The following is a 57273-nucleotide window of genomic DNA, read 5'->3' on the forward strand; positions in this document are numbered from 1 at the left end:
CTCGCCCCTCTGGACGCGTGGCAGTCCCACAATTGATGTCCAGAGTCCCACATCGAAATTCTAAACAAGTCGCACGCCTCCCAAGGCCTATAAAGGAGGACAATCATCCCAGCTTGGAGGTAATAAATCGGAACTTACGGCATCGCCTATTGATCTGTAGTTCAAACTTACTAAATCCGTACTTACTAAAGCATCGGAGAGCCTTCGGCCGGTATCACACCGGTGCCCTAGGATTTACCGTGTGTTTGCTATCTTACAGATCGCACACCCTACCGAGGACATCGATACCGAAGGGACTAAATCACGAAGTTACGCGGGAAAGTACCAAACCATTTTTCTGCGTCAAGACATGTATTGATTGCATTGTTTTCTAATTCTGGGAAATGAATTGGTACATTTCATCTACTAAATCTTCAGCTTTTTGTTATTGAAATAGTTAGCAAGTTGAGTAGAAATGTTTAGAAGAAGAACTATGTGCATGCCTGTGTGCGTGGATTTAAGTCATGTTGGAATGAGGGATTGTGTGCTGTTTTGTGGATTCTTCTTTGAGGGTCTCTTGCTTGGTGAGAATTGTAGAGACACAGAAAGGGGAAGTGAGTGGACAGAGCCAAACTCTCACCCAGAAGCAGCTCCTCATCACTTTCATGTGGTACAACAAAATTTCAGGCCAAAGCTTCACGGTCAACATTGGGGACAAAGACAATACCTCTTCACCATTCAAATTCAACTTCAATTCACATGCATATGGTAGGGAGATTTTAGTTCCCACGTATCTGGCTTCTCTTGGTTGTTGTTTCTTTATTTTTTCTCTCTTATTTTTTAATTTATTTAGAGCAACAAGTTTGGGTTTTGTGAATTTTTCTTCCTTCAATTTTTCCCTTGTCCTTTTTTTAAAATAAAAATTAATATAAGGTTCTCTGATCTATTAAATTAGATTTTTTTAATCGTAGCATAAGATTTCATTTTATTGTAAAAAAAATTCATTCATCTTAGTCATCAAAGAATATAGAGCATTGGTTATGTTGGTTGTTGATTGATTGCAAATAAAACAGATGGAGGAAAGGGTAATTGTACACCGTGGTCTAGTTTTTGTATCATGGGACGTGCAATTGCGTAGTCTCTTTAAAGCCTAAACTAGAATAAAATTCATTTTTAATGACTTTTGTAAACCAAGATATGCAATTGCATACCATTTATGCAATAGTTGACCATATATATGCAATTATTACCATTTGTACAAACAAATTTCACTCTCTTGCTTACTTGAAGTACACAAACTAGTGTAGATTTAATAAGCAAGTGAAACTTTTTCAGGTTTTTGGAACTCAAATGGTTTTTCAGGTTCTTATACTCGAGATCGATATTTTAATCATTACCCTTAACATGGATAGTGATGAATCCAAATTCTGCCCTTCACAAAGGTAAAGCCAAGTATTAAAATATCGGGCGTGCAGATAATATCGGGCCTCCAGTTTACAGATATTTCGAGGAATATATCGTTATCGTTTTAAGTATCGGAAAAAAAAATCAACAAAAATGACAAATATAGGCATTGAAATACGTAATTTTGGTGTAAAATTTTCATACCCATACGCTTTTTCCTTAAAAAATAATAATAATAATTTCTTCAACTCAAAACAAAACACCCATTCATGTATTCTTCTTTCTCGTGAACTCTTATTTTTTCTTACCGAACATACCAACATTTAAATTTATCAAATGAACGCAACGTCCTCAACGAACGCAACCCCTGCGTCCGAGTGAAAAAATAATGCGTTTGTTTGATAAAGTATTTTACTTGGTCCAATTTATCGGGAAACGGGTAACTTTACTCAATGAACGTAACCCTTGCGTTCGCGTGAACAAATAGCTTGTTTGTTTGAAAAAGTTAGTTAGTTGGGCCCATTTTTCCGGGGAACGGACAACTTTACTCAACGAACGGGAACCATTGCATTCGCATGAATAAAAAGCCCGTTTGTTTGAAAAAGTAAGTTAGTTGAGCCCATTTTTCCGAGGAGCGAGCAACTTTACTCAATGTAACCTCTGCTTTCGCGTGAACAAATGGCCTATTTGTTTGAAAAAGTAAATTAGTTGGGCCTATTTTTTTAGGGAACGAGAAACTTTACTCAACGAATGCAACCCATTGCGTTTGCGTGAACAAATAGCCTGTTTGTTTGAAAAAGTAAGCTAGTTAGGACTATTTTTCTGGGGAACATGCAACTTTACTCAACGAACATAACCCCTGCATTCGCGTGAACAAATAGCCTGTTTGTTTGAAAAAGTAAATTAGTCGGGCCCATTTTTTAGGGAACGGGCAACTTTACTCAATGAATGCAACCCATTGCGTTTGCGTGAACAAATAGCCCATTTGTTTGAAAAAGTAAGTTAGTTTAGACTATTTTTCCGGGGAACGTGCAACTTTACTCAACAAACGTAATCTCTGCGTTCGCGTGAACAAATAAGCTGTTTGTTTGAAAAAGTAAATTAGTTATGCCCATTTTTTAGGGAACGGGCAAATTTACTCAACGAATGCAACCCATTGCGTTTGCATGAATACATAGCCCGTTTGTTTGAAAAAGTAAGTTAGTTAAGACTATTTTTCCGGGGAACGTGCAACTTTACTCAACGAATGCAACCCCTGCGTTTGCGTGAACAAATAACCCATTTGTTAGAAAAAGTAAGATAGTGAGGTATCTTTTTTCAGGAAATAGGGGACTTTACTCAACGAACATAACCCATACGTTTGCGTGAACAAATAGCTCGTTTGTTTGGAAAATAAGTTAATTGAATCATTTTTCAGGGGAACGGGCAACTTTACTCAACGAACGCAATTTCTGCGTTTGCGTGAAACAATAGTTCGTTTGTTTAAAAAAGTATGCTAGCTAAGCAAATTTTTCTCGAGAATGGGAAACTTTACTCAACAAATGCAACCCATGCGTTTGTGTGAACAAATAGCTCGTTTGTTTGAAAAGTAAGTTAGTTTGGCCCATTTTCCTGAGAACGGGCAACTTTACTCAACGAACACAACCTCTGCGTTTGCGTGAACAAATAGTTCGTTTGTTTGAAAATGTAAGTTAGTTGGGCCCATTTTTTGGGAAAACGGGCAACTTTACTCAATGAACGCAACCTGTACATTTGCGTGAACAAATAGCCCGTTTGTTTGAAAAAGTAAGTCAGTTTGGTCTATTTTTCCAAGGAACAGGTAACTTTACTCAACGAACACAGCCTCTACATTTGCGTGAACAAATAGCCCGTTTGTTTGAAAAAGTAAGTTAGTTGGACCCATTTTTTTTTGAAAGAATAGGCAACTTTTCTAAATGAATGCAACCCCTGATGTTTGCGTGAACAAATAGCCCGTTTGTTTGAAAAAGTAAGTTAATTGGGCCCATTTTTCCGAAGAACGGGCAACTTTACTCAACCAACCTAGCTTTGTCATTTTTACTAGAAGGCTCATCGGCTCACTCTTATAATGTATGCAAAGATCGCCAAATTTCCTCTTTTTGGCTAGAGATTTTCCTTTGGTTTCTCAAAGAGATTTTCCTTTCACAGAGAATAACGCAAAACTTGGCACCACCCCTCAGAAGACACAATCAAATAATAAAACATATTTGTATTTCACCTAAGCAACTCATGATTTTGGCAAAAAGACAAATTATCCAGTACAAATTTCCTTTATTTGTTTTTTCAGATGTATCCATACTCCTTTTCCGTAACCAATGCAGTGATGTGAACCTTCCTTGCAATTTGTGCATCTACAATAGGAAAAATGGAAAAAACTCATTCAAAACTTATTTATCTCAACATTTGAAAATTACAACAAATCCTTCCCTCAAATAACCCTTCTTTTTTGTTGCAAAAAACACTTCCTTGAGTGTTTTTCTTAATCAAAAACATATTTTTCTTAATTAATGGACATTTGAAATTGTAACTATTTGTAAAAGTATCGCTACTTTTAAAAATTATATATAACAATTACATACTACTTGAAACAGTTAAAAATGTTAAAACCCAAGCTTGGGGACATTGTATAACCTGAATCCAATACAATTTTAAACATAAACCATACTTTGAACCCTAAAGCCCAAACCCAATTTAATGTTAACCATAAAGCCCAAGCCTAAATTAAAGCCTTAACCCTTTAATTTTAACCCTACAGCCTAACCCCAATTCATACGATCCGTAAAGCCCAACCCATTTCAATTTTAACTTTTAACCATAAACCACAAACCCTAAACCCTAAACAATTGAATTTGAATCATATAGGCCAAAACCAATTCATACAATTTGTAAAGCCCAAACCCTTCAATTTTAACCGTAAATCGTAAACCATAAACCCTAAACCCTTGAATTTCAACCACAAAGCCCAAACCCAATATCATTTTAACCCTAAAGCCCAACCCAATTCAATTTTAACCATAAAGCCGAACCCAATATGATATTAACCCAAAAGCCCAAACCCAATTGAATTTTAACCCTAAAGCCCAAACCCAATACAATTTTAACAATAAAGCCTAACCCAATATCATTTTAACCTAAAGCCCAAACCCAATTCAATTTTAACCATAAAGCCCAAACCCAATTCCATTTAAACATGACATAGGTAGAAAAGGAAAGACCAAAATTGTGATACCAGAAGAGCATGAAGAAGATGAGGAAGAGGAAGAAGAACAGGAAGAAGAACAGGAAGTGGAATATGAAGAAGAACAGGAAGTGGAATATGAAGAAGAACAGGAAGAGGAATATGAAAAAGAATAGGAAGATGAAGAGGAGAATGAAGACGAAGCTTGGATCGAACACGGGGATGAGGATGAGGATGAGGATGCCGATGAGGACGGGGCTACAGCTAAGGGTAATTCGGATGCTGAACAACACTCCAAAGACAAAAAAGGCAAAGGTGAGAAAAGTCTTCGTTCACGTACCCCAAAGAGAAAGAAAACCAAGTAAATTATGGATACGATTACATTTTTTTGGATCATTGATCCGTTTTGTAATATAATATGTTCAGTTTATTGCCTCTTACCATTTCTCATGCTCTATATTTCAGTTCATTTTGCGGCCTTCAATTGATAGTACACAAAAATAGGTCTAATTATGCCAGTAAAAAAAATTTTTGATCAAGTTTTCCTTTTTAGGGGTTTGCGCACATTCACTCTCACATTGCATCAACGTCGTGCAATTGCATGTTTACAATGCAAACGCCGACTGGCTGTGTGCAAACTAAAGCAAGCTTAAAAACGTGAACCTAATTAATGTATAGCGCAAAGACAAAGAAAAGCAAGTTCCAAATTTTATTAGGACCATATGTGTATTATTCAATATTATGGTTAATCACATTTTGGTTTACGAAATTGGGGATATTTTGGAATGTGATTCACACTACATGATACGAAATCAAATTTAGTAATCCTAATAATTTGTTAAATATGTTATTAACCAGCTAACATGTTTAAAAACCTATTTAACATGACTCAAAATAGACACGACACGTTTATTAAATAGGTCGGGTTTGAGTTGAGCATTTTATCCACGACACGATCCATTGCCAGCCCTAACTCAAAGCGTTTCTGATGCTCTATATTTCGGTTAATTTTACCCTTCGATTTATAGAAAAAAATAGGTCTAATTATGCATGTACAATAAAATATGATCCAATTTTCATTATTATAGGTTTGCGCACAGTCACTCTTGGTTTGCATCACCGTCATACAATTGCATGTGTGCAATGCAAATGCCGACCGGCTGTGGGCAAACTAAACATAGCTTAAAAACGCAAACCTAATTAATGTATAGTGCAAAGACAAAAAAAGGCTAAATCGGAATTTCGAATGACACGGTTACATCGGAGATAGGGCGATTCAAGTGGAGTAACTAGTTGATGATTGTGATCTGGTTCAAAATTCGTAACGACGTAAACATCATGTTTCTTCTCATAACCCACCCAAAAATGGCCAAAACAATTCTTTCTTGTAATTGGCTTCGGTGGTCGAATTTTATCTAATCGATCATTAAACTTCTCATTTCTCAAACCTTCTTTAGAACAACAACACCGTCTCCTACATACTTTCCCTTCCGAATTTCGAACCAATTTGTTTTTTCTCATGCTAAATCCAATGCCCTTTGCATAACTCATATAATATTCTTCCGCTATTTCTATCATTTTAAACTCTTTCCCCATAACATCTTCTTTCCTCGGTGCAATCATGTCAACACCATTATCATCACTACTTTGACTAACCATATGTTCGACCGACATATGCCCACTTTCTGTTGCCGGTGCCCTGTGACTTGACCTTTCACAACCACCCAGATACCCCTGAATCAATACAACCACCATTTGATGTCTCTACACCTCTGTCCATCTTACCAGACCCCTCCATGCCTGAGAAACATAATTTCAAACTGAAATTACATTATACTCTATGTGCTAACATACTTTCTCTTAAAAAAACACAAATGAATAATATCATGCAATTGCACATACTCAGGTCAATAATTGCACCACGTATAACTGTTTTGCAACAAAAAAACATGCAATTGCATTAACTCATTACCCAAAATACATTCAAGTCTTGAACCAGAAAAAAGGGTTCTTTGAAATCTTACTTGATGTTTCCATACTTTCAAAGCCTCATTCTTACACTTTCTTTTGCCACCAACTCAAATGTCGTCGTTAACAGCCAAGGATCTTCAAAATCTTTACAACCACTTGTTATTACAAATCCATTCCCCTGCGAAATTGAAATTCTATAGCAGACAATGCATATGAGTTTTGGGCAAGCAGAGAGAAGAGTTGAGAACCTCAATTCAGTGAGCATTACCTTTTTGCAGATGCGTTTTGCCCAAGCATAGACAACAGTTGGACGTGCTTAGGGTGGATTTGGCAAAGTGAGAGAGAAGAGTTCCTAGCGAAGTAGAGCCAAGAGTTCGTCGGCAAGCAGAGAGAAGAGTTCCTGGAAGTGCTAAGGATTGGATTTGGGCAATCAAAGAGAAGAGTTGCTGTAGGCGCTAAGGATTGGATGGGCTCTCACAATTTTTGATTTGGGCAACAACAGAGGAGAGCGCACGTCTTCTTCATCCTCCAAACCTGCCTTTCTCTTTCCTCACATGCCACTCACGTGTTGAATAAAAATGGCTTAACAGGTTACTAAGTCATTGAATCTCAGCCATCTTTTTTAACATGGAAACTCAACCATTGCATAGCCGGCTGTACTGTACAAATTGAGGCATCGCAGAATTTTCCCTACTTTCAAACATGGTGCCACTGACTCTGAGACCTTGGAATTATCAGAAGGAGGTGAAATAGATTTTGTTGGTGTTCCATTGACTCCAGGGCTATTAGAGCTTTGCTTTTGGCTTGACTTAGATGTCCATTCCTTATTAGGCAAGAAAGCTTTCTGATGGCCCATGGGTTGTTGATGCCTTCCATTTTAGATGCATCCACGACAATTAAACTTTTCTTCAATTAATATTCCACTAGAACTCCTTTCCATGTGCATTCATCATTTGCCTCTTTGGGTTCGTCATCTACAAATGCCGCACCCTTTTATTGGAATTATCTTTCATAAAGAAGGTCTCACTTGCGAGTGGAGAAGCACAAACAACAGATTCCTATTCTTCAATATTTGCTGGTGACGACAAGCATCCCACACCATTTTGACACGACGTCAACTACACTGTGATGGTAATTAACTCAAACTCTCTCTTTCTGGAGCTGGTCACTGAGGTCAGTCGTGGATATAAATTGACACTTGCACAGATGCATTCCAGGTGTTTGATAAAATGACAGAGTGAATTCTTGAGATTTCGTTGAGTTGCTAATTCCACCCATTTTGATCCTTTAAGCTTCCAAAGTTATCGTTTTAGCTCCAAACCCTTGCTAGGAATGGTTGCCTACAAAATCTTCACTAAACACATTAAACTAACCAATTTCACAAGAAAACAATGCAAATAGAGATAGATTATATATGCAAAATATGAATCTATCATCAAGCAAAGGAAACAAATGCATGAGCATGAAAACTATTTCCCATCGCTCCTTTGACCAAAATTTCCATGGCTCCCAATATAATCTTCTTTCTCTCTAACTTCACTATTGATTATCTTCAGTACAAGCAACCCATTAGAATTAGGATTCTCAGTGTAACGACCCGGTCCTAAATAAATTGGTAAATATTAATTTATTCAGATAAAAGACCATTTTGCCCCCATAATATTTTATTAGTTTTAAAGTTGACTTTTTTATCAGTAAGGAATTTGGGAATTAAGACAATACTGTTGCGTAGATCACGGCGAGATGAGTCCATAGACATGTCGTGGGCTCGAATCGGAGTTGTAACGAGAGAGATACGATCAAAATACCCTCAGTGGCATAATCGTAATTTTGGCAAAAAGAGTTTGATAAAAATCTGATTTCTCTCTCTCTCTCTCTCTCTCTCTCTCTCTCTCTCGCTCCTCTGCGCAGTCCCCATCTCTCTCCTCTCTCGCAACGGCAGAATAAATGCCACGCTTTGGCTGGCCGTGCTCTCGTCGGACCACCAAAGCCGACGAGGCCGGTACCAAAATGATCGGACCGCCATCCTCTTCCAACCTCAGCCAAGCCCCGTCGTCAGCCGCCATGATTTCACCGAAAAATTGAAGAGAAACGGCTGGTTTTCACTCGAATTTCTCCGACTTCGTTCTCCGTCATCCGGCCACCAACCCGGCAAATAAGGTATGGTTTCTCACCTATTTTCCGAGCTCTAGCTGATGGTTGGGTATGATTTCATTAATTTTGAGTGTTGATGGTTTGATTTTCAAATTGAAAATCGGCTAGCTTTTGGATCGCTATTCCAGCCACTTCCGGCTATTTTTCGGGTATGTCCAAGAATAAAAGTGACTCCAAATGGGGTTTTACACCTAGGATAGGAAGCTTAGCTGGCGGTTTAGAGTTTTTTGGGCCACCGTAAATTTCTCAAGGCACCCTAAAATGGTCTGTCTTTAGGTCCTAAAGTGATCTCCTGGTCCTCACGAGCACGTAGGTGTGCTCGGATTTCAATTTGGATACCGTTTGAGTATCAAACGGATTTCTCCTATTGTGCGTTATCCGGGTTTGACATGTTTAGACCGTTAGAACGACTCCATTTCTATATATGTTGATCTAGGCATTTCTAGGATCGTATAGAATAGTAAAATGGAGTCCTGGATACTCTGAAAATGCCAACCCTAGGGCTAGGTTTACAATAACCGTTCGATCGTGAGATCGTGAGTGATCCGACCGTTCGATCTGGACCAAACTTGCAGGATGTGTGTCATAAACCTTGTAGGACCCATGGGAACTTTCGGATTGGAATTTGGAGGTCGTGGGCCGTTTGACCAAGTTTGGGTAGCTTGACCCTTGGTTGACCGTGGGTCTTTCGGGGTAGTCTTACCTTCATAGGAGGATTAAAATGACCATAGGGACAGGTGCTGAGTGTTAGTTGAGTTATGTTGATATGGTGGGATTATGGTATTAGTTATTGTCTTAAACTAGGGGAAAATGGAAATGAATATTATTATTATTTATTGGGGGAAAGCTATATATATATATATATATATACATTAAAGATATAAAGATGTTTAATTACACTGTGTGAGTACCATGCTATGAGATGAGAGGTCGCACGCGGCATAGGATTTTTCGGCTTGTTGACAAACCCTATACGTGGCGTTGGATGTTCCAGCGTATTGGGAGATTATGTGATATGAGATGAGAGGTCGCCGCGGCATAGGATTTTCCGGCGTGTTGACAGACCCCATACGTGGCATTGGATGTTCCGGAGTATGGGGAGATTATGTGATATGAGATGAGAGGTCACACGTGGCGCTGGATTTCTCGGCTTGTTGACAGACCCCATACGTGGCGCTGGATGTTCGGGCGTATAGGGAGATTATGTGATGTGAGATGAGAGGTCACACATGGCATTGGATTTTCCGGCATGTTGACAGACCCCATACGTGGCGTTGGATGTTTCGGCATATGGGGAGATTATGTGATATGAGATGAGAGGTCGCATGCGCCGTAGGATTTTCAGGCGTGTTGACAGACCTCATACGTGGCGCTGGATGTTCCGGCGTATGGGGAGATTATGTGATATGAGATGAGAGGTCACACGTAGCGCTGGATTTTCCGGCGTGTTGACAGACCCCATATGTGGCGTTGGATGTTTCGACGTATATGAAGATTATATGATATGAGATGAGAGGTCACACGTGGCGCTGGATTTTCCGGCGTGTTGACAGACCTCATAGGTGGCGTTGGATGTTCCGGCGTATGGGGAGATTATGTGATATGAGATGAGAGGTCACATGTGGCGTTGGATTTTCCGGCGTGTTGACAGCCTCATACGTGGCGTTGGATGTTCTAGCGTATGGGGAGACTATGTGATATGAGATGAGAGATCACACGTGGCGTTCGATTTTCTGACGTGTTGATGCACCCTACATACGTGGCGCTGGATGTTCGGGCATATGAGGATATTATGTGATTATTAGGGAGATAAATTAAAGATTATGTTCAGTGAGTTGTGACTTAAAGTAAAGGGTTTTAGGGAAATAATTACGTGTGGCTTGATCCCTTAGTAAGGGTACGTAGACAGCTTAGGGTAGTGCCTAGGTGCAGCCGCAGCTAAACTTTACTTATATTGTTTTATTGAGGGTGGTGCTGACCTATTGTTGATCCCTGAAACTCGGACGAAAATGAGGCTTGTCTGTTGGACTAAGTGAATCTGGTTATTGTGTGATTGTGGTTCAGTTAGGTTTGAAATCCGTTTTGGATTGTTATATGATTTGGGCTGAGGCCTTAAACTACTCGTGATTGTATTAGGAGGTTAAAACCTCATATGTTGGATATTTGGGGAGTTAGATGATGGGAAGTGCATTCGGCATTCATAAGTGTGTTTGAATTTATATTTGCCCTGTTTAAGGTATTTTTGGCTTAAGAACCTTGTTGGTAGTTTGGTTACGAATTGTTTGAAGGCCGGAGGCTGATTAGGTCAATTGCATGAGACTATTTTGTGCATGCTGCCTGTTGGGATATTAAATTGTGTTTTTGTGCAGGTTGAAATTTTGGGCAAAGTTCAATTCATAGGGGAGACTCTGCCGAAGTGGGCCCGACATCGGGGTGATGTCGGAATTTCCACAGATTCATCTCGGGTTCCGAGGAATTCAAGCGGGTCCTATCACTCAATCAGAAGCAAGTATATTCTTTTTAGGTTTCCTTGTTTTTTTCCAGATTCCCTTATCAAATAGGAGTTAGAAAGGAAAAGAACTAGTTGAGGCGCCTATAAATACACAATGTAAGACAAGAAGGAAAAACAGAGACACAAGCGCACACACATTCAAGTTTCCTAAGGAATTGTTGTGGCTTTGGAGTCTTTGTTGTTGAACTAGGCTGGCAATGTAAAATAGGGAAGAAAGAGATTTGCCTGAATGATTTTCATTGAATCAAAGAATGTAACTTTATACAAGAGATTTCCTATAATTATGCTAAGCTATTCTAGGAATCTAAATTACAATAGAAAAAGAAATATTTTACAACACATAATACATATTTGTTTCCTAATCCATTCTGTGAACATTAGAATATCATTGACCTTCTTAACACTCCCTTTCAAGTTGAAGAGTGAATGTTGAGAACTCCCAACTTGCGAATCATGGTAAAGAAAGCTTCATTTCCCAATGATTTAGTGAACAAATCCGCAAGCTGATTTGCCGAAGTAACAAACTTGGTTACAACCGAATCATCCTGTATTTTGTCCTGAATAAAGTGGCAACCCATTTCTATATGCATGGTTCTCTCATGGAAAACATGATTGTCTGCTATATGTAAGGCTGCTTTGTTATCACAATGTAGCAACGCCCATTTCAAATGCAATGTTCGTAAATCCTTCAACAATGAATGTAACCAGGATAACTCACAACATGTACCTATCATGGCTCTATATTCGGTTTCTCTTGAAGAAAGTGACTGTTTTTTGCCTCTTTGTTCGCCAAGAAATAAGTGAAGATCCTAAAAAACACAATAACCCATAGTGGATCTACAAGTCATTGGACAGCCAGCCTAATCCGAATCACAAAATGCTCGCAAAGACAAATCATTTTGAGAAGAGAAAAACAAACCCAATCCTAAAGCACCTTTCAAATAAAGCAGCATACGTAAGGCAGCTTCCATATGTGGTTTGCGTGGTGCATGCATGAATCGGCTTAATACATGTACTAAATACATGATATCCGGCTGAGTAATAGTTAAATGAATTAGGTGTCCCACAAGTCGCCTATATTGAGATGGATCTCTAAGCAATTCGTCTACATCTGATAGCTTTATGTTTTGCTCTATGGGAAAGTTCACAAGTTTAGCACCCAAAATTCCAACATCCTTTTGAATTTCCAAAGTGTATTTCCGCTATGAGATAAAAATTCCTCTCTTTGAAGAGAGACTTCAATGCACAGAAAATATTTCAAATCACCCAAATCTTTAATTCGGAAACGACTACACAGATATTGCTTAAGAGTAGATATAGCCTTGAGATCATTACCCGTAATAAGAATATTGTCAACATATATCAACATGGCGGTAAAGGACTTTCCATTCTAACATGTGAACAACAAGTAGTTTGCTTTGGACTGAACATATCCGGTAGCTTGAATAGCTGTAGAGAACTTGGCAAACCATTGATGAGAAGCTTGATTTAAACCATACAATGACTTGTAGGCGACAAACCAAGTTCTCCCTCTGTGGTTGAAGACCAGGAGGTAGAGACATATAAATTTCTTCATGGATATCACCATGAAGGAAAGCGTTGTTTACATCTAGCTGGTGAAGGGACCAATCTTGAGCAGCTGCCAGAGCCAATAATCCAGCGAAGTGATTTCTGATTTGTCTAATTTTTTGTAAGGATGACCTATGAATGTAGACTTTAAAAATAGATGGTTTGGATCATTGAAAAAAAAATTCGCATGGGACCCTAAAAGGTGTCCTTTTATTTGAGGGATCTTTCAATAAAAGAGGATTGTATATTATATTATATAGTTATTGATTATATTACATTATAATCATACATAGCTACATTATATTAGGTATTAACTAAAAATTAACTATACCATTCTAGGCCAGTCCTCGATCAGAAATTTTTAAAGTTCAAGGATCATGTACTTGCCCTTGACTTTTCCTAGAAATCTCCCCCACCCGGCTTGATTTTTAAAACACTATGAACTAGGGTTGGGAACGGTTTGGTTGGGTACGAGACAGTAGGTGGTGGGGTTATGATTTTGGGATATCGGATCATATTGGTATGAAACGATACCATTTTTGGTTCCAAACAGAGAGAACAATCGGGATGAGCAAGCTTCGTCGATTTGGGGAGAGAGAGAGAGAGAGAGAGAGAGAGAGGGAGAGAGAGAGAAGAGAGGTAAAGTCGAAAGTTTAAGGCTTCAACATTGATTGAATCGAGAGTGAGACAGAGATCGAAGGATTGAGTGAGATAGAGATCGAGAGAGTGAGACAGAGATAAAGATCCAGATGAGAAGAAGGGTTTGGTTTGGCCGGTTCGATCAATCGAAGGCAACTGAGAGAGAGAGAGAGAGAGAGAGAGAGAGAGAGAGAGAGAGAGAGAGAGTCTGTCTGGGTGTGAGAGATCGAGTCGAGCATGCGAGAGTGAAAATTTTGCGTAATGTTTGTGTTTTTGTTATTATTCGGTACGATACAATGGCATACGGTGTGCAATATACGGTACCGCTCGTGTGTCATAAATGAGTGATATGGTACGGTATTGATACCGTATTAAGCCCAATGGCCAAATAAAACAGTATGAAACAGTACAGTTTGACACGAAAATTGGTACGGTTTCAGTATATACGTACAGATTCCCAGCCCTATGAACTGAACTGGGCTGACTGGTCTAATTTATTTATTTATTTTGTTTTGCAGATGGCAGCATTTTATTGGTACCTTCCACGGGTCCTATACTAGAACCGTGAGCACCAAATTTCTCCCGAGTAATAAGTAATTTCGAGTTCGACCTAAACCCTCTTCTTCCTGGACCAAAGGAGAAACCCTCTTCTTCTTCTGCTCCGCCACCGACGTCTTCATCTGCTTCGCTCGGCTACTGTGGAGGTAATCTCATGGATCCGCAGCCAGAGCCAGTCTACTACATCTGTGGAGGTACTGATTTTGCGTTTGTTGTTGGAGAAAGTTGGCGGGCTAGGAAATAGAGAAGGATTTCTGATACTAAATCAGTGTTTGTGTTTACTGTAGATTGTGGGATGGAGATTCCCTTGAAGCCAAACGATGTGATTCAGTGCCGCGAATGCGGTTACCGGATCTTATACAAGAAGCGCACTCGTCGCAGTAAGTCGCTTATCCTCATTCTAAAGATGTTATATTACCTTACCACCATGTATCCTTTATTGGGATTCTTAAATCAACTTTTTATTTTCTTTTTTTTCCTCAATTTTTCTTTTTCACTTTTTTTTTTTTTTTGTTTTTGAAAAGGTGCATATTCAATTCATCACTTGCTTGCTATTGAAAAGTACATAAATTTGGTGATTGGAATGGTATTGTGAGTTGAATTTTTAAAAGCCCGCTTAAAAACACTGTGTGTTCGTCTGGTTGCCACCCTTTTAGTTTAAGATGTGGATATGCTTTACATTTCGTGCGTTCATGTTTGGTAATTAGCAGCTGTTATCTGTGCAGCACTAAGAAAAAGTTATTACTTTCAACAGAGCCTATCACTTGTAAGTAAAGTTATAGGCTCTGTGGAAAGTAGTTATGTTGATGCCAAATGGTGATACTGGTGAGAGTAAAATGAACTTTTAGTTAGTTTTTGGGGTTCTGGCTTTGACGATATTGTTTTTTAGTGCACATAACAGATTGTGATTAGTCTACACCACGATGCACAATGTTGGTAGTGAACTTAATTAGTGGCATTACTAGAGCAAAGTCAATTAAAGCGTTGCACCCAATTATGCACTTTTAATTGAGTTTGGTCTTGAATTGCTACTAATTAAGGTCAGTGATTAGTTTAGCAGTATTGGTGCATCTTGGTGTAGGCTAATCACAATCTGTTGTGCAAATAAAACAATAGGCGCATATGTCTTTGGTTCCCTGCTCATTGTTCTTCTTCCTAGAGGGTTAAACTGATTGATTAAAGGCAATTGTTTGGTGTGCCATTTTGTTCATGTAAAGCATTAAATTATGCTAGCCGTATAGTATGGCATCACCGTGTTATACTACGGAAGTTATATTAATATGGTCATCTTTGGAAATACACAAAAAGGACATACACACACGAACACACAAGTTGTATTGCTATCATATTTTTTTCTTTCTATTGCATTGTACTGTCCTTCATGTAGCACTGTGGAATCCCTTTTGGCTAGCATTTTGATGGTGCTGTGAGTCCAATTTCCAGTACAAGTGTTGGTCTTGTGTTTCTTTGCTGATTATGTCAATCACTCTATCATATTCTATATAACATTATTCAATGCTTGTTTTTGCAGTTGTTCAGTATGAGGCACGCTGAAGAAGGACAGAGGAGAAGCAAGCTTCTTAGAGAGTTTCAAGGGGATTGTGTAATTTTATGTACTTGCAGTTTTCTGAAAGATACTTGGATTCCAAATGAACTGAAAATTTCCAAATGAACTGAAATTGCTTATTTTGGTTGATGGCCAATATGTTGTAATATTTTGTGAACAGAAGTTGGCCTTCACTTTCTATTGCGGTTTCTAGTTTCTGGTTGTTGGCCAATATATTGTGAACTGAATTTGCATTTTGTGTTATAACTGTTACATGCCTTGATTTGTTATGCAACCTGTTGTTATGAGTTCGTTGTAGTACACATGCTTATTAAGATGCAAGTGTAACAGGCCCTGAAATTGCTTATCATGTTATGAAATGACACCAATGTAGTACACGTGTTTATTATTGATTGGTTTTAGGCTTTTGTACTTCTTCAAAGCAGCCACCTACCTCCTTCAATTTCTTTCACTCTGCCAGATCGACTTCCTCTATCCGGTTTGTCCATCATCAAGTTATGAGTGTCAATTTCATCATCCCTTATAAATCCAGCACAATGTAGTGTTCCCTAGGCAAAATCTAAACTCAATAGCCCACTTGTACATTCCAAAACAACATAATTAAATTGATACAATACAATCACAAGATCCGTCTTACTTGCATGTATTCCAAAAACGTATACCACATTTTCCAAAAACGTCTACCACGAATCCTATGTGTTCATTTGGTGGACGCCTAAAATGTTCATTGGTAATAAAAATTTAGGGACATTTTGAAAAAGGTCAAAAGCAAGAGAAGTATTTTAAAAGAAGCCAAAATTTGTATTTGGACACTAATGCTCTTATTTATTTTTGGATTTTCTAAGGAATTCCTTTTTTGCTTTTCCTATAGTGCCAAGACAATCTTTGCTTTAGGCTCGCCGTATGGAGCCAAAAAGTTGGATTTTCTTGCTTTGATGGTCTTCGGATTAATGTTGCATCTTTTTGCTAAGATGATCTATTCACGTGAGATGATGATGCTTTTGGCTTCACATGGAGTTTATGCTTCCAACATGTTATCTATATTGTGTAGCTCTTCTTCTCATAAGCTATTCCAGTATGAGTTGTCATTGTCTTCTACTTCAATTTGTTCTGCTATCTGGTTATAGATTTCATAAAAAAAAACTTTTGCTCATGTCGTGCTTATCTTGATTTCAAATGTGTCATCTGCTCTCTTGGATGTAGTTTCTGAATAAATTTTGACAAAGTTGGATTGGTTAAGGAGGTTCAAACGATCATCATTGAACAATTGTTGCTCAGCTATTATTGCTCCTCTGTATTTTTGAATGTCCTACTTGGTAGAGATCTCTGTTTTTATTGTTTCTGCTGGACTAAGCAGTATGAGAAATAATAATACTATGTTGTGCTCTATCTGGATAAATACTATCCTTAAACCATTCTGGGGTATGCTAGTAAAATCTAATTTTACGCTCTTTCATAAAGGAATATAAAAACTTATAACTTCTTTTAATTTTGAGGAAAATGAATCTAAATATTCCTCTTATATGATCAATTACAAAATCATTTGGACTGGACGACGAGACTCTTGGAGGTCTGGCTTATCTTCATGAACATGCAAACCCTTCCATTGTACACTGAACATTCAAGTTAAAGGGTCAGTATAGAAAACTTCCTACCATCGTAAAGAAAAATTAATTCAATTTTTTTTTTTTAATAATTAAGGGTAATAATAGTGTTAAATGATTCAACCTCAATATATATATATATATATATATATATATATATATACAATCCCCTTCTATTGAGGGATCCCTCAAATAATTTTATTTGAACGCCCTTTAACCCTACAATTAATGATCCAAACCATCTATTTTTAAGGTCTTCATTCATAGATCATTCTTACAAAAAATTAGACAAATCAGAAACCGTTTCGATATTCAATTGTATCTTACAAAATCAATGAACACGATGCTTCAAGAAAGTACTAAAATTTCTATAACTTAAATGAGTGGTCAAATGATATCGGATTCAAGTAATTTTTTGTAGAAATGATCTTTGAATGAGTATGTATAAAATCAATTAGTGAAATACAATATATATATATTTGAGGATCCTCAATAGCTCTCTGTATATATATATATTCAACAAAACCATGACTTTTTCAGTGAAACAATACGAACCTAATTATTGTGACACTTTGACCTATTCCTGAGTAATGGGACCAGTCCTTTGATAACTCCAGAGTAAAATAAATCCTCCTGATATAAAATAACTTTTGTTTCCAGAGCTCCAACAAGGCTTTTGATCTCAAAAACTTCAACAACAACCTTTAAAAAGAGAAAAAACCAAAGAACCTGCATTTTCTATATTCCTTGTAGAAACATACATAAATTTAATCTAATTTCAACCCAATGAAGAAAAAGATTAATTGATTGTAAACTTGGTACATGTACATGACTTAATTGGTCAATCTATGATGGCCATATTAGCTTCACTACTTGCAGTAGTAGTGTTCTCCATTCCCATTCCCATAAATTGTGCTGTGGAAGATTGTTGCGGACCATCATTATCATCATCACAGTCGATCAAGTGGTTTAGTAAATCATAATCAATCGAGAAGTCGAACGCATTGACTTGGTCTTCTTCACTACCAAATGGACTAGGCCAATATCCAATATTATTGTCAGTGAGGACCAGGCCTTGTTGAGTCTCATGAACATCTGACGCCCTCTCTTGGTTACAAACTGCGTACGATCCCAAGGCTTGTTCCGTGAATGGTTGTGCGGTGTCCGAATGTGAGAAATCGCTCATTAGGGCATCGCCATCACCGCCACCATGAAATTGGCTGACGTCATCAGTATAGTTTGACCTGGCTTGGGAAGAGACCACAGTTATTGGGTATGCAAAAGAGCTGTCCGGCTGAGATTGAGTGAGTCCAGTTGGCAAGTATGAAACACTCCCAGCAACTCCAGTAGCCTCAGACATGGGAGTGCAATCACCAATAAGTTCCTCAAAGCTAGTCACTTGTTGCGGCCTTTGCCTCTTATTTTGAGATTGTACGGGAGTGTCAGTTTCATTATCCTCTTCTACAGTTCTCAACTTTCTCTTCCCCCTGTCATTCTTTCGAATCCGGCATAGCACAAACTGATTGGTTGAGTTTGGTTTGGGCTTCACCAATGAAGGGTGAAGGCTGTACTCGTGCATAATCCAGCAACCGTCTTGAACAGATTTAGGGTTTTCATAATGAAACCTTTTCCATATACCTAAATCGTTCTCCTTATTCTCCGGATCACTGACTGTGGTCCCTGAGTTCTCACCTTTCCATGTCCCGGACCCTATCGTGCGAGCCGCGCGGGAGTCCTTATCACTCAGGCTCTTCAATTTGGTGAAGAAATAAAGGTCTTCACCTTTGGCTAAGTTGTGTCCACCATATTCATGCCATACATCCCATGGCTCTATCTTACCATAAAGATCCATTTCTGGAATAACATTGTCATACATGAAGGATGTGCCACGAACCTTGTTAAGAAGATAATATCCCAATAACTGATCATCTCTTGGACGAAATTTAAAACCAACTGGAAGATTAACAGCAGACTCACAAGGTGCCATATATAAGCTATGTAGCAGGTTCCTCTTCGACTTTTGTGGAGAAGAGAAGATTAAAGATGATCTTGGTTTCTTGGAATGGAAAGAAAATGAGTATGTAGGCTGGTTGGCAGAGAGAGGGTGTTGGGGTGATTCTGTAATGAGTTTCTTGGGGTTTTGTGAGAGTCATCTCCCTTCCATTCCTATATATATAGGAGTATTAGGGCAACTGGAAGCTAAATCTTATACGGGAAGGATTTGTGTTGTCATATCTCCAAGTTTTGTGGGGAGGATATGCATTTAGGGACATTTTGGAAAAAGCAAAAGGAGAGAGAAAATTTTTAAAAGAAGCAAAAATGGACAAAAATGCCCTTATTTATTTTTAAATTTCCTAAGGAATCCAATACATTTGCATGTCTTTGATTTGAAAGTTGAGTGGTTTTTGTCTTTTTTTAAAAACTTTGGCTTTTTCCAAAAGTGAAATTTTTTTTATGTCTAAAACCTAAAAAACCTTAAAAGTATTATGGGGAGGATAAATACTGAAAAAAATTAATATAAAAATATTTGAGCCCCCGACAATCGTGCAAATAAATACAAAGAGCTCTTCCCATAATCTCACATTGAACGTGGGCTAATAATTTAAGGACACAAATAAAGCCTCAGCCGACCAACCATTTTATTGCTTTCTCCTTCTTGTGATATTTGTTTAGGCTTCCCCTTTGCCCTTACTTTATCGAAGAAGAGTTTTTTAATGCCTTTTTATTTTTCATGTCCGGACTTATCAAACATAGAAAAACAATTAATTTTTCATTTCAAAGTCTCATTTTCTATGAACCTATTATTTACTTGATATTGCAATATCAAGCGTCATCTATATCCCTTTGGTTTCTCTGTGTTTTGTTGTTCCTTTCCCAAATAGGATAAGTCTTGGTATCTCAAGATATTTTCATAGATAATGAACTACAAGAATATTTGTGTTTTGTCGCAAAAATATTAAATATTCGAAGTTTTTCTTCTTGCATTAGATTTCTCTGCATTAGCTTACTTGTGCACCAAGCAGCAAATAGAAACTTGGCACGCATGTCTCTTCCAATGTCATAAGGAATTTTTAATCGTGTTTTTCCTTCAAACAGTAAAAGTTTCAAGTAGTTCCTTTCTTCTTCTTCTTCCACTTCAAACAGAAAGGAAAAGAAGAGGTGTTGAAATAACAATATTCTTTTTCTTCTAACTAAAGATCTATTGAAGGGAAGAGACTCTTAGCTAGTTGTATCACGTTTGTTCTGCTACTATAAATTCTAATAATTCGCAACTCCTACACTGTTGTTGCACATATATGAATTATGAAAAAGTTATCCCATCCAATATGCTTGGTTTTTTTTTTAATAGAAAAAAGAAAGAAAAAGAAAAGTATCTGTTATGCTTGTTATGTTCTCTTTATTTTGTCAAAATTTCTTGAGTTTGGCTATTGACAAAAACCATAGCACTTGCACAGTGCCGCCCTGAGGGTGGGCAAGGAGGGCGATGGCCATGGTCCTTGCATTTGTAGGGCCCCAAATTATATATATATATATTATATGTATCAAGTTGATGAAGAATATGATTTTAGAGGAGAATAATTTCAATAGTTTGGCATTTGGAGCCCCTAAATCTGATTACAAGTGTTTCTAAAGAGTCCAAATGAAAATTATGTAATAGATGAACATCAATTGCATGTATTTAAGTATTTAATTTCTAAAAAGTATTTCATTGCTAAAAGTAGCAATCAATGAAAGAAAGCAAATAGGGACTAGAAATTCTTTTATTTATCCAAAAATTCTTGTTAGTAGATTATTTAGTGAGGAAATATGAAAGAGTGCAAATTATTTATATCCTCATTCTTGTTTATTTTCAAATTGGGGCAGCGATTATATGGCCAATATTGGAGCCGTGTTTATTTATCCAAATTGTAGTTAATTGTATATTTTTTTTCCATGTTAGTTTATTATATTCAAGATAATGAAAGAGAAATGAGCCTCATTTTCATTTCTAGCCTAGGGCCACCCAAAAGTCAGGGTCGACCCTGTCTCTAGAGTAAATACAGTGGTCTGCATGTATTAAAGAATATGCGATTGCTTCCTTGATATCTGTTGATGGTAGAATTATAGGAGATGACCTCGTGGTGTTCTTTTTATCCAGGGCACTTCTCTCTTCAGATAACAATATAAAAAATACAAATTTATAAATAAATCCAATCTTAGACATGTATTTATAAAAAAACTCAAACACTATTTAAATATAGAAACACACCCAAAATCAACAATTGTATATTTTTTGAGTGTGTTTATCAATGGATTTTGAGTGTGTGTAATGATGAATTTTGGGTGTGTTTATAAAGTGTTTTGGGTGTTGGGTTTTTTTTATAATTTCAGCCCCCATTTTGGGTGTTTTAGTGAAACTCCCTATAAAAAATTAGTGTTGCCGGAGAGAAAGAAAAAAAAAATAAAGCCAACTAGCCACAAGAGAGAAGAAGAAAAAAATCACCAGATGACGAGAAAGAAGAAAACTGGCAGAGGGAAAGAAGAAAAAAAGAAGGAGAGAAGATATAAGGAAAGGAAAGAAAAAATAATAATAAAAAAAAAAGGAGAGAGGAGAGAGAGAAGAGTGAACTCAGGATGAAAATCGCACGATCAAAAATTCAATTCCATAACGAATCCACATTATTGGACTCCGCAACTGAGAAACGCCCCTAGATAAATGGGCTAAGCACACAAGTTGGGCTCAAATTATTAATACATATACTTCAAAAATACACATCTTTACAAAATAGGGCCTCATCTAAGGCCATGTATAATGTCCTCATTATAGAATTCTGGGGGCGAAGCTCCCCTCAAGGACTGAGATTTGTAAGGAAAATGATTATCTTATTACTATCCAGCCCATAACTATTTTTGATAAATGGGCTAAGCACGCCAGTTGGACTCTCTAGGAGTCACCCACCAAACCTTCAATAAACACTGTATCAGATCAGTTCTTCCAGTTTCCCGCCATTGCAATTTCCCACCAGTTTTTATGTCTCTAGAAAACCGGTCCTAAATAAATTTTTAATTATTAACTTTTTCAGGTAAAAGACCATTTTGTTTCTGGAATATTTTATTAGTATTAAAGTTGACTTTTTAATTGAGAAGGAATTTGGAAATATCAATTGGATCGCTGCGTAAAGCACATCGAGATGAGTCGTAAACACGTAGTAGACTCAAATCCGAGTTGTAATGAGTGAGATATGATTAAAATTCAAGTAGGGGCAAAATCATAATTTTCCGAAATTGTTTTTTAAAAACCAGATTTTTCCCTCTCTCTGTGCGCGCTCTCTCCTCATTCTCGACTCCGATCTCTCTCTCTCTTCGATTCTTTCTGCTCACGTCACGGCAAGGGCCGGCGCTGGTCTTGTTCGAACCGGCTCGACCTCACCGTCCAAACCCACCAGTTTACCGGCCGGAAAACTCGAATCCTGCCGGCGGTGACGACTGGTTTTCTCCGGTTTTTCCCGGCATCGCCACCGCGTTTCCGGCGAGCTTCTCCGTCGAACCAGGTATGGTTTCTCACCTATTCTTCAAGCTCTAGCTGCCTGTTGGGTAGGATTGGATCGATTTTTGCGTTCAGGGTTCCGTTGTGAAACCTAGGTTTTGGCCGGTTTCTCTACTCTTCTCTTCTGTAATTACGTTACCATTCTCTCTGCACGCTTGGAGCAATGATGGCAGAGACTCCCAAGAGAGGCCTGCAATCCCCTAAGAAATCCAAGCGTTTCAACGCCAAACCCTCGCCTTCTCTCACTCCTCCAACTCCACAAACCCTGACCACTCCTCGCCGGTCGGCGCGCCAAGCCTCGCTACACTCCGATTCCACCTCCCCTCAGAAACTCTTCGACGATTCGACGAAGAAAACCTTGAGAAAAGATGCGACGGCTGGAGCATTGAACTCCCAGCAAAATGATTCGCCCAAAACACGAAGAAAGGGGGAAATTGGGGAAATTCCAAAAACCCCAAAATCTGCTGGGAAGGGCAAGAAATCGAAGCGTAAAGAGGAGGGAAATTTGACTGAGGTTGAAGTTGCATTCTTTCCAGAGACGCCAGGGCAATCTGAGACTAAGAAGAGGAAGAGGGACGAGGAGAGCAAGGTAGTTACACGCTCGAGGGCCTCGAAAAATGTCAACTTTGAGAAGAACAAGGCAGTATCAAGGAGACGGGTTTATTATAAGAAGGTTGTGTATGATGGGGGTGAATTTGAGGTCGGGGATAATGTTTATGTGAGGAGGAGAGAGGATGCAAGCTCGGATGACGAATTGGTTGAAGTGGATGAATGTAGGGTGTGCTTTAAGTCTGGGAAAGCTGTAATGATCGAGTGTGATGATTGTTTAGGTGGGTTCCATTTGAAATGCTTGAAACCTCCATTGAAGGAGGTTCCTGAAGGAGATTGGATATGTGGGTTTTGTGATGCTCGCAAATTGGGAAGGGAAGTCAAGATTCCGACACCACCAGAAGGGAAGAAAAGGGTTAGAACATTGAGGGAGAAGCTTCTCTCGAGCGATTTATGGGCTGCCCACATTGAAAGGTAGATGTTTAATTTGGTTTAATTTTGTAAATGGTATAAGTGTGCTGTTATTTTGGTTGTAATGTACGTGGCCTTGGTTTGTGCTTTTGAATTTGTGCAGTGTATGGAAAGAAGTAGATGGTATCTATTGGTGTCGGGTACGTTGGTATATAATCCCGGAAGAGACGGTGGCTGGAAGACAACCTCATAATTTGAGGCGAGAAATTTATCGCACAAATGATTTTGCTGACATTGAGGTGATAGATGACATCTAATCTTGATTATTTGTCTATTAGAAGAATAAATGGTAATATAGCTGTGGTTGCTTTATCCCATAGAAATGTTCACTTTCTGTTTGAATAAATTTGTTCACGACAGGACCTTGTTTTTTTTTCCGCATGAAAGAAATCAGCATCACATGAAGAGATAGCTAGACATCCTACTTGTTTTATTCAATTGTTCGTTTTGTATTTTCTAGTAAAGGATCCTTGCAATTCTTCTAAAAAAAATGTAGTGAACCCTTGCAATTGTTAATTAGAGCAACCAAGCCAAAAACATTCATGGCATATTTTTAGCATAAGGGTAAAAAAAGAAGCAAAATGAAGTTAACAAAAACATATTTAGCCAACCCCAATAACTTAGGATTAATTCTTAGTTCTGAAGGAGTTGAGTTATAAGTTGAATGATGCAGCATTGGTCCTTCGCATTTGGATACTATTTGTGCCTTTTAACATTGTTCTAATTTCAAGGAATAACACCCTGTAGGGGAATGCTTGTTGTGATTTTACAAATAAATATATACTTCCTCTTACACCAAAATTGCTTGTCATGAATTTACCATTTGCTGGCCATATTTCCAGCAAAATAAGTGAAGTTATTCACCTTAAGTTCATGCGATTGCTGCCAATCATTTCAAGCATTCAATGTGAGGACTCTATAAACCATTTGGCCTTTAACTAGGGGTTTTCAGCCTAACAAACTCTGTTTCAGAATCCATGATTCGTGCTTTGCTAAAAACAAGGCAAAAAGAAAAAGAAAGAAACAAGGAAAAGAAAAACTGGTAGTCTCTTTAGGGAAAATTGCGTTAAATGTAATCCAGTCTGTAAGGGATTATTTTTTCTATTCTCCACCCTTTGTTTTCTTTTGTTTGAAGTGATCCTCTTATTCTGTATGACTTTAGGTTCAGTTTTGACTTTGGATGTGGTTGAGGATTTTCACAAAATTTTAGCTTTAAGCTAATATGGTCCTTTTTATATACCTAATCACTAATGTAGTTAAATACTTTTCAACTCTTGTTCTGCTGCTTAATATTCTCTCAGTTTTGGATAAGATATTATGGTGAAAAGAAGTATATCTTGCCATCCTTCAGTTCATAACTGTAATATTTCATATATTTACAGATGGAGTCTATTCTTCGACATTGTTTTGTCATGAATCCCAAAGAATATTCCAAAGCGAATGAAGGGGATGATGTTTATTTGTGTGAATATGAATATGATATTCATTGGCACAGTTTCAAGCGTCTTGCTGAAATTGATAATGGTGAAGAGGTAAGTGTTTCAGGAAATGAGACTCAGCATTTGAAAATTCTTCAAAAATTTCAAATGGATTAAATTGAGTTGAATTTATGGGGTTTTAACTATTTGGTAGGATGATGATGGAGCTGAAAGTGATGAAGATTGGAAACTTAGCAAAGACCCAGACTCTGATACAGAAGAAGAAATGGACTATGACGAGGAGAGCATAAAAAATATACTAGCCAAACCATCTAGAGGTCATGAGTTTGCTGCAGTATGGACACTATCTTCTAATTCTATCTCATACTTGTGGCTTTAGTTTGTTTACTTCCCCAAATTGAACTAGTCAATTCTGTATCTACAGAATTCACAGAAGGGGCGGTTCTTTGGACTTCAGAAGATAGGAGTTAAGAAAATCCCAGAGCATGTAAGATGCCACAAGCAGACTGATCTTGAAAGAGCAAAGGCAGCACTTCTGTTGGCATCATTGCCAAAGTCTTTACCTTGCAGGGATAAGTATGTGAGAATCAGTTCATTAAAGGTTTTCTTGATCTGCGTTACTTTAACATTGTAATCATGGAGACCTGCTTGTGTGCAGAGAAATGTTGGAGATAACTGCATTTATCAAAGATGCCATCTCTGATGATAAATGTCTGGGGCGTTGCCTGTACATTCATGGTGTTCCTGGAACTGGCAAGGTACGGTCTGTGGTTGTGTTTATAAATAGGTAGCTACATTGTTTCAGATAGGCTGTAAATTTAATTTATGTACTTTTCATGGATAAAATGAGTTTTATTTATTCCTTTTGTAATATCTGTGTAACTGCAGACAATGAGTGTACTAGCAGTAATGAGGAATCTAAGAACTGAAGTTGATGCAGGAAGTATAAGACCCTACTCTTTTGTGGAGATAAATGGTCTAAAGTTGGCATCACCAGAGAATATTTATAGGGTAAACACATATTTATATTTGATGTTCTATGCTTGTCATGATGGCATGCATTGCTGCCTTGTAACACGTGTTTGCACAGGTTATATATGAAGCATTAAGTGGGCACAGAGTTAGTTGGAAGAAGGCTCTCCACTTGCTAAATGAACGATTTTCTGAAGGAAAGAAAATTGGCAAAGAGGATGACAAGCCTTGCATTCTTCTCATTGATGAACTTGATCTTCTTCTGACCAGAAACCAGTCGGTAACCATTTTTTCTTATATCAGTTGGTAGCTTCTGCATTTTATGATGTGACTATTTTTTATATATAACTATTCCAGTTTTGTGTTATATATAATTAGTTGTTACTACCCATGATCTTGAAATAGTCAAAATTACATACTTGTAGTGCTTTTTTGGTTTCAGGTTCTATACAACATTCTTGACTGGCCTACTAAACCACACTCAAAGTTAGTTGTAATAGGTATGCTTTTATTTATTTTCAGTAGGCATCCTCGTCAAATGATTTTTGTGTTCTTTTATCTCATAACGAAATAGAAAAAACAATGATGATGACTATGAGATTGTTAATGATTGCATCATTAACTGTTTGTAATGAAATACATGTTCAGGCATAGCAAATACCATGGATCTTCCTGAGAAGTTGCTTCCTCGTATTTCAAGTCGTATGGGAATCGAAAGGCTTTGCTTTGGCCCCTATAATTACCAACAGCTTCAAGAGATAGTTTCTAGTCGTCTTAAAGGAATTAATGCCTTTAAAGAACAAGCTATAGAATATGCTTCAAGAAAGGTTAGCTGTATGTTAACTGTTTCATCATAAAATTGATTTTCTTTTGTCTTTTTTCTAATAGTTATTAGTTGGCCATAGTGGATGAGCGCCATAGTGGATGAGCGCATTGGAAACTCCATCTCTGAAAGTATTTGAACATATATTCAGGTAGCAGCTATTTCAGGAGACGCCCGACGGGCATTGGAGATATGCAGGCGTGCAGCAGAAATCACAGATTATCGACTTAAGAAGCTAATCTCAAATTCTAATAATGCTTCTGAAGGTATACTTCAAACACAACCCCTTTAAAGTTGGAAACTTGATTTGAACTATCCTTATTTTGTTAATATTTTGGTAATCTGTCCTATTCTCCTTCCACTTCATTGAAACTGTATCACCTTAAGTTTCAATTGCTGGAATTATCTAGTAGACAGAAATATTTTTGTTTGGTTTTATTTCTGTCAATGGTCATGCACCTGTGGGAAAGATGTTTTCTGTTAGTCATATTTCACACTTTTTAGCTATTTCTTACGATTGATTGCTGTAATTTAGTTCAGATTAATGACTAATCTTGGCTTCTAGTTTCCACTGACCACATCAACAGAACATAGAGTATATAAGTTAACCTTCCATGAACATCACTTGATATTGAGGTTTGAATAATTTGGTTTTATAAATATACAAGCTCCTTCTCAAGGGAATTCTGACATGGCTCCATATTGGGACTTCCTCAGAATATTGACACTTCGTTCTGATATGGTGCCAACTTGCCCAGTTGCATCTTTATTTAACATCATGGTGTAGACTATTGATGCATTATTTTGATTTGTTATTTAACATCATATTGATTCTAGTTTGTAACTTTTGGTTTTTTACTTTTGTTTTCAGTTTTATAGTAGTGAAACATTTTACATTTTAGGATTACTTGAAAAATCCAGAATGCGTTCTGTCAAAGCAAGCTTTAAACTATACTTCGTAGAGAAATGTTCTCTTGCCAGACAATCTGGCAACGTAAAATGCTTATGTTGCAAGACTCTGAATTTAGGCCATTAATTAGGTTGGTTCTTGTCTGAGTATGTTATCCAAATTCACAATCTAGCAACTTAAGCATCATTAGAGTAGTTTAGAATATCACTTTTGTCAGAAAAAAAAAAAAACATGGCCTTTCATTGGCAAAGAATCAACTGGTCCCATAATGAGAGTTTGTGTCATGGAAGATCTGGTTTAAATACCAAATAATACAAGTTTTGTTTTTTTGTTCTGTTTTTGGTATTGGTTTTGTTTCATTTTCTTTTATTTGAAAAAATGAAAATTAAGCAGCCTTTAAACCAGTATTCTTTTTTGGTCAACCAAGGAATTAGAATTGTCAACTTCTCTTCTTTCCTGTATCCTGAAGTTTCAAAAGGAATACTCTGTTACTACATTGGTATTATTAAGCACCAACATCTCATTTAGCTTAAACTCTATGTGCTTGCTTTGTTTAGAAGCGTTATTATCTTGCTTTGAAGCTTTAATTCTTGTCACTTACAGGATTTATATGTACCCACTTTGCAGGAAAATCACTTGTTGGAATGGCAGAGGTTGAAGCAGCCATACAAGAAATGTTCCAGGCACCTCATATTCAAGTGAGTCAGATTATATCTTACAGTCATGATGAAAAATGATTTCTGCTGGTGAAACTTATTTTATTTAAATGGTATTTTACATCTTAGATGCGGTAATCAATACTCTTGAGTGAGGCATATGATGCAGTGATTACTACATTAATATGCATTCCTAATATGTGAAATACATGAGATCCAGATAGCTACATAGTTTTATGGTCGAGTAACAAAGATGAAAATGGTGTCGGAGTTTGCTGAATCTTATAAGTGCCATTCTTAAAAGGAGTAGCATGGGAAAAAATGGCTTTCAGGACCCAAATTATCTGATGCTGGTTTAAAGTAGTGAATTTCTGCGCAAGTAGCATTCAACTCCATACAACTTTAGCTGCATAAATTGTAATTTGGTTGAAAGGAAGTTTTGTTTATCTATGTTGTATCTGAAAGAACAAAAAAAAATATTAAATAAAAATTCTCTCTACCTTCTTCAGAGATATATTAATGCTAATTCTTTTCTTTGTTTTTTCCTGGCAGGTGATGAAAACTTCTTCCAGGATGAGTAAAATATTTTTGACTGCCATGGTGTATGAACTCTACAAAACAGGAATGGGGGAAACTACTTTTGAAAAGGTGAACTTCTCAAGCTTTTTTCTGAACAATGTGTGCATTTACTTTTTTTGTATCGTACATTCAGAGTAACTTCGGTTTAAAGAATAGTATTTCACACTGGAGGTGATTATTTTTGGGCTGCAGGCTTGCATTGAAATACTGACTAAAAGAATACTTATTGTTCTTCACTGCTATACTGCATCTCAACTACAAACCAGATTATTTTTATTTTGGTTCACCAGTTTCTTTGATGCCTTCACTGTATCTAGCGCTGGAATTTTAAGATTAATTGATATGTACTAGTGTTTTCATTGAAGTTATGTTTTTCCTTGCAGTTGGCAATGACAGTCTCATGCCTCTGTACAAGCAACGGAGAAGCATTTCCCGGACATGACATGCTATTAAAAATTGGGTAAGACAAGCGTTGATACTAATAACTTGCTATATACATGTGTAGAAACATAGTCTATTGATCTCCTCTGGTCCTTATTGTCTTGTCAAATGGGAGTGTTATGAAACTGAAGAGCGGCACTAGTTTTGGCTTTTGACTAAGAAAATGTTGAGTGTTAAATAAAATGACTGCTTTCATTTCTTTTGTACTTTGCACATACTATTTTAGGTGATGGTCCTCTCTATTTTAAGATTTCTTTGACGCAGATGTCAGGTTGCATTTTTAAATGGCTTATGATGTCCATTTTCGAGTGCTGTTATTTGTGTCTGCAATTGCCTTTCTGGAGAATAGTTAGTGAGAACAATTAGAGGTTAATTTCTGGAGTTGTCTGAATTGTACATTTTTGGCAGTTGTAAGCTTGGGGAGTGCAGAATTGTTTTATGTGAATCAGGAGCAAAGCACAGGTTGCAGAAGCTGCAGCTCAATTTTCCAAGGTTAGTTTTCTGTCCAGCTCTTGACATCATCCCTCTCCCAAAACTTGTGATATCTATTAGAATTCTGTTTAATCCAGCTACTTTGAACTTTGGCTTTGATGATTCACCCTTTCATGCAACTGCATTTACCATCAGAAGAAAACCTTGGACTATTCTGTGACCTCATATGATTTTATGTCTGTCTTTCAGCGACGATGTCTCATTTGCACTCAAGGACAGCAAGGAGCTACCTTGGTTGGCCAAGTATCTATGATTCTTCTAGATTCAATCATTTTCGATTCTTCTTTCAAAAGAACAGTTTTGACCCTCATTCTTCATTTGTTTCAATTGCTACCTTCTCGTCATAAATTTATGTCACTTCCAATTGAGATACCAACATCTTTATTTTCTTCCTAATAAATTATTGTATCACATTTGAGACAGAAATTTTAGCAGAACACACTTTAAGCATCTTTATTTATTTTGGTGAAACATATAACTGATGGTATGAACTTAGCATTATATGAAATAAACCAATTAAAATCTAAACTTATCTAATTAAAATGAAGTCTTGAAAGTTGAAACCGTGCACGCGAGAAACCTGGTAAACTGTCAATTGCAGAAAAGACTAGTTCCTTCCAAGCATTGAATTGCCATTATGCTATGATCCCTGCTAGAGTGGAATAAAAATTAGACTTAATTAAATTCCAATTAAAACAATAAAACTAAATAACATCTAACCCTGTTAATAATAAAGTGAATGTGGGTGAGATGTGTTTCCGAAGTGAGGGAAACATACCACCACCGGCGGTGTGTACATGTACATATGTTCCTTGAGGACCCGAACGAAGCCTGAATACCATGTTTAGCAGTGATCCCGAATATAATAAAGATTTGTGTGTGTGCGCGCGCGTGCGCCTAAAGTGGAGAGTGTTTGCCCAAGTGGGAGAATTGATGTAAGGTTTTGGGCTTCACACTCATTATCTTGGTTTTATAATTATATAAACTCATAAAGTTTTGAGCATATGTGGAATTTATTTCTTGTTACATGGCAAAATGAAGTTCTACACTAATAAAAACTATGTATGGGATCAACACATTGTCGGTTTTGTGCTTTTCTTGTTTTTCCTTGTGCACCTATATTTTTCTGACCAATATTTTGGATGACTGGCTGTTTATTTTGGGTTCTAAAATTCTTACCATGCTTACTTGTATTGGTTAAAGAAAATTGAATTGGTGTTTAAGATACAAGTGGACTAAAGTTGAATGCTTCCATTACAGTTTTTGTTTTTCTCATCTACGTGCAACTTACATGTAAAGTGTTGTTTGAGAAAGAATTGAATAAATTAAATTTGAGATCTAAGGATTGGATTGTGATTAAGTTTTATAATGTATTAATTCATTTTATACGGTATTGATCTATTTTTGTAACATGCAAAATATATGTTTTGATGATTGGGAGCGTTTAATGATCTTCTTTGAGGATGTATTTAGTAATTTGGATGTTTCTGATTAATCACTTAACAATCTATTTTTGCATTAAGGATTTTAAGGCTAATAAGAACAAAGTTTGTTTTACGTATATGTTCTTATTATTTCATGCACTTTTGTTCAAATCGTCAGTGGTTAATCAATGACTTTTGCCTTTTCAATTGAATTTTGTGATTGATAATAAGCATTTGGATTTTGTTTCATGCTTGTAAGGGATAAGGTAAAAGAAAGAACATTTCCAGTGGTTCATTGATTCACTGAATAAGGTTGTTTCATACTTGTTACAATTATGGTTCTGTAAGTTTTGATATGTAGAATTAGTGGGAGCTAAGTTTTATTACACTCAATTTCATTAGTTTTCTTGGAGACAGTTTAATTATTTTGTGTATTGCTGTTTGGTTAAGTTCTTTAATTGGATTACGTGACTGCAGTTTTATGTTTACTATTCTTTGACAAATGAATCCAGTTACATGTCATCATGTAGTATAGCTAGCTACAGTCATTGCATAAGACATGAATTCATGCCAGTGTCATTAAGGAGAGATCTTGGTAATCTCTTAAGGAAGGGCTTATGAATGAAAGTGACCTTTGTAAACACAAATTAAGTTTTGTCATGATCATTGTACGTCCTAGTCTTGATGGGAGCCTTATATGATTTTGCAAGCTTATGTGTGGTTCTAAGAACCTTGGATCGATGTTATAAATTCAATGTGTTCCGACAGTTCCATGTGAGTTCATATTTTTGACAGTGGCTTGATTTAGGAATAGAGTGATGTTGAGTTCTACATGGCCATAGAGTGATCAACTTTGGAACCTTGATGATTATTTGACCAAGTGGGAGAATGTAAGACGTTGGATTATTCTAATGACCTACTTAAGTGGTCTTCTAATCATCATAGGGTTGTCTCGGGCTCAATATTGATCAAGGACTCAATTACTACTCGGCATGTAGCCTTGTATAAGTGTTTAAGTTAAATACATGGGCCAAAGGGATTCCTAATTAATATGGACTAGGATTTTTATTTCCTAATGCAATAAGGACTACTTAAGAGTTTTTCTTGATGGGAGAGACTCCTAGGCAGATGCATATAAAATATCAGTGCCCCTACTCAACCGATCAAGCCAGCCCACACAAAAGAATTCACCCAAACTAGAATGAGTGTATGAGGGATCGGATTGTTCTTGATATTTCGACAGTTTCTATGACAAACCAAAGATATGTGTTCTAGTTATGTGGTCAATAAAGTTGATAGCAACTGCATTACCATCAGAAGAAAACCTTGGGCTATTCTGTGACCTCATATGATTTTATGTTTGTCTTTCAGCGACGATGTCGCATTTGCACTCAAGGACAGCAAGGTACCTTGGTTGGCTAAGCATCCATGATTCTAGATTCAATCATTTTCGATTCTTTTTGACCCCCATTCTTCATTTGTTTCAATTGCTACATTCTCGTCATAAATTTATGTCACTTCCAATTGGGATACCAATATCTTTATTTTCTTCCAAATAAATTATTATATCACATTTGAGACTTTGAGAAATTTTAGCAGAACATACTTTAAGCATCTTTATTTATTTATTTTGGTGAAACATAATATGAAATAAACAATTAAAATCTAAACTTCATAAAATAAAATATTTTAAAAAAAAACTAATTAAAATCAAGTCTTGAAGGTTGAAACCGCGCGGTCGAGCAACCTGGTAAACTGTCAATTGCAGAAAAGATTAGCTCCTTCCAAGCATTGAATTGCCATTATGCTATGATCCCTGCTAGAGTAGAATAAAAATTAGACTTAATTGAATTCCAATTAAAACAATAAAACTAAATAACATCTTACTCTGTTAATAATAAAGTGAATGTGGGTGAGATGTGTTTCCGAAGTGAGGGAAACATACCACCACCGGCGGTGTTCCCTTTGTTAGATAGGGTTATCCGAACGAAGACCTGAATACCATGTATAGCGGTGATCCCGAATAGCTTAGGGGCTTGGTCAGATCGATTAAAAGAAGGAGGAGAAGACAGAGTGGAATTGCATGCATGAATATTGATAGAAATAATGGAAGAGAATAAAAGGATGAAAATGAAGCAGCCATGTTGGATTGGGTGATGAAACTGCACTAGCATGTTTCTTCGTGAATTCGCCATGTCTTTTTGGAAAATTTATATTGCCGACAGACAGCATGATTGTATATAATTTTTATGCTACTGGTTTGTTTGTAGAAGCAGCAAGTTGGAGAGTGGGTTGGGGGCAATTACTTTAAGTGTAAAAAAATATTTTTAGTTATTGGAGTTAGGTTTGAAAACAATTTTGTTGACCGTAATTTCAATTGAGTGCTGCTATTTTCACCCCCTAATTATATTTCTGCATATACCTTATTTTAAAATTTTGGCTAAATTATAATGGTTCTTCGATTATGACCCAACTTTAGTTTTCGTCCCTCATGTTGCAAAGCACGCATCACATGCACTCAAATTGACATAATTAAGGAATATGACTAAATTTATTAACCACCACAAATGTGATGATGGAATTGGAAAAATGTCGAAACTTTGATAAGAAGGTAAAACATCACTCACTAACGGAGAAAGTGGGAAACACTTACAACAATACAATACAAATCGCAAGGCCTCCTTGGGTGTGATGGACTTGTTGACTTGGAAGGCTCTCCGATGCTTAAGTAAGTACGGATTTAGTAAGTTTGAACTACAGATCAATATGCAGTATGCCATAAGTTCTGATTGATTACCTCCAAGCTGGGATAGTTGTCCTATTTTATAGGCCTTGGGAGGTGTGCAATTTGTTTAGAGTTTCGATGTGGGACTGTGGACATCAATTGTGGGACTGCCACGTGTCCCTGGGGGTGAAGTTGCCCTAGTCGTGCTATCGGTAGGCACGGTATCTGAAGCTAGGTGCCGAAGGCTCCCATAGTTCTAGTTTGGTCCACGTGTCCGATGCTCATTGGCTGTTCATTTTGGTATAAACAGGAGTCCCCCAAGTTCTCTTGCGAGAGTTCTCGGAAGGGGACTTGAAGTTGTCTTCGGAAGGAAATGTTGTCCTACCGCTCGGAAATCCAGTTGGTGGAGGGCTCAACTTCGGCCATCTCGTTCTTGTTCATTCGAGATTGACGTCGGGAAGTCGAAGGTCGCGTCGAGTGGATGTGTGAAAAGATATCTGGGCGCCGTCTTCCGTGCCTTGCTTGCCGTCGATCCCCATAGGATGAGCGACACGTGGCAAGTGTAATCATGGAGCGGCGCATTAATGTGCCGTTTGGTTTTTCGAGGTATACCGTTGCGACCCCTCTCCTATAAATAGGGGTGACCCCAGGCGAAATCACTTTGCATTTTTGTGAGAAGCGAGAGCTCTGTTGAGGCGATTTTCGATGAGAGCTTCCGGGATTGGCGATTTCCGACGAGGCTAACGGTAAACCAGAGATTTCGGCGTTACGAACGGCAAGAAAATCGATTTCCGTCAAGACGATCTGAAGCACAGTTCGTGGTCCTCTTCCAGAGTTTGATTTAAGGTACCGTTCGGCACCCTCAATTTACTCTCTTATCTAACTTAGAGTTACGTCATTCCTTGGTTTGAACTAGACTGACCATAGGGTTCCATTCGGTAGTCTAGTCGCCATAGGTAGTGATGTAAGGATCGGTAGGATAGTATATGGCATGAGCCTTAGTTTCCTTTTTCCTTGTTTTTGTAGATGTCTGATAGTGAGTCATTTTCCGAGCGTGAGTCCGATGCGTTCGGTGAGGAGTCATCGGACGGTCTCTTTGACTCCGGCGGTGAAGCGGCTGGCCCCGTCTGGGGACGGAAGTGATACCGATGATGAGATACTTGGTGAGGGCCCAGCTCCTTTCCTACAGGGCATCGGGAAGGGCTAATGACTGCACCGGTACCGTTGGCTATTGTCTATAGCGACGGTCGCCACGTTGGTCAAGCTCGCTGGGACACGAGCGCTAGTCGCCGATCATAGGCCTCCACTTGGCTGTGGAGAGTCACTGCCGAACCATCTCCTCGGCCGAGGGTATCGGTAGTATATCCCGAAATCCTAGGGTGCCGATGGGAGTTCGAAGGAGCTTCTATTCGGCGTAGATTATTTGGAGCCCAACAGGATTACCGAGAGGGAGATTGCGAAATTCCGTGCCGAGTATTTCATACCAGATTTGGTAGGGATGAGGATCCCAACGCCTACCGAATCTCTAAGCAAGCCGAAGGATGACGAAGTTGTCTTTTTCACGGACATACTTCGGCAAGGAGTGAGGCTTCCTTTGCAGCCCGCCATTCAGAGGATCTTGGTGCAGATAGGCTATGCTTCCGGCTAGTTCAACCCCAACTTCTGGGTAGCATTAATGGGTATGGTCACGGCCTTGGCATGGCTGGTGAGGGAGCACCTTCGTGCGAACAGTTCTCCCATCTGACAGCATCACAAAGTCGAAGTCTGCCAACCATGGGGTTGGGTTCAGCTAACCGCTGAAGGCTATCGAGCGCGCCATTTTGTGTGCCGTGCCAACCTCCTAGAAGGACGTGGAGGAAAAGCGGGTGCTTCGTTCGGTGATGGGAGTCGCCCTCGGACATCCCGTCCGTTTCACATTCCCACTACCTTCCAAATAGCCGGTAGGCCATTGTACCATTCGGTAGGCCTCCTAGAGTGTATCGTCCCTTAGGAGTTTTAATTCCGTTTCTTTTTGTGTGCAGGCAAATTAAAACAGAGCGCCACGCAAGTGGAGATTCGCGGATCGAAAGGGTAAGGTGAAGGTCCCTACCGCGGAGAGAATTTACCCAAGTTCCTCTTCACCCCTAATTTCATCAAGGCTCAACTTGTCAACCCTGCTGAGAGTAAGTGTACTTGTCTATTTTGACACATTTTATTGCCATAATGAGAAATCTGACCGGTCTGGGTTTTGTAGTGTGAAGAGAGGAGGGCTGCTGAGGCGAAAAGGATGAACGAGTCCTCAGCGGCGCGATGCTCGGCATCGGGGAAGAAGAAAAGGGCCGGCAGCGGTACCCACGTCATCGGGAGAGTCGATCCCAATGACCTAACCCTCAACGAGCGCCGTCACGGATGAAGCGTTGAATCGCGCATGCCGGAGCGACGGCGGCCGGTCTGTCTCCCGGCCGAGGTGTGCCTACCGAGGTACCTCCTCCAAAGCTACTAGTAAAGGCCATTCACCGTCGATCCGAGGCCCATCCCTTTCCAAAGTGCGCGGGCGACAGCCGAGCCATCTTATTTGCTAAAGACGGACGAGGCGCTTGCGAACTGTCACTCTTGCCTGTCCGTCGAAGACGGTCCAGTTTAATGAATCACATGATCCTCGGTTCACAAATGGAGCTGTCCGAGATCAAGGACCTGCCGAAAAAGCTCATTCGGGAGGAGGCTGGCCGTGCCTTCCGTCTTCAAGCTTCGGTAAGCGCTAACCATTCTAAGTCTTTCTTACCGTTTGTTTCTATCCTTGTCTTGACATTTTCCTTTGCTCTTCAGGCTTCAATGGACATGTGGCTGTGAGTCAAAGGAGCTATCAATGCTGCCGAAAAGGCAAAGAAGGGTTATGAAGACGGCAGGGCTAGGGTTGCCGAGGCTGGCAAGGCTATCTAAGCTCATGCGAACTTGGCGAAGGACATGCAGGCTGCCGAACAGCAGGTTAAAGTTTATCAAGCCAAGCTCGGTGAAATGTCGGCAGCCACTGGAGTCGGCGCAGCTAGCGAGCAAAGGAGGCTTTGGAGTCGAAGGAGGCGATCCGGTGGCCTTTGAGGAGTAGGAGCGGGCCAGAGCTTCGAAGATCGAGGCTGCCATCCAGAGGCAATCCGGGGGTACTGTTCGGTCTTGAGTTCACTACCTTGCTTGACAAGGAAGTGGGCTCGGAAATGGCGAATCTGCTCTACCGTTTCAAGCGGTACAACCCCGAAAAAGCTCAACCTCAACTTCATTGCCGATCCTCTCCCTCTTCCTGAAGGCATGATCGAAGAAATGATCGAGGACTACGAGGGGGAGGATGCCCTAGAAGAGGCTCTTGCCGATGCCGAGGAGGATCTGCCGAAGGCGAAGAGGCCGCTGCCGAGGCCGAGGAGGCCGCTGCCTGACAGAAAGTTTCGTATGCTCTGCAATGATAATCTTCTCCAAAAGCTTCTTCTCATTGTCAACTAAATCTGGTTGAGCTCTAGGGGATGATAGAAGAGTACGAAGTGGAGGACGCCCCGGAAGAGCCCGTTGCCCCTGATACCGAGGAGGAGACTACTGCTTGAGCCTTGTTTAAGTTTTTATTAAATGTAATTTGTCATAAGGCAATATGTTCTGAACACCTTGATGTCGAGGGCATCTTTTAATTCAAGCAACTTTAATTTTTATAGTTGAGTGTCAAGTAGCTTCACTTTCGGTATGATTGACTTAACTTCCGTAGGCTAGTACAAGCTAACTTCCGAAATTCAAAATTAATCATAGTAACTGCCGAAGGCAGAATGATTGACTTAACTACCGTAGGCTAGTATAAGTTCAAATTTCATGTGAACCTTGAATCGGTAAGCAACTTAGGGCTTAAAACTTTACTGCCGAGGGCTAGTAACAGTAACTCTGAAGTAAACTTTTAAAGTGCCGAGGGCTAAATAAGCTTAGTAAAAGACAAGTTAAACTTTTTTCGGTGGGAAAAATACCGTAATACCTTAATTTCCGAAGGCTAATAAAAGGATTTTAAAATGTAGTATACTGCGACCGATGGTCTCTACCGCATCTTTTAAAAATGAACACACCGAAGGTTGTTAATATAAGTGTCGAAGGCCTTTTTATTAATAATTGCCGAAGGCAAAGATACATTTGGAGTTCGTTTTACAATTGAAAACCTGCCGTAGGCTAGGGAACTCTACACTTCCGTAGCCGGTGAGTAAGAATAAGCCGAAGGCTTTAACAATGTTTTCTACATGCCGTAAGCTAGGTAACTTCATTTAAAGTAATATTTCAAATGCTCTACGTTCCAAGGATGACCGAGGGTCTTTCCGTTGGAGTCCATGAGTCTATAAGTCCCCGATTGCTGGATGCCGATGATCTCGTAAGGTCCTTCCCAGAAGGTCCGAGGGTTCCTTCCTTGGGATCCTTAGTTGCCAGAGAAACTTTTCGCATGACCCAATCTCCGACTCGGAACGAGCGAGATCTGACCACTGGAGTCGTAGTACCGAGAGACGCGCTGCTTGTAAGCTTCGTTCCGAAGGTTGGCTTGCGCTCGGCGTTCTTCGATCAGGTCGAGGCTCAAGGCGAGTGCCTCTTCATTCGCCTTTGGGGAGAAAGTTTCTGTTCTGTAGGAGGGTTCTCCGATTTCCACTGGGACTACCGCTTCCGAGCCAAAAGCCATGGAGAACGGTGTTTCCCGATTGCCGTTCGGTAGGATGTCCGGATGGCCCATAACGTCTCTGGAAGCTTCTTCGGCCAGGCTCCTTTGGCTTTGTCAAGCTGCCGTTTCAATAGCTTCTTGAAAATTTTGTTCATCGCTTTGACCTGACCATTCGATTGGGGGTGAGTTGGCGAAGTGAAGAATAGATTGATCTTGAGGCGAGTGCGAAGCGCCTAAAGGAGTCGAATCGAATTGCCTGCCATTATCGATGATAATTGCGTAGGGGATTCCGAATCGGCAGCAAATGTTCATCCAGATGAAATCTTTCATTTTGGCTGCCATTATCGTAGCCAAGGGTTCGGCCTTTACCCACTTGGTGAAGCAATCTACGGCGACAACAGCATATTTGACTTGGCCCTTACCTTGCAACATCGGGCCAATCAAGTCCAGATCCCCACTGGACGAAAGGCCATGGGCTTACGATCGGTGAGAGAGGCTCGGCAGGGATGTGAGGGATAGTTGTCCTTTTTTACAGGCCTTGGGAGGTGTGCAATTTGTTTAGAGTTTCGATGTGGGACTGTGGACATCAATTGTGGGACTGCCACGTGTCCCTGGGGGTGAAGTTGCCCTAGTTGTGCTATCGTTAGGCACAGATCTGAAGCTAGATGCCGAAGGCTCCCACAGTTCTAGTTTGGTCCACGTGTCCGATGCTCATTGGCTGTTCATTTTGGTATAAACATCTGATTTTCTCGATTATTTGTATTAAACACGGGAGGGAGACGGGCTGGAAGTCCAGTCCATTTTTGTGAGGCCATGAAAACTAAAAGGTACACAAAATTGATTTCATCTTGATTGAAACACAACGGGTGGGGCTAAAGTTATTAGCTTTAAAATTTAGTGAGTACTTACAATTTCTATAGTCTTTCTAGGTAAACATTAAATCATATAAATCAAGCTAGTTTATAGCTCCATAGACTAATTTTCAATAAGTTTTAACATAAACCATTTAACACTATAGTGGATTGAACATCTAAGATTTTTTACCTAGATTGACCTCGGGTTCTTTCATGCATTCATATTATAGATGAAAAGTTATTTTATGTAAAAATATTGATTAAGTATAAAAGGTAATCATTTTCTCAAATAATTTTTTGGCGGATTTTCAAATCTATGATTTGAAATGCCATCATTTTTAGCCTAAATCGTATTTGGACCGCTCTAGTATTTTTATTTGAATCCAAATGGGGGGTACTTCCTTATTTACATTGTAAACTTAAGTAAATGGAGTAATATAAAAAATAAATAAAAGTAAAATGACAAAGACAACAAAAAAAGTTCCTTTCAGAATTGGTCCGCCCTTGTGTCTGTGGAATTAAACAAAAAAAATAAAAAATAAATAAATAAATCACTGCATGTTTATTATTGCGTTGTGGAAGGCATCTGCAGCACATAGTCAACCAAGTCCACCCTCCTCTTTTTAACTGCATATGCGGCACATAGTCACGCAAGAACAATATGTGGTCCCAATTGATGAAATCATGAAAATTGACTTGCTTATTGAAGATAATTCCACTTTGATCAAGGATGAGAAAATTAACGATAAGTTCCATGATGAAAAATATTTGGCTTAATTGTAGCAATAGTCGCTGAATTTATATCCTATTTGTATTTGGTTCTTGAATTCGCAAAATGGTTTTGGTAGTTCTTGAACTCCACTTCCGTTAGTAGTATTAGTTTTGGCATCGTTTATGCTATTTTTGTTTTGGTTAAAATCAAGGGTAAAACCGTCTTTTTTGAGTGGTGCTTTTTTTCCACCCTTCTCAACTCTTTTACCTTTGCAGCCCCCACTGAAATTTACCTTAAATTCCAAATGGCCTTTTTATAATCTAATGCAGGTGCTACACTTGATTACATTTTTGTAAAAAGATTCTCTCTTTATTTTATTTTTATTTTTTTTTACAGTGGGAATACCATTTCAAATACATTTTTTTAAAAAAACAAGAAAAAAAAAATTGAAAAAAATAACACAATCCCCCTACTTCGCACTGTCTTCCTTTGCCACCCTTCATTCTCTTCTTCCTCTCTCTCGCTTTCCAAAATTGCAAGATATCTTGAGTTTGATAGATTTTTATAAATTTCTATAGATTCGAAATAGTGATGGATCATTATGTTTGATGTTTGATGTTTGAGATGGTGGTAAAGACAGTGAAGGTGGAGATGGTAGAGGCATCAATGGTGATGGGAAGAGTGGTGGTAATGATCATATCAAGTATTGGAGAAAATGGTGGAGGGGTGGTGATGGCATCAATGGTGGCGGTGGTGGCGGCGGTGGCGGTGGCATGGCTGGGGTGGTAGTGGCGGTGGCAAGGTGGCAATGGTGGTGGTGGTGACACAATGGTGAAGTTTGGTGGTTATGACAAGATGGTGGTAGTAAAGGTGGTGAAATCATATATTGAGAGTATAAAAAATTATATCTATCAAAATCTTTGGGGGAGAGCAAAGATTTGTCATGGCCTACACTAAGTCTAAAATCAATCGATCAACAGGGTGTAGTCTAGTGGAAAAGAACCTTGATTGCATACCAGAGGTCTCAAGTTCATACTCCCATGGTATTTTATTTATGTGTGTGAATTTAGACTATCGCTTGTACTGCAAAAAAGTATAAAATCAATCGAATCCACCTTGTTCCCCGGGAAGGTTTTAATGTGGCCACCGTATTGTTTCACTCTATGCATGCTTTCGACTTTTTTAATCATGGAGTATTTTAAAGTCATGATTGAATACCTCTAAATGTGAATGGACTTTAAAAAGTCCAGATTGAATACACTCAAAATTTTATGCATTTCTATAAAATCGTGATTGAATACACATGGACCTTTAAACTTATTTAAAATCCTTTAAACTTCTAATTGAATACACTGCCCAAAATAGTTAAGAGTGATGTAAGCTTCAAAATATGGTTAAAAGTCATTTTTAACCCCACAAAATGACGGAAAATTCGAACCGAGTAGACACCATGACTAAATACTGCTAACTTGCAAATTCAATCACCAAAATACAAATCAGGTGTAAGTTGAGGTACTATTGCTACATTTGCTTTCCACTCCACAAACAATATTTAATTGTTTTCTAAACATCAATGTTGCTGCCAAACCCTCTTTCTTTATTTTAATATTTTTTTCTGTGTGAACCCAAGCCAATAAAGGTTGGTGAACATCCCATTAAAATTCTCTCCGAACGTGTTTTAGTATTTGACAGTCGAAGAAGGCTACACCAGTTCGATTGCTCCCAAATTTGAATACGTTATATGGTGGACATCCGTGAGAACAACTTTCATGTAGGAGCCAACTTCATTTGAGCAATGGAAGTTGCATTTCGAACACATGCAATCTGACGGGTTATGAGCTAGTAAGTTTGGCCATGTTTTGGTTGAGCAATATGGGAGGTATTGGCCACACATCTTGGTCAGAAGTGTTACCAGAATTGGCTTTGAAAAAATATATGTGCTCCACTATTATTTGACTCTAGCTTGACAACGACAGTATTTGGAGTCAATTAAACTTTAAAATAAGAGTTTCGTTCCTCCCATCCAGTTCTCTTTTTGAGGAGAAACACTTAAGTATAACGAGGATAACAAAATAGTGTTATCGCCGTTTCATATAAGTTTTTCTGCTTCACGAGTGAAAGCCAATGAAGTTTGCATTGGAAGTCTCTCTTTGACGTAGTGATTGGTTTTTTTACCACTTTCTCAGTTTGCAGGAGATGTTCGGTGTGGGGCCTAGGAAAATTTGTAAATTTATATTGCGCGGTTGGTATTTTTACCACTTTCTCAGTTTGTAGGAGACGTTCGGTGAGGGCAAAAGAAAAAGAAAGAAAGTACGCTTGTTAGTTGCATTGCTTCTAACTCTTATAAATTTTCTCTATTTAACCTAAACACAAACCGGTGGGCAAATGGCAAATACACCACGAAACATGCAAGTATTGAAGATCCCCTACCACCAAATGGCTCATGGCCTCCTTTTCATCCTCTTTTTCTCTTCCATTTTATCCACAAATCATGCTTGCAATCAATCTCAAAGCAGCTCTCTTTTGTCCTTTGCCCTCTCACTGTCTTCTCCTTCTTTGAACTGGACTTCCATTGATTGTTGCCATTGGGAGGGCATCAGCTGTGATCACGACGGTTGGGTCACACATTTGGACTTACCCTCCAGATCAGGGCTCAATCTCAAAGGAGGTGTTTTTCCCTCAATTGAAAATCTCACTCATCTCACCTACTTGAATCTCTCTCACAATTCACTCTATGGTTCACTTGAATCCGGTTTCTTCTTATCCTTGAATCGTCTTGAGATCCTTGACTTGAGTTCTAATCTTTTTTTCGGAGAGCTCTTGTCTTTTATACCATCCAACACTCGCATGGTGGACTTGTCCAACAATCACTTCCATGGTGCAATTCCATCTTCATTCTTCCGACAAGCTAGGAATTTGACTAGTTTTAGTGTCAGGAACAACACCTTCTCAGGTTCTATCCCATCCTCTATTTGTCTTCATTCTTCTCCCCTGATCAGGCTGTTGGATTTTTCCTTCAATGAATTCAGCAACAATATTCCTGCTGGACTAGGGAAGTGTGCCAAATTGCAAGTTTTTCGTGCTGGTTACAATAACCTCTCAGGATCACTTCCAGAAGATATCTATAATGCTACCACACTTGAAGAAATAACATTACCTAGTAATGCGATTAGTGGAGACATTAAGGAGGAAATTGTCAACCTCACCAACCTTACAATCCTTGACCTCTATCTCAATCAATTCAGTGGCATGCTCCCGATGAATATTGGGAAGCTCTCCAAATTGAAATTCATGCTTCTTCATTCCAACAATCTAAAAGGTTCCCTGCCCCCTTCTTTGGTGAATTGCACAAACCTTGAACAATTGAACCTCGGATCAAACAATTTAGAAGGAAACCTCTCCGTGCTTGATTTCTCCAAACTCAGTCGCCTCAGTAAACTTGACGTTGTGAGTAATCACTTCACTGGTGTCTTCCCAACTAGCCTTTACTCATGCAAGTCCCTGAAAGCACTTCGACTGAGCTTAAATGACTTAGATGGACGAATAGAGCCTGAGATTCTTTCATTGAAATCCCTGTCCTTCCTCTCGCTTTCTGGGAGCAGAATGTCCAATATCACAGGGGCAATGAACATATTGATGCGCTGCAAATGTCTCAAAGTGCTTATACTTTCAAACAATTTTGTAGGTGAAGAAATGCCAAATGGTGATGGCATGGTTGATGTTGATGGATTCCAAAATCTTGGCATTTTGTCTTTTCGTGGTTGTGAGCTCACTGGTTCATTACCTGTATGGTTATCCAAACTAAAGATGCTAGAGGTCTTGGATATGTCCTTTAACAGAATCACAGGCTCAATTCCGAGTTGGTTGGGGACTTCTCCAAGCCTTTTTCACATAAACTTGGGCAACAACCGAATTTCAGGTGAACTTCCAAAGCAATTCTGCGAATTACCAATGTTGGTATCTGAACAAACTGCAGCTCAAGTAGAGCATACATATCTTGAACTACCTTTCTTCGTCAAACCTGCAAGTGATGCATACATTTTGCAGTACAGTTCTCTCTCTTTCTTTCCACCAGCAATATACCTATACAATAATAGCATCAATGGGAGTATACCAACCGAGATCAGACAATTGATCCTTCTTCGTACATTAGATCTTAGCGACAACAATGTCGGTGGAAACATTCCAGACGAAATCTCCAGCCTGAAAATGTTGGAGACGTTGGATCTTTCAATGAACCACTTGTCTGGAGAAATCCCCGCATCATTGACAAGCCTTAATTTCTTGTCCTCTTTGAACGTATCGTATAATAATCTCGAAGGGCCAATACCAAAAGGCACTCAGCTCCAAGGCTTTGATGTCTCTGCATATGAGGGGAATCCAAAACTTTGTGGTGCCCCTCTTTGGAATGATTGTCCACTAATTAACGGTAACAGCCAAGACGTGGAGACTGAGCATCAAATTCCATGGTTTCATATTTCTGTTGTGCTTGGCTTCATCGTAGGATTTGGTGGATTTTGTGGTCCTTTAATGCTTAAGAAGACATGGAGAGATGCATATTTCCAATTCCTAAACAATGTACAAGGTAGGATCTATGCGATGAGAAAAGTGCGTGCATGATATATGATAGGCTCTGTGATCGTAAGGATGCAGAGAGCTTAAAAACTAGATTTTAAGTACTTTTATATTCTGTAATTTCAGCTTTTATCTTTCGGCTAATGTAAAACACAACTTTTTCTCATATTATTTGTTTAGGCCTGATTTCGTCTTGTGCCAAAATATCGTTATGGGAAATGCCAAAATATCACATTTTGGGGAGAAATTTTTGTAGATACCCGATACACCGGCTGGCTGGTGTACCCACCAATAGAAATAAGACACGTGTAATAATTTATTTTTAGTTTTAAAATTACAGTAACTTTTAACTCCGTTAGCTTTTTAACTCCGTCTGCCTTTTGCTGCAATCGAGAATCTTTTAATTTTTTATTTATCAATTTTTCAAACAAAACCCTAAAGATACAATTTTTCTCTGACAATAACCCTTCTGCAGTGAGATACACAAGCCTGCTGTACGTTGTTAGCTACTCAATCCATGGACAAAGAAAAAGGTGATGACCTGCACCCTACTCCACATACCTTTACTTTTTTAGTTTTCAAGACTGTTTTTTTTGGGTATGAAAATACTTTGTTGGAAAGCCCGAAAAGGCAAAGGAACAACAAACAGAAAACAGGGGAGGTCCCTAGAGCAATACAAGTAAATCACGAGGAGGCCATCGAAAGTTAACTACTAGGGCATGAGTTTTGGTTTCACTGGATTATTTTTTTATTTTTTATTTTTTGGTTTCATTGGATTATTAAATTGTAGTTCGAGTTACTTTTGAGTCAACATGTAGTATACATATATATATATATTTATGTTGGCTTTGCTCAGGTTACTTTTGAGTTACTGTTTCATGAGTGTTGGCTCATTGGATTATTATATTGGCTTTGCTCCAGGTTCTTTTAACATTGGGGTTGCCCCCCAAAACATCATATGCATTGGCTTTGCTCCAGCATCGTTTTTTAATTTGTTTGTTTGTTTTTTTTTTTTTTTTTAAATTGAATTTTTTTAATCTGGTACAGGTGTTTCTTTAATTACATTTTAAATTACTATTACAACATATTTGTACAGTAGAAAAAAAAATCATATATCAGTGGTTTGTGCAGCTTTGTTTGGATAAATATTTTCTTTCTTTTTACTGCTTCCTACAGTTATTATCATTAATATGTTATATTACCTTCTAATCTACTCAATTTATCGATTTTTTAAATTTATTTTTGTGTTACATGCTACGAAAATTATTTCTTCCTATAGTCATTCATTATCATCTCACAAAAATTATTTCTTTCGTTGAATGATGTAGTGATTGATCTTGGAAGTGATGAAGAAAACACCAAAAGCAACGATCAAGAAAAAAAATCCAACGTTTGGGAATCTTGAAGAATCTTTCGATGAAAATTTGTATGGGAAGATTGTGTACAACGAGGAAGAAGCTTATGATCTCTATAATGAGTATGGTGCAAGCATTGGTTTTAGCATTCGAAGAAAACAAAAAAGATATAACAAATATGGAGTTTGAGACAACTTAATTTTGTGTGTTCAAAAGAAGGTTTTAGAGAAGATAGTGACCCTTGTAAAGACAAAGCAATTGATAGACTAGAGACCAGAACAGGGTGCAAAGCCAGAATTCGATTTTCATTGGAAGGTGATGTGTGGAAAGTTTCTACCTTTGATCCTAATCACAATCATAAGCTTGCAAGACCAGATGAAAGACAATTTTTGTGATCAAATCGTAAAATTTCAGAATCTCATAAGGGTGTGATTAAAACCATGGTGAGTGCAGGTATAAGAACTTCAAATACATACTCGTATTTAGCAAAAGAAGTATGCGGATCTCAAAATGTTGGATTTACAAAGATAGATTGCTACAATTTTGTCAGTAGGGAAAAAATGAATCTACTTGAAGTAGGCAATGCTCAAGGCTTGATCAATCTTTTCAAGCGCAATCAAGTTGAAGATCCAATGTTCTTTTACACAGTGCAAGTAAATCAAGAAAACCGAATGACAAACTTTTTTTGGAGGGATGGAAGGTCCAGACTTGATTATGAGTGCTTTGGGGACGTGATTGTATTTGATACTACATATCGAACCAACAGGTACAACTTGATTTATGATCCTTTTGTAGGGGTTAACCATCATTGGCATAATGTGTTGTTTGGCTGTGCTTTTTTATTGGATGAAAAGATTCCTACATTTTGGTGGTTGTTTGAGACATTCTTAGAATCCATGGGAAATCGAAAACCTGTGACCATTTATATTGATCAATGTCAGGCAATGGAAAATGCCATCTCCACAGTTTTTCTTCGAACATGTCATCGTTCATGCACATGGCACATATCAAGAAATGCAACACTAAAGTTGGCAAGTTACTATGCCATTCCAGAGTTTAGAAAGTTATTCAACAAGTGTCTTGAAGGAGGTTAGACAGAGTCTGAATTTGAGTGTACTTGGAATGAAATGGTTTCAAAGTTTGACCTTGCAGATAACACATGGCTTAAGACCTTATATCAACTTTGTGAAAAGTGGTGTCCAGTGTTTAGGCTAGATACTTTCACTGTCAGGATCAAAGCTTCTCAAAGGAGTGAGAGTATGAATAATGTTTTTCATCATATGTGTACTAAAACAATGAGGCTTACTGAATTTGTGCATCATTATGATAAACAAACAAATGGTATGAGGTCACGAGAGTTGGAAGAAACTTTTCGATGCAATCAGGGATTACCTTCCACAGCTGCCAAAAAAAGTGGACTCTCCTTCATCTGCTAATGTCTACACGAGAAATTTTTTTAAATTATTCGACACTGAGGTTATTGATAGTTTAGTAGTAAGAATGCGTCAAATTGGAAGTGATGGAACACTCCAAACTTTTGAGCTTAATGAGGAGGGTCACAAAAGAGTGCATGTTGTCCAATTTCACTCTTTAAATTTCAATGTCTAATGCAGTTGCAAGATGTTTGAATCTATGGGTTTATTATGTTGTCATGCTCTAAGGGTGTTGAATGTAAAAGAGGTTACTAAGATACCATCTCAGTACATATTGAAGCGGTGGACAAAAGAAGCAAAGAAAGGATGGGATGCAAATGAGCATGGAGAATCTTTACAAGTAAGTGATAAATCATCAGTGACTTTGCGTCGGAATAGTTTGATGCGAATGTCTTATGATATATTGAGTAAGGGAGCGAAGACAAATAACACTCATAGAATCATAAACTAGTACTTTTCCCTTCAACATCAACACCATAAACTAGAAATTCGTCTGCATAGTTGGCAAGAAAGTCCAGATATCATCTTCCCTCATCAGCCTTCGAAAATTATAGTGGGAGTTGTGGGGCACACACAGTTGAAGGTGTGACGAGAATGAATGTAAATGTAGTTCCATATACTCAAAACAACTCGGAGGACTCAAAGAACCTTTTTGCCGATCTTAACCCATTCCAAATCAAAGGACCTGGGAAAGCTTCTATGTATAACAAACCTGTGGAGAAAAAAGTTAAAGAGCTTCAAAGACAGAGAAATAATGTTGCCTTTGGTCGACCTCCTGCATCATTAATGTGGAAAAATAAATATGCTTTCAATAAAGTCCCTAAAAGAAAGGAGAACGATAATTATATGGATGGTATCTTCCTAAGAGTTAATCAGGAACCTAATGGGCATAATCCATCACATGCAGATTCCACCAGCTCTAGTATTTGAACAGATCAATCCTGGTGGTTTCAAATCATCTGCTCATTCAAATATGTTAGATAGAGATGGCGATGCCAAAAATTATAGGGGGGAACAACCCAGGGCTAAAGGTTATTTACAGAATGGCACAATAGATGTTAATGAACATCAGAATAATGAAATTGGCTTCCATGATCCTAGAAAGTTCACGCATGACAGATTTATGGAGACCAATTTGAAACTGAAGGATCCAGAAAGTTCTAGCTAACATTTCCAAGCACACCCAAAACCCTATCGACTCCTCACCTAACCCTCACTCTCTCCCCAACTTCTAACCACACCCACCTCCTTAACTTCCTCAAAACCCATATGAAAAACCCACCATTTCGACCCCAATCTTCCTCAATTCTCTCTTTTGTTCAGATTGTGCTTTGGATTTTAACAAGAGTTTGATAAATTTGCTGCGAAATAAAAAATGTTGAGAGACAGAGTTAAATTGGCTTTCTGCAGAAAACCAAATCATGTTGTACCCATAGATTTTGTAGAAAACCAAATCAATAGATGATTTGTGCTCCTGTTGGAGAGACATGTAGAAAACCAATTTCGACCTATATGCAGAAAATGATTTGTACAATTTCGACCCATATGCAGCAAAAGCCTAATGGAAGGACAGAGTTAAAAGGCTGACAGAGTTAAAAAGCTAACTGAGTTAAAAGTTACTGCAATTTTAAGGCTAAAAATAAATTATTACACGATCTTATTTCTATTGGTTGGTGTACCGGGTACCTACAAAAATTGGGGGACCTTCTCCCTTTTGTTTTCCCAGTTTACACTTACATGATTTTTGGTAATTAACTACTAATTTCATGTTGCTCCGGGGTTTGCTCTTTCACTTCCGAGGAGAGTAAAAACATCTAGGGTTTGCTTCTTGGTCTTGCAACAGCCGCTAGGATTTGTGCAGTAGGATGGCTTTCTTCGTGTTACTTTCAGTTGTCTTGTGGGGTCTCTATTCTGCGGTGGGATCTTCCACTCCGCGTGCAGCTATTAGTGGCTATCTAGGCATTTGTCACATCTTTCTTGGCCTTTTGAGCAGATCTAGCCCTCATATCCGTGCAAGGGGTTTTGTCCTGTAGGATCCATGGAGGTCGACGACATCGTAAAGTATTTTGGGACGTTGCTGGTCCTCATAGAAAGAGACATGATGGGCAACTCGGCGGGTCAGATCGGAGTGGGAAAAGGTAGCATGTGGGAATTGAAGATGGAGATGAGTATATGATCGATAGTGGCATTGATTTTTCTGGAAAGCGACGATTTGATGCCAATGGCTTTATTGATACGGCGGAGGAAACCAGCCTCAAGTGGTCTCCAAGGCTTCCCTGATAATTCTCGTTTGAACATTCGTGGGCTTTGCAACCGATGAATGTTCCTACTATGAAGATCTTTCTTCGGAAATTTCTTCAAGTTAAGAGGCCAACCTTGGTCTCCCCTGCAAGTCCGTATCAAAAGCCAAAAGGCAAAAGGAAATAAAATATCATAAATAAAAAAACAAACCATATCAAACTCCTAAAGAGTTCATGAGAATTATTAGACTTAAACAAACTAAGAAACAAGACCTCATCTCCTCTTGGGAGACCCGAAGAGAGTCATAGCACCATATCAGCTAAGCCCATAGTGCCACACCGGCTAAACCCAAATCCAACACAACCCGTCATCATCCCCGCTTCTTAGCTCTAAATCTATATTAAAGGCTGACAACTGGAGCCAAATCCTTGCATGCATGGGCCAAAAGACGACAACTATATAATGATGACGACAACGTATCACGACGACTACTTCTACATCACAAAACAAAAAAAAAAACAAATAACAAAGAATCCAAAGGGAAAAGGAAGGAAATGAGAGGAGATAAAATGGGATGAAGTAGGAATGGTGCCCATCGACCCCAAAAAGAGGCGGCAGCTAGGGATTTTCCTTTCAGTTAAAGCCGCATCTTCTTAAGACCATTTATTTTGTAGGGATCAAGGAAGAAGAGAATCAAATTTCAAGAAGATCATCCGCGAATATTCTTTGAGGAGGAAATTTGGAGAAACATTATGAAGGGAATTTATTGTGTAGGGATTTTTAAAATTCCATGAAGCTATGAGAAAACAAATCATCTAGCATATGCATATCTAATATCAAATCAAATAAAGCGGAAGGAAGAATAAAAGCTAGAGATTCATACAAGTCTCATTTTAGGTCCCAATCTTTTTAGACTTATGAAAATAGCACCAATGACTCTCTAACCCACTCAGTATGTTTGTCCACCCATTCATCAAAATCAATATCATCATCATTATCATCACAACTGAAGTTAAGGTCTACAAAATTAGAGTCAAGTCTGTCTGCTAACTCCTCATCATCACAAACTGTGGTCCTTTTCCTTGCTTTTCTTGTCTTCATTGGAAGACATCTTGATAATTTGCTATTTTCTACAATTGCTTCAACAAGTTCATTCTCAAATAGTCCCTCAATTACTATATTGGATCTTTGGTCTTCTTTAAAATGTGTATTCTTTATGCAGTTTTGTACCTCCTTTTACCAAAAGCTCTTGCCTTCCTTTTCCCAAAAATAAAAATGACTTTACTTTTCCCCTTGTCTACAGGGGCATATTCCTGGCTCTTTTCAGCTTTATCATTTATTCTGGCAAGAACTATCAATTTTGGACTGAGATAAAATTATGAAGTCCTCACCAGTCTGAGGCAAGAAAAGAACTTACTTGGGAGATATTCCTCACCCAAATTCAAGGCAATGGGGAACTTGGGGCGCCAGTTATCTATTTTAAGAAGTCTACTAGAATTGTTATTGCTAGTAGTGGCACGCTAGCACACTAAAGAAAGTTGACTTGTTGACCACTCAATGGTTTTCAAGGCAATGAGGAACTTTACCCTTCCATCATAGGAGCAAACACAAAACGGGTGAACAATTTGGCACACCTAGTGGGACTTCTCAGTATACATACTCCAACAGAAATTTTCTAATAGTATATGAATATTGGAAGCTCTAGCCAGAATCCACGCCATGCCATGGAAAGAGATCAGGTAGCTCTCCGAGAAGGACTCGAGTCGGAGGAAAGTGATGCCAGACACTCACCATGGCGATGCGAAGCAGTGTTCCGGGACCGGCCAGAGTTTGAATCAGATCAGAAGTCAGTATTCGGCCTGTAAAGCTACAAAGACAAAGGAGCCAGGATACTCGAACAATATGGCAACCATGATGTAATGGCAAGTTAACAGGTAGTTCAGAAGGACCGTGAGGCTGCCATGGCTGTAATTCCAAACCAAGATGTTGTAATCCAGCAGCTAAACCTCCCTTATGGCCCTCAACCAGATTGGCATGGCCATACAAGGAGAACCCTCTCATAGCACAGATGGCTGGAATACCGGGACATGGAGAGATCCAAGCTGGACAAAGAGGAGGAGCCCTTCCTATCCAAGAACATGAGGCCCCAGTCCAACCAAAAGGCCCTGCACGGTTTAGGTCCAACGAGAATCATCCGAACCTCGGCCTATTCCCAGCCCATGGCCCAACGTGACCAACCCTTGGCACTTCTGCCTCGAGGCACCACTGTGCTACCCTACTGACCCGAAGGATGGATCCCAATCCATTCCCTCCACCGACGAGAGGCAGAAGAGGCAGAGGGGGAATCAATCCATTTGCCAACAATGACAGGAACAGACCGGGGGTAAACTGGAGGAATCATCCAGATTTTGAAGAAGAGAAAGAACACAAGGAGGAAGTTCTGCGAGGCCATACATGATGGAGCACAGGATTGACCACGGCTAGCTAGAACAGGGACGAAATCTACACCCTGTCAATGCTTTGAATGACATGGGGGCACTACAGAGAATGATCAGGGAGATAATGGAGCCAAAAGCCAGAAGAGGAGAAAGGCCCACCTACTGAGCCATATCCAGCTTACATTGATAAGATACCTCTGTCCCCGAGTTTCAAGGTCCCAAACTTTACCTTGTTCAACGAAGAAGATCCCCATGCTTCATTAGTTGAGCACATAGGCAGGTTCTCTGTCCAGTGCATAGCCATAGAAAATAACCCTCTGTTAAAGCTAAGGCTTTTTGGGAATTCTCTCTCTGGATAAGCTTTCACTTGGTACACTAGCCTACCAGCTAATTCTGTTCAAACCTTGGAACAAATGGAAAATGTTTTCCATGACTACTATTTCAGGATCCAGCCAGAAGTCACCATCAGTGATTTTGCTGCCCTCAAACAGAGTGAAGATGAGCCTGCCCAAGACTTCATAACCAAGTTTAGAAAACTTAAGATGAAACTGCCCTTAAAATCTCTATGAGAAAAAGATTTGATGGGATGCTATTTGGAGATCTGGCAGAACTGGCAGAGAAAGCATTTAAATATGAGGAGCGGCTCAGGGAAGAACAACAGAAGAGGAACTCTTCCAAAGGCAAATACTACAAGACCCCTTCCTCTTCCGTCTATCTAGTTAAGGTGGAATCAAAAGAAGACACAGAAGGCTCGGAGGAAAGAGAAATTGCAGTGGCAGAAATGGCAAAGTTAAAATATCCAATCAGTTGCAAAGCCCTTACAAAGCCCCCAAAGGACCAGAAGCCACTACCATTCACAAGAGGGTTCGTTCCAAACAAACCAACCTAGAACAAGGTATATTCCTTCGATCTAACCAAGGTTGATGCTCTGTTTGATGAAATGCTGCTACAAAAAGCAATAGAGATACCCCACAGGTTGCCCAAGTCAGAGGAACTCAAAGGCAGACAATATTGCAGATGGCACAACTCTTGGAACCATTCCACCAATAGTTGTGTTGTTTTCAAAGATGTCATACTGGGAGGGAATAATAAAGATGAAGGTTAAAGCTGGTGGAGAAACCTCCATCAGTTACAACAGATCCCTTTCTCCAGCCTCAAGTCAACATGGTTAACTTAAATTGGCCAAAATAGAAAAGAAACAAACCCGCAATGCTAGCTCTAGCAAGGGCGTAAGAGTCACGAGGAGGCTAGTCGAGGCCCAAGGCAACTATCTCGGCTGGGGTAGTATTGTGCAGCAAGTGCAAGTGTAAGAGTAAGCTAGAAGTGATTCTGGACAGACAGAATCAACCCACACCTAGCGTTTTTGACAGGATTGGAACATCATACCAACAAGGCCGCTTGGCTCTATCTAAAGACAGAGCCGCAGAATGACTATCTAAGGCCTGCTCAACGCAACAAAAGAATGGCAGAGCAGCCAAAGAAAGAGATACCAATCAGGGTGCCCGGAAATGACAAACCTTTGGCAACCATCATAGAAGGCAGATGATATTATGTTGGAAAAGCGAGCACCAACTCTGCAGCTTGACCAGTAACTCGTAAGAGGAGGGTTAAAAGACAATACGCACCTTCCTCAAGAACAGGGATGACAAGAAAGCACTCTAGAAGGAGACGTGTTTTTTCAGGAAAGCTTTGAGTGCAGGCTAGCAGAGGTAGATGAGGTGCCAGAACAGCTAACACCTATTGCCAAGGCAGACGGAACCGCCATAAATTTGGTTGTACAACAGCTCTATTTCTCCAAACCAACCAAGGAGATGGCCAATCACCTCAAACCTCTGTTCATAACAGCAAACTTTGGGGATATTCCTATTCCCAAAGTGATGGTAGATGAAGGTGCAGCCATTAATCTTTTACCCCACAGATTGCTGAGCAAGATGGGCAGAACAGAGAAGGATTTTATTCCAACACGCTTAAGCTGTCACCAACTTTGCTGGGGGTATCACTAAAACTTATGGAATCCTGGATGTGGATGTTATAGTTAGAACCAAAGAGCTAAAGATTGGATTCTTTGTGGTGGACACCACTTCTACCACATACAATGCATTACTTAGTAGGGACTGGATTCATCAAAGCTTATGTGTTCCTTCCACTCTGCATCAGCAACTAGCCCTATGGAATGAAGAGGGTTACATGGAGATAGTAGAGGCCGATCCACGACCATTTCTCCCCTCTGCCATGTGTTTTGAGGGAAGGTATTATCATGATGACCTTGGACCTTTCACTTTCCTTGAAGTCAACCAGAACGGCCGCCCCCATGGTGTCATGGCCCAGAGACTCATTGAAGATGGTTTAGCCAGTTCTCTAGAAGACTGGAATAGACCTTTTGTTCTAAACCTCCAAAACTCTGATGTTTAGTCCCAATCAACAGGAAAAGGATCGAGCTGCAACAATCCGATCCATTACATAAAGATTGTTGATATATTGGGAAGAAATGAAGCTCTTCATGCATAATCCAGCAGTTAATATGGCAGAATTCACCAATGAGAGCACGGAAGAACAAGAAGAAGAGGGTTTACAAGAGGAAGTACTAGATTTTGCACCAGCAGCACTGGATGACTCTTTGCCAGAAGTGGAAGATCCATTACGAAAGATAAACTTAGGGACAGAAGAAGATCCAAGACCCATTTTCATTAGTGCGCTACTGGAAGTACCACTCAAGAGTGAAATCATTGCACTTTTGCATAATTTTAGATACTGTTTTGCTTGGCATTATCATGAGATGCCTGGATTAGACAGAAAACTAGTGGAACACAAGCTGCCAATTAAAGAGGGTTACCTTCCAGTCAAACAGGCCATAAGAAGGATATATATGGACACATAAATAAAGGTCAAGGAAGAAATAGAAAGGTTGCTCAAAGCAGGATTCATTAGGCCAACCATTTATGCTGAAAGGCTAGCCAATATTGTACCAGTTCTGAAAAGAAAAACAAGGGCAGTTAGGATCTGTGAGGATTACAGGAATCTGAATGAAGCATCACCCAAAGATGAATATCCTATGCCAATGGAAGATTTGCTAATGGATGGAGCTGCTCATAACCAAATGCTATCTTTTATGGATGGCAATGCAGGATATAATCAGATTATGGTGGCAGAAGAAGACATCCACAAGACAGCTTTGATGTGCCCAGGACATATAGGTGCTTTTGAGTACACTGTAATGCCTTCTGGCTTAAGAAATGCATGAGCCACTTATCAAAGAGCAATGAATTCTGTCTTCCAACATATGATAGGGCATTCTCTAGAGGTATACATAGATGATGTGGCGATTAAATCCCCAGACAAGGGAGATTATGTATCAAATCTAAGAAAGGCATTCCTAAGAATGAGACAACATAAGTTGAAAATGAATCCCAAAAAATGTGTTTTTGGAGTTCAGGCAGGAAATTTCTTAGGTTTCTTGGTCCACCAAAGGGGCATAGAGGTTGACAAAAATAAAGCTAAATCCATCATAGAAGCTCTACCACCTCATAGCAAGAAAGAGTTGCAGAGTCTCCTAGGAAAAATTAATTTTCTAAGGAGATTCATATCCAATTCTGCAAGAAAAATCCAGCCCTTCTCCTCTTTGCTATGATTAAAGCAGGAACAGACATTTAAATGGGAAGAACAGCATCAATATGCTTTTGAGGAAATCAAGAATTACCTATCAAATCCGCCAGTTCTATCCCCACCAAAGAGAGGCAGACCACTCAAACTCTATGTTTCTGCATCAGAAGTGTCCATTGGGAGTTTGTTAGTTCAAGATAACAAAGAAGAGAAGGAGCAGGTAGTCTACTATCTCAGCAGAACTCTGACAGAAGTAGAAAGGAAATATTCTACAATTGAAAGGCTTTGCTTAGCCTTATATTTCACTGCTGTGAAACTCAGACACTACATGCTGCCATTCACCATTTACATCATTTCCAAGATAGACTTAATCAAATACATGCTGACAAGGCCAATGTTGAGAGGCATAATTGGAAAATGGACTCTGGCTTTGACAGAATTTGCTTTCAGATATGTTCCTCATAAAGCTATCGAATGACAGTAATGCAGACTTCCTAGCCGATCATCCAGGAGAAGAGATTGAAAACATGGACTCTTTGGACATAGCAAAACGCAAATATGCTGACTAGAGCTCATATTTGCCTTAACAATCTTATCTATTCAGTTCACCTCACACCTTGGAAGCTATACTTTGATGGATCAAAAACTGATGTAGCTTCAGGGGCAGGAATTGTTTTGGAAGAACCATTAGGGATCAGACATTGTTATTCTTTCCAGTTAGATTTCTAGTGCACCATTAGAGATCAGACATTGGCCTAGAAATGCTGGTGGAATTAGGAATCCAATCTGAAAATTTTGGGAGATTCTATGCTTGTGTTGAAACAGATTGCTGGAAAATACAAGTGCCTAAGTCCTTCTTTAGCTGTCTATGCAGCCGAAACCTTCTAACAGAATTCAGAGAAGCTACTTGGGAGCATATCCCAAAAGAAGAAAACTTTGCAGCCAATAAATTGGCTCAGGTAGCAACAAGTATACAAATGCCTGAAGACTGTGTGCAAAGGATCATCAAGGTGGGAAAGAAAAGTCTACCATCTGTTCTGACCAGAGGAATGGAGATAGATGTCAATTATGCCATAATCACTCAAGATGATTAGAGAAATCCCATCATAAATTACTTGCAGTATCAAACCTTGCCTTATGAGAAAAGAGTCAGGATCATGGCTTTGAATTACCTTATGTGGAATGGAGATTTGGTCCAAAAAAGCAAGGATGAGGTACTTCTAAGGTGCCTTGGAAAGAAAGAATACATTAAGGTCATGGGA

At 38.9% G+C, this 57273-nt stretch overlaps 3 protein-coding genes, 1 long non-coding RNA gene, 1 other non-coding gene and 1 pseudogene across 5 annotated transcripts; 4 read left to right on the forward strand and 2 right to left on the reverse strand.

Moving 5' to 3' along the window:
- The first annotated feature begins 13968 nt into the window (after positions 1–13968).
- Positions 13969–15795, forward strand: LOC103326683 (DNA-directed RNA polymerases II, IV and V subunit 12). The gene is made up of 3 exons (XM_008228918.2): positions 13969–14176; positions 14270–14362; positions 15514–15795. The coding sequence occupies exons 1-3, from the start codon at positions 14137–14139 to the stop codon at positions 15534–15536; spliced, it is 156 nt and encodes a 51-aa protein (XP_008227140.1). The 5' UTR covers positions 13969–14136; the 3' UTR covers positions 15537–15795.
- A 2199-nt stretch (positions 15796–17994) lies between these two features.
- LOC103326719 (uncharacterized) lies at positions 17995–19265 on the reverse strand. Its single transcript, XM_008228956.2, has one exon. The coding sequence runs from the start codon at positions 19138–19140 to the stop codon at positions 17995–17997; it is 1146 nt and encodes a 381-aa protein (XP_008227178.2). The 5' UTR covers positions 19141–19265.
- Positions 19266–22709: 3444 nt separating this feature from the next.
- LOC103326681 (origin of replication complex subunit 1A-like) lies at positions 22710–30462 on the forward strand. Its single transcript, XM_089048399.1, has 16 exons — positions 22710–23703; positions 23804–23939; positions 25083–25232; positions 25333–25473; positions 25564–25715; positions 25798–25897; positions 26028–26150; positions 26230–26391; positions 26554–26611; positions 26760–26938; positions 27086–27200; positions 28472–28542; positions 29053–29148; positions 29463–29539; positions 29929–30012; positions 30202–30462. Exons 1-16 carry the CDS (start codon positions 22844–22846, stop codon positions 30263–30265), a joined length of 2568 nt encoding a protein of 855 aa, XP_088904525.1. The 5' UTR covers positions 22710–22843; the 3' UTR covers positions 30266–30462.
- LOC148919059 (small nucleolar RNA snoR28) lies at positions 25140–25217 on the forward strand. The gene has a single exon (XR_016125755.1). It is a non-coding gene; the product is annotated as a small nucleolar RNA snoR28 (small nucleolar RNA).
- Positions 30463–33082: 2620 nt separating the features above from the next.
- On the reverse strand, positions 33083–33813 carry LOC148919060 (uncharacterized). The gene is made up of 2 exons (XR_016125562.1): positions 33382–33813; positions 33083–33252 (listed from the first exon to the last, which is right to left on the reverse strand). It is a non-coding gene; the product is annotated as an uncharacterized LOC148919060 (long non-coding RNA).
- Positions 33814–42755: 8942 nt separating this feature from the next.
- Positions 42756–45194, forward strand: LOC103343653 (receptor-like protein 3 pseudogene; annotated as a pseudogene).
- The last annotated feature ends 12079 nt before the right edge of the window (positions 45195–57273 follow it).

The sequence above is a fragment of the Prunus mume genome, linkage group LG3 (assembly GCF_029339155.1).
Source record: "Prunus mume cultivar Tortuosa linkage group LG3, ASM2933915v1, whole genome shotgun sequence".
Lineage (NCBI taxonomy): Eukaryota > Viridiplantae > Streptophyta > Magnoliopsida > Rosales > Rosaceae > Prunus > Prunus mume.

Coding starts and splice junctions, on each gene's coding strand:
- LOC103326683 (XM_008228918.2), top strand. CDS start 14,137: ATGGATCCGCAGCCAGAGCCAGTCTACTACATCTGTGGAG. Junction 14,177..14,269: donor AGTCTACTACATCTGTGGAG/GTACTGATTTTG, acceptor TGTTTACTGTAG/ATTGTGGGATGGAGATTCCC. Junction 14,363..15,513: donor CAAGAAGCGCACTCGTCGCA/GTAAGTCGCTTA, acceptor TTGTTTTTGCAG/TTGTTCAGTATGAGGCACGC.
- LOC103326719 (XM_008228956.2), bottom strand. CDS start 19,140: ATGGCACCTTGTGAGTCTGCTGTTAATCTTCCAGTTGGTTTTAAATTT.
- LOC103326681 (XM_089048399.1), top strand. CDS start 22,844: ATGATGGCAGAGACTCCCAAGAGAGGCCTGCAATCCCCTAAGAAATCC. Junction 26,612..26,759: donor CTCAAAGTTAGTTGTAATAG/GTATGCTTTTAT, acceptor ATACATGTTCAG/GCATAGCAAATACCATGGAT. Junction 29,149..29,462: donor GGGAAACTACTTTTGAAAAG/GTGAACTTCTCA, acceptor TTTTCCTTGCAG/TTGGCAATGACAGTCTCATG.